General features: G+C 39.1%; 5 protein-coding genes and 1 long non-coding RNA gene across 9 annotated transcripts; 3 read left to right on the top strand and 3 right to left on the bottom strand.

Annotated features, from left to right (window-relative positions):
* Positions 1-13953: 13953 nt before the first annotated feature.
* Positions 13954-19199, top strand: LOC129738680 (uncharacterized). The gene is made up of 3 exons (XM_055729935.1): positions 13954-14317; positions 14400-14862; positions 18666-19199. The coding sequence occupies exons 1-3, from the start codon at positions 14074-14076 to the stop codon at positions 19114-19116; spliced, it is 1158 nt and encodes a 385-aa protein (XP_055585910.1). The 5' UTR covers positions 13954-14073; the 3' UTR covers positions 19117-19199.
* Positions 19200-23422: 4223 nt separating this feature from the next.
* Positions 23423-25528, bottom strand: LOC129737888 (uncharacterized). The gene has a single exon (XM_055729053.1). It carries the CDS (start codon positions 25526-25528, stop codon positions 23423-23425), a length of 2106 nt encoding a protein of 701 aa, XP_055585028.1.
* A 72-nt stretch (positions 25529-25600) lies between these two features.
* Positions 25601-30370, bottom strand: LOC129737887 (uncharacterized). The gene is made up of 2 exons (XM_055729052.1): positions 29536-30370; positions 25601-28035 (listed from the first exon to the last, which is right to left on the bottom strand). The coding sequence occupies exons 1-2, from the start codon at positions 30368-30370 to the stop codon at positions 25601-25603; spliced, it is 3270 nt and encodes a 1089-aa protein (XP_055585027.1).
* A 12955-nt stretch (positions 30371-43325) lies between these two features.
* LOC129739513 (uncharacterized) lies at positions 43326-47295 on the top strand. 2 transcript variants are annotated; one of them, XM_055730987.1, is made up of 4 exons: positions 43326-43448; positions 43512-44594; positions 47067-47150; positions 47217-47295. In XM_055730987.1, exons 2-3 carry the CDS (start codon positions 43961-43963, stop codon positions 47120-47122), a joined length of 690 nt encoding a protein of 229 aa, XP_055586962.1. In that variant the 5' UTR covers positions 43326-43448; positions 43512-43960; the 3' UTR covers positions 47123-47150; positions 47217-47295. The 2 variants fall into 2 exon arrangements, with proteins under 2 accessions (XP_055586962.1, XP_055586963.1); XM_055730988.1 differs by having other exon boundaries at positions 43346-44594.
* A 637-nt stretch (positions 47296-47932) lies between these two features.
* LOC129739696 (peptidyl-prolyl cis-trans isomerase G) lies at positions 47933-52407 on the top strand. Of its 3 annotated transcripts, none has more exons than XM_055731196.1 (11): positions 47933-48137; positions 48210-48430; positions 48831-48936; positions 49006-49093; positions 49666-49695; positions 49761-49900; positions 50130-50256; positions 50381-50474; positions 50539-50742; positions 50805-51081; positions 51154-52292. In XM_055731196.1, the coding sequence occupies exons 2-11, from the start codon at positions 48221-48223 to the stop codon at positions 52173-52175; spliced, it is 2298 nt and encodes a 765-aa protein (XP_055587171.1). In that variant the 5' UTR covers positions 47933-48137; positions 48210-48220; the 3' UTR covers positions 52176-52292. The 3 variants fall into 3 exon arrangements, with proteins under 3 accessions (XP_055587171.1, XP_055587170.1, XP_055587169.1); XM_055731195.1 differs by having other exon boundaries at positions 47934-48137; positions 50805-52202; positions 52273-52407; XM_055731194.1 differs by having other exon boundaries at positions 47934-48137; positions 50805-52292.
* A 7044-nt stretch (positions 52408-59451) lies between these two features.
* On the bottom strand, positions 59452-60996 carry LOC129740388 (uncharacterized). The gene is made up of 5 exons (XR_008736223.1): positions 60535-60996; positions 60115-60216; positions 59972-60041; positions 59671-59906; positions 59452-59614 (listed from the first exon to the last, which is right to left on the bottom strand). It is a non-coding gene; the product is annotated as an uncharacterized LOC129740388 (long non-coding RNA).
* Positions 60997-71419: the final 10423 nt, after the last annotated feature.

Genomic DNA, 71419 nt, shown 5'->3' with positions numbered 1-71419 from the left:
TGGGTGTAGCAAAAAAAGAGCTAAGGTTTCTGCCAAAATAGAGCTAAGCAATACGAAGCTCCGGAGACAAAAACGATAGGAGCTTCCTCGATTGCATTGTCAGTAGAGCTATGGAATAATTGAGAAGCAAAGTTCGCTCAAAAGAGTTTGATTTTCAATCCCTAGCCTCAATGCATTGATAAGAATCTGAATATGTCGGTGAAATGACCAAAAAAAAAAAAATATGATAAAATGATTTCAATTGGTACACTCAGCCGAAAAGGAAACGTTAAATTCACCTAGATTTTCACGTAGGCACTCATTACGTGAATTTTTGCTTGGTTTACGTGAAGCACTTGGAAGCTGATGCGAAATCACTTAATCCTTACGTGAAATTCCCATAGTTGTCATGCTTCAAAACAAAGACACGTTCGATTTACGTGAAAATCCAGTGAACCGCCAATCACAAACGGGTTTGTTGAATTCTATGTGATGTTCACTTAGCTCTCAATGGCCCATTTGCGTAAAATCTATGTGAAAGAACAAAGGTACCCAATATGGCGCGCGTGAATTCAAGTGCTATCGACTGTCGTAAAGAGCAGTTTTTATTGCGATGGAGAAGCTGTATTTTCGTAAGTAGTAAAAATATCATTCTTTGGTTGTTGTTTACATATTTTGCCATTTCAACAGGATGCGGAGTTGGAGCAGCTGGGACGATCATATAAATGAAATAAAATTTTTGGAGACTTTGTGGAGTGAAGAAATGTAAGAGAAATTAAATTGTGCATAGTTGTGTATACTTATTAATGAGGGTACCTAAAAAGTTATTGTGATGATATAAATTCAGGTAAATAAAATCTTTTTTCCGAATAAATTATTTATTATTTCATTGATGCGAAATACAACACACGTTCATATTTTAATTAAATCTACGTGCAGTAGATCGAATCCTTATTCACATCCAATCTACGTTTTTTTTTCCCGTACGCTTCACTTACAACTCATATGAAAATTATGTGAATTCTGCTTGCTGCGCGGGTTCTGTTCGCTACCTGAAATTCACGCAGATTTCACGTGATTTTCATGGTGGCAAAAATCTATGTACATTTTCACGTAGCGATCATGTGAAAAGTTTTTTCGGTATAAGGCTGTGAACTTTGAACTTATTTATTTATCTTGAAATCAAGTTCATGGCGTTCAGTTCGGTCTGGTCGAATCCCTGCCATATTAGCAACGGCTTGCTAGAACACAACTATGAAAATTTTCTAGAAAATTGACTTTTTTTTCTTTAAAATTCCTGGCGCACTCTGGAACCTTGGTCAAACGCGCTCAAAGTTTTTTTTTCTTCAGTAAAATAATGATTTTAATATTGTACCTGTAAACTTTCAACCTAGTTGAAAAGGTGAAAAAAAACCATAAATTCTAACCAAATGGTCCGAAAATCGCTCAAGAAAAGCAATCAGGTTTCATTTCAAGCTAGAAAATGTTTTCTTCACTCAGAGGAAATCTTATTATAAATTTCATAAGATACATCTTATGAACCCCTTTTTTGCGTCCAAACTAATTTTTCATAAAAGTCTTATGAAATTCTTTCAATTTTCATACGATGTTCTTATGAAAAATAGAAGAACGGCATTGTGAAAAAATGATGAACACATTCATTCATAGCATCAGTTTTTTTTTTCATCATCTAACAGTACAAAGCAATCGCCAGTTCATAGTTAAAGCTTAGTTCTTTTAGAAATGGGACAGTTACGAATGCCTGTATCTCAAAAACCATTCGTTTGAACCAAATACTTTCTATGAAGAAAAAGAAGGTAATGTTATGATCTTTCATGAAAAAATTTGAAAAAAAATATTTACCGTATTTTGTTAAAGAAATTTCTACTTTATTCTTGGAATCTCCCATTGGCCGGCGCACACTTTTTTGCCTTTCTAACAGAAAGGTTTGGTTATCGGTCGATTTGAGAGATCATTAATTATGGGTCTTAGACATACCTTTATAGGTACCTATCGACTCAGCTCGACGAGTTCTGTTGATGTCCGTGGATTTGTATGTGCCATTTTAAAAATGTCTAGAACGTTTTTGCGAAACTGGGCTGCACAATTAAAATGATTTTAGTCTCAAAAGAATGCATTTTTTTTTCTACACAACCCTTTCAAAAACGGGAAAAAACAAAATAGTTGAAACCGTTTTCTTTACCAAATACATATCATACTTATTATGGCATAAAAAAAAGTTGCTAGTGGCGCCTCGAAGCAGCAGCACCAGCAATCATTTATAAATTGAAGATAATCAAAATAAAAAAATAATATTTTTATTAACTCGAGAATTGAACCAAAACCCTTCAGATCCCAAGTTGCAAGCGCTATCCAATAAACCATCGGCACGCTTGATTGAAAGCGGCTCAAACTCAAATAGGTAAAAGGCATTACTAAGACGCACCGTGGTCTGGGCAGTTTCTCAGTCTGCTGGGGCAAATACGGCAACAGTGTTTATATCTTACACTTCTTGCTTTTCAATGCAGCAAATGGCGGATGGGCGTTTCCTTCAGAGTCCGCCATGCCTATAGACATTATAATTTCATTTATGAAATTATAGTGTCTAAAGCCATGCCGGGTGTCAACAAAATGCAGAGCCGTACAGGAAACTGCGTTGGGGGGGAATTTATATGAAGATCTTATGACCCTCGTTTTTGCCTTTCTAACAGAAAGGTTTGGTTATCGGTCGATTTGAGAGATCATTAATTATGGGTCTTAGACATACCTTTATAGGTACCTATCGACTCAGCTCGACGAGTTCTGTTGATGTCCGTGGATTTGTATGTGCCATTTTAAAAATGTCTAGAACGTTTTTGCGAAACTGGGCTGCACAATTAAAATGATTTTAGTCTCAAAAGAATGCATTTTTTTTTCTACACAACCCTTTCAAAAACGGGAAAAAAACAAAATAGTTGAAACCGTTTTCTTTACCAAATACATATCATACTTATTATGGCATAAAAAAAAAGTTGCTAGTGGCGCCTCGAAGCAGCAGCACCAGCAATCATTTATAAATTGAAGATAATCAAAATAAAAAAATAATATTTTTATTAACTCGAGAATTGAACCAAAACCCTTCAGATCCCAAGTTGCAAGCGCTATCCAATAAACCATCGGCACGCTTGATTGAAAGCGGCTCAAACTCAAATAGGTAAAAGGCACTACTAAGACGCACCGTGGTCTGGGCAGTTTCTCAGTCTGCTGGGGCAAATACGGCAACAGTGTTTATATCTTACACTTCTTGCTTTTCAATGCAGCAAATGGCGGATGGGCGTTTCCTTCAGAGTCCGCCATGCCTATAGACATTATAATTTCATTTATGAAATTATAGTGTCTAAAGCCATGCCGGGTGTCAACAAAATGCAGAGCCGTACAGGAAACTGCGTTGGGGGGGAATTTATATGAAGATCTTATGACCCTCGTTTTTTTTACTCGTGTTGAAGAATGAATTTATGTTTTTTTTTTCATTTCTACATACTCATACATAATTTAGATTCAATTTCAGATGCAGAATTCAGATTCAGTTTTCAAATTCAGGATACAGGTTTAGGAATCAGAATTCAGGATTCAAAATTCAGAATTCAAAATTCAGATTCAGAACTCATATTCAGATTCAGAATTTAGATTCAGAATTCAGATTCAGAATTCAGATTAAGAATTCAGATTCAGAATTCAGATTCAGAATTCAGATTCAGAATTCAGATTCAGAATTCAGATTCAGAATTCAGATTCAGAATTCAGATTCAGAATTCAGATTCAGAATTCAGATTCAGAATTCAGATTCAGAATTCAGATTCAGAATTCAGATTCAGAATTCAGATTCAGAATTCAGATTCAGAATTCAGATTCAGAATTCAGATTCAGAATTCAGATTCAGAATTCAGATTCAGAATTCAGATTCAGAATTCAGATTCAGAATTCAGATTCAGAATTCAGATTCAGAATTCAGATTCAGAATTCAGATTCAGAATTCAGATTCAGAATTCAGATTCAGAATTCAGATTCAGAATTCAGATTCAGAATTCAGATTCAGAATTCAGATTCAGAATTCAGATTCAGAATTCAGATTCAGAATTCAGATTCAGAATTCAGATTCAGAATTCAGATTCAGAATTCAGATTCAGAATTCAGATTCAGATTCAGAATTCAGATTCAGAATTCAGAATTCAGATTCAGAATTCAGATTCAGAATTCAGATTCAGAATTCAGATTCAGAATTCAGATTCAGAATTCAGATTCAGAATTCAGATTCAGAATTCAGATTCAGAATTCAGATTCAGAATTCAGATTCAGAATTCAGATTCAGAATTCAGAATCAGAATTCAGATTCAGAATTCAGATTCAGAATTCAGATTCAGAATTCAGAATCAGAATTCAGATTCAGAATTCAGATTCAGAATTTTTGTAAATTTATTTTCGGCATATCGGTGAAAAATTTAGATTCATGGAGAAAGAATATCAGAATTAAAAATTGATGAAGCTGGATGTTGCGAGGTAAAGTATGGTGTACGTTAATAAATTTTCCTTGCAAAAATGTTCTTTCGCTCTTTTCATCATCCGTAAAATTTCTCCTCACTTTATCAATTTTCAATTCTGGAATTGTTTCTCCAAGAATACCAATTTGCACAGTTTTTGATAAATTTGCGATGACTTAAAGATCATTACGCATGAAAACACGATTTTGTTTTGTGAAAACTTTTTTTCACAATTTTTCTGAAATTAAGTTTGCTGCATACTTTTAGGGGTAAAACCATACTATTAAAAGTTGTAAAATCCGAAATCATAAAAAAAAATTTGGATGAAAGAAATTTCAATGTTGAAAACCGTGTGATGCAAAACAATCAAAATGAGATTTACAAGATTAAGAATTCAGATTCAGAATTCAGATTCAGAATTCAGATTCAGAATTCAGATTCAGAATTCAGATTCAGAATTCAGATTCAGAATTCAGATTCAGAATTCAGATTCAGAATTCAGATTCAGAATTCAGATTCAGAATTCAGATTCAGAATTCAGATTCAGAATTCAGATTCAGAATTCAGATTCAGAATTCAGATTCAGAATTCAGATTCAGAATTCAGATTCAGAATTCAGATCCAGAATTCAGATTCAGAATTCATATTCAGAATTCAGATTCAGAATTCAGATTCAGAATTCCGATTCAGAATTCAGATTCAGAATTCAGATTCAGAATTCAGATTCAGAATTCAGATTCAGAATTCAGATTCAGAATTCAGATTCAGAATTCAGATTCAGAATTCAGATTCAGAATTCAGATTCAGAATTCAGATTCAGAATTTAGATTCAGAATTCAGATTCAGAATTCAGATTCAGAATTCAGATTCAGAATTCAGATTCAGAATTCAGATTCAGAATTCAGATTCAGAATTAAGATTCAGAATTCAGATTCAGAATTCAGAATTCAGATTCAGAATTCAGATTCAGAATTCAGATTCAGAACTCAGATTCAGAATTCAGATTCAGAATTCAGATTCAGAATTCAGATTCAGAATTCAGATTCAGAATTCAGATTCAGAATACAGATTTAGAATTCAAATTCAGAGTTCAGATTCAGAATTCAGATTGAGAATTCAGATTTAGAATTCTGATTAAGAATTTGGATTAAAGATCAACCTGGAATTTGAAATTGGAACTTATATTCAAATATTAGACTAAGTGTTGTAACTCAAAATTCAAACTTTAGAATCAGAATAAGATTTCAGATTTAGTTTACAGAATGAGATTAATCATTTAATAGTCATATTACTTTCCCCTCCTTTTGTGGGAATTTTTCCTCTATGCATGGTTGAGCTCTAAAAAAGGTATCATGCTAGGGCACGCGTCACGGCTATCCATCAATATTGTAGTTGGTTTTACTTATTCAGTAAAAAAAAAGCATAAAAAAACAGTAAGATTCGAACCGTGACCAGCAACGTGAAAGTTCTGGTTGCTACCACGGCACCATTTCAGCGTGTTATAAATCTTGGAAATTCTACTGTTTAAATACCATTCTTTCCATACATAAAATGAGCTCCTTACATACCAGTTCGCTTTTCCCCAAAAAAACGTATCAGGCATCATTTTTGCCTTTCTAACAGAAAGGTTTGGTTATCGGTCGATTTGAGAGATCATTAATTATGGGTCTTAGACATACCTTTATAGGTACCTATCGACTCAGCTCGACGAGTTCTGTTGATGTCCGTGGATTTGTATGTGCCATTTTAAAAATGTCTAGAACGTTTTTGCGAAACTGGGCTGCACAATTAAAATGATTTTAGTCTCAAAAGAATGCATTTTTTTTTCTACACAACCCTTTCAAAAACGGGAAAAAAACAAAATAGTTGAAACCGTTTTCTTTACCAAATACATATCATACTTATTATGGCATAAAAAAAAGTTGCTAGTGGCGCCTCGAAGCAGCAGCACCAGCAATCATTTATAAATTGAAGATAATCAAAATAAAAAAATAATATTTTTATTAACTCGAGAATTGAACCAAAACCCTTCAGATCCCAAGTTGCAAGCGCTATCCAATAAACCATCGGCACGCTTGATTGAAAGCGGCTCAAACTCAAATAGGTAAAAGGCATTACTAAGACGCACCGTGGTCTGGGCAGTTTCTCAGTCTGCTGGGGCAAATACGGCAACAGTGTTTATATCTTACACTTCTTGCTTTTCAATGCAGCAAATGGCGGATGGGCGTTTCCTTCAGAGTCCGCCATGCCTATAGACATTATAATTTCATTTATGAAATTATAGTGTCTAAAGCCATGCCGGGTGTCAACAAAATGCAGAGCCGTACAGGAAACTGCGTTGGGGGGGAATTTATATGAAGATCTTATGACCCTCGTTTTTTTTACTCGTGTTGAAGAATGAATTTATGTTTTTTTTTTCATTTCTACATACTCATACATAATTTAGATTCAATTTCAGATGCAGAATTCAGATTCAGTTTTCAAATTCAGGATACAGGTTTAGGAATCAGAATTCAGGATTCAAAATTCAGAATTCAAAATTCAGATTCAGAACTCATATTCAGATTCAGAATTTAGATTCAGAATTCAGATTCAGAATTCAGATTAAGAATTCAGATTCAGAATTCAGATTCAGAATTCAGATTCAGAATTCAGATTCAGAATTCAGATTCAGAATTCAGATTCAGAATTCAGATTCAGAATTCAGATTCAGAATTCAGATTCAGAATTCAGATTCAGAATTCAGATTCAGAATTCAGATTCAGAATTCAGATTCAGAATTCAGATTCAGAATTCAGATTCAGAATTCAGATTCAGAATTCAGATTCAGAATTCAGATTCAGAATTCAGATTCAGAATTCAGATTCAGAATTCAGATTCAGAATTCAGATTCAGAATTCAGATTCAGAATTCAGATTCAGAATTCAGATTCAGAATTCAGATTCAGAATTCAGATTCAGAATTCAGATTCAGAATTCAGATTCAGAATTCAGATTCAGAATTCAGATTCAGAATTCAGATTCAGAATTCAGATTCAGAATTCAGATTCAGAATTCAGATTCAGAATTCAGATTCAGAATTCAGATTCAGATTCAGAATTCAGATTCAGAATTCAGATTCAGAATTCAGATTCAGAATTCAGATTCAGAATTCAGATTCAGAATTCAGATTCAGAATTCAGATTCAGAATGCAGATTCAGAATTCAGATTAAGAATTCAGATTCAGAATTCAGATTCAGAATTCAGAATCAGAATTCAGATTCAGAATTCAGATTCAGAATTCAGATTCAGAATTCAGAATCAGAATTCAGATTCAGAATTCAGATTCAGAATTTTTGTAAATTTATTTTCGGCATATCGGTGAAAAATTTAGATTCATGGAGAAAGAATATCAGAATTAAAAATTGATGAAGCTGGATGTTGCGAGGTAAAGTATGGTGTACGTTAATAAATTTTCCTTGCAAAAATGTTCTTTCGCTCTTTTCATCATCCGTAAAATTTCTCCTCACTTTATCAATTTTCAATTCTGGAATTGTTTCTCCAAGAATACCAATTTGCACAGTTTTTGATAAATTTGCGATGACTTAAAGATCATTACGCATGAAAACACGATTTTGTTTTGTGAAAACTTTTTTTCACAATTTTTCTGAAATTAAGTTTGCTGCATACTTTTAGGGGTAAAACCATACTATTAAAAGTTGTAAAATCCGAAATCATAAAAAAAAATTTGGATGAAAGAAATTTCAATGTTGAAAACCGTGTGATGCAAAACAATCAAAATGAGATTTACAAGATTAAGAATTCAGATTCAGAATTCAGATTCAGAATTCAGATTCAGAATTCAGATTCAGAATTCAGATTCAGAATTCAGATTCAGAATTCAGATTCAGAATTCAGATTCAGAATTCAGATTCAGAATTCAGATTCAGAATTCAGATTCAGAATTCAGATTCAGAATTCAGATTCAGAATTCAGATTCAGAATTCAGATTCAGAATTCAGATCCAGAATTCAGATTCAGAATTCATATTCAGAATTCAGATTCAGAATTCAGATTCAGAATTCCGATTCAGAATTCAGATTCAGAATTCAGATTCAGAATTCAGATTCAGAATTCAGATTCAGAATTCAGATTCAGAATTCAGATTCAGAATTCAGATTCAGAATTCAGATTCAGAATTCAGATTCAGAATTCAGATTCAGAATTTAGATTCAGAATTCAGATTCAGAATTCAGATTCAGAATTCAGATTCAGAATTCAGATTCAGAATTCAGATTCAGAATTCAGATTCAGAATTAAGATTCAGAATTCAGATTCAGAATTCAGAATTCAGATTCAGAATTCAGATTCAGAATTCAGATTCAGAACTCAGATTCAGAATTCAGATTCAGAATTCAGATTCAGAATTCAGATTCAGAATTCAGATTCAGAATTCAGATTCAGAATACAGATTTAGAATTCAAATTCAGAGTTCAGATTCAGAATTCAGATTGAGAATTCAGATTTAGAATTCTGATTAAGAATTTGGATTAAAGATCAACCTGGAATTTGAAATTGGAACTTATATTCAAATATTAGACTAAGTGTTGTAACTCAAAATTCAAACTTTAGAATCAGAATAAGATTTCAGATTTAGTTTACAGAATGAGATTAATCATTTAATAGTCATATTACTTTCCCCTCCTTTTGTGGGAATTTTTCCTCTATGCATGGTTGAGCTCTAAAAAAGGTATCATGCTAGGGCACGCGTCACGGCTATCCATCAATATTGTAGTTGGTTTTACTTATTCAGTAAAAAAAAAGCATAAAAAAACAGTAAGATTCGAACCGTGACCAGCAACGTGAAAGTTCTGGTTGCTACCACGGCACCATTTCAGCGTGTTATAAATCTTGGAAATTCTACTGTTTAAATACCATTCTTTCCATACATAAAATGAGCTCCTTACATACCAGTTCGCTTTTCCCCAAAAAAACGTATCAGGCATCATTTTTTTATATTGAGATTGGAATTTTTCGTGTTTGAATATCTGAAATCATACTTATATGATTCAGAGGGAAGGAATCTATCATGTATATTCTATATTATTTTATATATTTCCAAATATAATTTAAACTCTGTTAGAAAGGCTCCAATCCACTGTTAAGTGTATTAAATCGGGTTTTTAGTCATGGTATTGATCAGTTTCTCCTACTTATACTTCGTAAAATCTATATTTTAGGTGGCTTCACCCTCCTTCTTCAATTTCTGATACTTTTTGGTCCAATACTTCTCTGGAAACTGGAAACTGGAAGCATTTAAGTGGATACAGTTGTTTCGAAATGAACAAATTTGATTATTTTTGACCACATTTTTGAACATTTTTTTCGGTACCGGTTTTACAGCTTAAGAGCTTTGAAACTATCAAAAAATGGTTGTTTGAGGTTGGATTTCTATGAGTCATCACTAGGCAACACTTTCAGCTTATCGGAGAAAATTGTTTTGGACATTTCAGCGATCTACCCTTAGTTTTTCGTTTATTGAAAATTAAAAATGCTGATATGAGACTTGACTTCCTTGATGATCCTCAACCGTAGTTGCCGATCATGTGCTTCAATCCAATGCTTGATTTGAACTTTGTGGACATTATTGACAGTGTTTGCATACTTATCCACCACAAAAACTCAGTAATTCTTTGAATAATCAACGGTTTTGTCAGCTATAAATTTGATAATGACGAACTTTAAAGGAAACTGTGCAAAATTTTTTTTTTCTCTTACATCGTACATATCTCAAAAACGCGTAAATTTTAAATTTTGATAAAAATAGGTCGAATAGTACTTTTTACAGGCAACAAAATGCTGTCAAATTTTTTAATATCCAATAACTAGTTAACGAGCTATTAGCAAATGAAAGTGTCCCATTTCTAAAAGAACTAAGCTTTATTATAGTTTTCCTTTAATGTTAAATGTTATTGTTATCTCCGGAATGGTAAGTTCGATTTGATGTTTTTGGTGTGAAGGTTTAATATATTAGTAAACTAAAATACATTATTTGTTTACTTTTCAGCAAGCTGATCGGCAAAAAACGAAAGGTCGAAGATTTAGATGCGGCAAAAAAAACTTTGATGGAGCCGTCTGTTGATGCGCTGCTGATGGTGACAATGCAGGATTTAATTTTAAACGAATTGGCAAACAATAAAGTGAATGTTTTCAGCACGATATATCGAGAATTTTTCTTATTAGAAAGTGATTTACTGTTTCCATAAGAATCTCTTATGGAAAGCAACAACCTCTCATTGAAGTAGGCGTTCATCTTCAGAATTCATTCGCGTCATAAGACAATCTTATGAATTTCATTAATTTTTCTTATGGCGCCACTTCATAAGAGAATCTTATGGCATACATAATAGTATTTTTCTGAGTGTTTGATTACTGCGATACCAACGTATGCTGACTGATTCATAGCCATTTAGCCTAGCATCATTGTCGATCATGTCTGTTATTGATAGACAATCATGAATGTTTTAAAATGGAAAATTTGAAGAAATGCTAGGACCACATGTTGACGAAACCTGTCGCACGGGCTTGGCACTTCATTGCGATTAGCTAGTAGTTTAGTAATTGGTACCTTCTACACTCAGAAAAATACTATTATGTATGCCATAAGATTCTCTTATGAAGTGGCGCCATAAGAAAAATTTATGAAATTCATAAGATTGTCTTATGACGCGAATGAATTCTGAAGATGAACGCCTACTTCAATAAGAGATTGTTGCTTTTCATAAGAGATTCTTATGGAAACAGTGAATCACTTTCTAATAAGAAAAACTCTAGATATTTCATGCTGAAAGCATTACTTTATTTTATTGTTTGCCAAATTTGTTTAAAATTAAATCATTGATGGTCACCATCAGCAGCGCATCAACAGACGGCTCCATCAAAGTATTTTTTTGCCGCATCTTAATCTTCGTCCTTTCGTTTTTTTTGCCGATCAGCTTGCTGAAAAGTAAACAATTAATGTATATTAGTTAACTAATATATTAAACGTCCACTCCAATCAATCAAACTTACCATTCCGGAGATAAAAATAACATTTAATATTGAAGGAAAACTATAATAACTATGAACTGGCGATTGCTTCGTACTGTGATGATGAAAAAAAAAACTGATGCAATGAATGAATGTGTTCATTATCTTTTCACAATGCCATTTCTTCTATTTTTCATAAGAACATCGTATGAAAATTGAAAGAATTTCATAAGACTCTTATGAAACATTATTTTACACTCTAAAAAGCGGTTCATAAGATGCATCTTATGAAAATTATAATAAGAATTTGCCTGAGTGTACGCAAAGCGAAAAGTAGACTATCATCTGATAGCCTTCATACATACACAGAAAAAAAATCTGAATCCTTAACAACACTGAAATTGAGAGCCTTTAATATTACATGACGTAGAACGCGATTAATTAATGTAAATTTACAGACTTGAATCCTTAAAAGCACGGAATTCCAATGACACAAACATTACTTGACACAGAACGCGATTATTTGATGTAAATTTACATCACATATGATGTAAAGAAAAAGAAGCATCACATATGACGGAACTTTCAGTGCGAATAAAATATTACACGACTTGAATATTTTACATGTTTTCAAATTTTACACGTCTTTCGAAGTTTACAGACGTTTAATATTCAACTCGCACTGAAAACTCAATCATATATGATGCTTCTTTTTCGTTACATCACATATGATGTATTTTTACAATTTTTTTGTCACACAAACTCTTCACAACACTGAATAAGAAATTTCTGAAAATTACACGACACGGAATATCATAAAGACATGAAGTCAAATTAATATTAAATTACACTGAACGTGATAATGTCATGTAAAAATAAAACTGTCAAAAACAGGAACACAAAAATGTAAACAAAGTGTTCAGTCAAGTCGTGAACCAAAGTCATTTATTGAAGCACTTAGCTTCTGAGTCCGTCAATATGGTTGGTTCCGGGTATCTCCGAAAAGAAGCGGCAGCGGAAGTGGTTCTGAAAGCGGCCCCACGCTACTCCATAGAGTACTTAAGTATACATAAGATTCGGTACTTAGGAAGAAAGTGAAAGTGATTTTTAAAAAAAATGTGTAAAACCATAAATTTGCTTGTCGATAAATAAAACAATGAATTGCATCATTAAGAGATTGTTTTTGTCATAAAAGATGAAAAAACTCCATTGAATCGGATCAATAAAAAAGTAAACAAAACAAATTCCAATAGGATATTTTTCCTAAATTCAGTGGCTTTAAAATTTACATCACTTTCATATTACACGTTGCATAATTTTACAGGCGTGTAATATTCAACTCGCACTGAAAATTCCGTCATATATGATGCTTCTTTTTATTTACATCATATGTGATGTAATTTTCCAGATTTTTTTGGTTGTGTGTAGCTCAAAACTGATACATATCAGTTGTGATTCTATAGGAGGTTGAAAATCATCAAGGAAGGCAATCACTATCGAGACGCTCGGTTGCTGATATTCTGCGTACCTACTTGCCATAGCTTGTTTTTCAGGAATGTTTGAAATATAGGAACGTCGTTGTCACGCATAATTGTTTGTATGCTTTGCTTGAAGAAGGAAAAATTTACTGCTACGATTTTTTTCCCTAAGAATGTAGTCAAGCATGGCTCAGTGAAAATGATTGATTTCCAGATAATTCTAACCTGCTAGACAAGAATGGCAGTTTGCTTTCCCGAAAAAAAAAACGCTTCCACAGGCACAAATCACAGATGTTCTGGCACGCGCTATGGCTACTCTTCTCCTCAGCAAGCGATATGGAAACAAATTAAACAGAAGAGAACGCTTGCTTGGCTTGCACGTGTTGCTAGCGTTGTACCCACTATGTTTGAATTTGTACCCACTCAGGATTAGAGAGCATCGTTATAAATGAGCTTTGATCAACACCGGTTAGAGTTTGAGAAACAGTTACGGATTCGTTATCTTTTGGGAAAAAAATTGTTTTTGTTCAATTGCGTTTCCAAGAAATGCATTTACAATTCCAAATTTTAGTTAAAACATTGTCCTATTGAGATGTGCCAATGCTTACCAGGCACACAAGTATTCAAAGAGAAGAAACTGCGAGAGAGCGCCCTCCAGAGTGAAATGTTTTTCGCATTTGACTTTGTTACCTTGTTCATGAGTCAAGTCAATTCATTTGTCAATTGGTCTAAAATATTTTATGTGGATTTTTCAATCAATCATTTTCTTTACGATTGTCTGCAAATGAACGAATTCAAATTGGTTTTCTTTAGATAATTGTTTTTGTCATACCTCTTGAACGTTTACCGGGCTCACGGCAAATCAAGAGAAATAAGAGAAATACAATTGCTCATGCGTATTTCCATGTTATTTGTATCACTTAACCGTCCAACGCGTTCAAATTGTTTTTCGCAAACCGTCTCATCAATTAGGAGCCCCTGAAAAGATTGCTCGATTCTCCTCAGTCGATTGATAACTGTTGCCGGTCACGTTTGGGTGTTGAATTTGCGCTTAACTGCTTCTAGACAAGTGATAGGAGGATCTGAAAAAAATGTCCTACGCTAATAATTCCTCAAATGGAGTACAATCGGACGAACGCGTTGTGGATTTCCGTTCGGATACCATAAGCGTCCCAACGGCCAGCATGCGTAAGGCGATATATGAAGCCGTCGTCGGCGATGACGTATACGGTGAGGATCCGACGGTCTTAGAGCTGGAGCGTCGTTCGGCTGAGCTTTTTGGAAAGGAAGCTGCGCTGTTCGTGCCGACCGGAACCATGGCAAATTTGCTAGCAGGTTAGCCCAAATTCAAATTTTATTTTCTAACCAATTGATTGTATTATCTTATCATCTTTTTGTTTTGCTTTTCATTGTCCAGTCATGGTTCACTGTAGCAGGAGAGGAACCGAAGCCATCGTTGGAGATGCGGCTCATGTGTTTCTCTACGAGCAGGGAGGTGCGGCGCAGATTGCGGGGGTACTGCTCAGCACGATCAAAAATAAACCGGACGGTACATTCTGTCTGGACGAACTGGTTCACAAGTTTCGCGGCTTTGATGTTCATGAGCCCAACACGACACTGGTGTTGGTCGAAAACACTCACAACATGTGTGGCGGCAAAGTTTTACCGTTGCAATGGTTGGAGGATTTGTCAAAAATATGTAAGGAACGCTCAGTCAAGCTGCACATGGACGGCGCCCGCGTGTTCAATGCGGCTGCGCATTTGAACGTTCCTGTGGCGCGCGTCGTTCGGGATGTCGACACTGTTTGCTTCTGTCTCAGCAAAGGTCTGGCCTGTCCGGTTGGGTCGATGCTGATTGGATCGAAGGATTTCATCAAGGAGTAAGTGTTGTGTATCTTAGAAATACCATCAAGTAGCCATTCACCTCCCAGACACCATTTACCTCCCAAAATCACCATTTAATATGTAATTTTTTTTTTCAACTGGAATCTGACGTCTATTTTATGTTGGCATCAAAGTTCTACCATTTCATTGAAAAAACATTGTGCCAGATATAAAATATTTTGTTTTTCGTTTCCGGAAAAATTATCAAATTCTACACCTGTTAGCAAAGCTAGCGTTCCTGAGCTACTAGTGCATAAAGGGTTTTTGTTTACTAGATAGTACATATTTGAACTAAAATCGACTTGAAACAATAGTTTTATTTTTGTAAAATAGATTTGCATTTGATTTTTTTTTAAATAGTTGTTGTTTTTTTGAAGCGTTTAGTTATGGGCGGTAATTGTTATGTAATCAAAAGTGTTAATTCCTAATGTCCGGTCACGTGACGCACATTTTTTTCCTTTTTGTCGCATGTGATGCTTCACATGTGTAAGTTACCGGCAAACGGGGCATATGTAATGCAACAGCGGGGTTAGATGCAACTTTTTTATAACGCCACACTGAATCAATTTTTAATTTAATGTATTGTAATAAAGTTATCTTTCAATGATTACAAAATGATGATGACATAATTTCTCGCATCTTAAGCAAGTTTTTTAAAAGTTTTTTTTTATATAAAATTTAAAAAATCGAGCAATAAATGTACAAATTTAAACATTTTCCGATGCCGTAAGAAACTTTACCCAGTATGACTGATTGGCTTGATAATATTACCTACAAATTTTTTACTAGGTTCCTCATGCTATACCAACACTGTCGGTGTAAAAATATTTTTCGAACAATCATTCAATTTTCTTTAATAAATATTTTTATAATTTAGTTAGATGTCTGGGTTAAAATGCAACAAAATGCAAATCAAAGAAACCTTGTAAATCTTGTTTTCTTGTGCTGGAATATGAATGTAAACATTGAAATTACATTCATCGAAAAATTTATTTTTATGATTTCAGCTTGTATTATTTAACCCTTAAATGTATGCAGCATCATTATTTTTAGAAAAAAAATTATAATTGAATTAAAAAAAAACTGAAATTAGTTTTATCAGACCAAAAAATTTCTGCAATTGGTGTTTTCATGCGTAATGGTCTTTAAGGCATCCCAAATGTATTAAAAACTATAAATTTTCATACGTAGGGGAGTTAAGGGCATAATGGCCACCTTAAGGAAAATGCATATTTAACCATAGAAAACAGCTATAATATGTGAATTACATCATTGTTTCGTGTTCGAACACTAAACTAGTCTATTTCCAAGTTGGCTGAAACTTGAAAAACTAGATAAAAACGTTTAAAAATGCATTTTAAAAAAATTTGCTAAACGTTGAAAACCAGACACTGTAGGGGCATATTGAGAACCCCCCCCCCCCCCCCCCCCCCCCTGAGGCAGTATAATCACCATTCATCGAGGCACGCTGAGTGTTTTCTGCCGGGGAATCTAGCAGCAAATTCAACTCGATTAAGTCAGGTGAGATGTAGATTCATCAAACAAACCAATAACAAAATAATCTAGGTCTGTTTGTAGAAAAAAAAAACAATTCACACACGCCCATACATTATGTTCCTAGTGCTTTGTTTGCCGTATAATGTAACAATCAAAAAAATCTATCATGAATGATAAATGAAAAAAAAATACCTCGAACAGAGATCGAACTCTAGTCATTTGATTACCTCTCCGACACCTTACCATCCTCAGATGTAAACTGGTGAAGCTGTAGGTCTACAATTCAGTTGACTACATCGAGTTGAATTCGCAGCTAGATTATACGGCAGAAAACGCTCATCTTGTCCTGATTAAAAGTGCCCTCTTCGCCCCACACACAACGAAAAAAATCTGTAAAATTACATCACATATGATGTAAATAAAAAGAAGCATCATATATGACGGAATTTTCAGTGTGTGTTGAATTTTACACGCCTGTAAAATTTTAAAGACGTGTAATTTAAAAGTCATGTAAATTTTAAAACCACTGAATTTAGGCAAAATTTTCCTATTGGATTTTTTTGGTTTACTTTTTAGTTACTTTTAGGAATGCCAAAGACAATTTAATAGCGGATTTTCATTTCTACAATAAAATCAATTTGGTTTTAATAAAAATCATTTATTTGTTAAAAATCCAATTCTATGAACACTACAATTATTTTTTTTCGTCTAAAGAACAAAGATTTTCGAAGGCATTATAGAATCTATAACACATGGACACTAAATAATTTTTATCCGAAAATGTTTGCATATTTCGTCAGCAACATTTCCGGATTGCCAGCTTCGAAGGACAATTATGTACAGGATGCCGCTCCCAGAGTTGCATCCTGAGGGTCCGCTGCCGTAGTGCCGCAAAGAATTTCGATGAATCAACAGTATCCACTAACTTACAAACGTGTAAACTTCTTCAAAGCAACTTTCGACTAATTGCAATGCTTTGATGCACGACTTGACGCTACACTTTGTTTACTTTTGTGTGTGCCAGTTTTGACAGGCTGTATTTTTACATGATATATTGCGTTCGGTATAAAGTAATTTCCAATTAATTAAAATTCAATGTCCATATAACATTCCACGTCATGTAATTTTAAGAAAATTGTCTTTCAGTGCTGTTGAGAATTTTGTGTGACCAAATAAATTTGTAAAATTACATCACATATGATGTAACGAAAAAGAAGCATCATATATGATTGAATTTCCAGTGCGAGTTGAATATTACACGATTGTAAACTTCAACAGACGTGTATAATTTGAAAGACATGTAAAATATTTAAGACGTGTAATATTCAATCCGTACTGAAAATTCCGTCATATGTGATGCTTCTTTTTATTTACATCATATGTGATGTAAATTTACATCAAATAATCGCGTTCCGTGTCAAGTAATATTTGTGTCATTAGAATTCAGTGCTGTTAAGGATTCAACTTTATTTGAATCTGTAAATTTACATTAATAAATCGCGTTCTACGTCATGTAATATCAGAGGTTTTCAATTTCAGTGTTGTTAAGGATTCAGATTTTTTTGCTGTGCAGGTCAACAAATTTAAATAAAAACGCGTTTTAAAATTGATTAAAGTGAAAAATCAAAAATTTTCTGATGGTGAAAATTGAGAAACAATATGTACATCATGTTGCAGTGCGTACATTATAGATCAAGGTGATTTAAAGATCATAATAGCTTATTTCGTGGTGCTCAAAAATTATAATATTTTCGTCACTTGAGAACCTAGCTAGTTTTTTTAAATATCTCTGTAAAGATATTTAAAAATGGAAAATTGGAAAGAGATTGATCACCAGTTGATCACCTGTGAATTCATTTATATTTGTTTCGACCTATTTCGACCACACTTCACTAAATGGACTTGATAACTCTCTTTAAACACTTCTTGATTGTCTAATTACGAGTTGCTTGTGCTTGTAAGGTAATGATCTTTATTGACTTAATTTTGCTCAAAGAGCACAAATTGTTATGCAAAATATACTTTACTCAGTAATATTCGTCGGGGGGGATAAAGTGGAATTGAGTGCTTGCTTGCTCCTTATATTCAGTTTCAGGATCTCAATGAAACTTGATGTTTTAAAGCTGTTGAAGCTTACATTTAACAAATTTGGGTTGTTCATCATTTCTCTTAAAAAATAGCATGACATTAAAAAAGCTGCGATTTATATAAAAAAAATTCAAAGTAAAAAATCGTTAATCAATAAGAACGAATTTCACTCAACCAAGTTATTTTTTTTAAACCATCATGTTTCATTCTACAGAGCACATCGTTTGCGGAAGGCTCTCGGTGGAGGAATGCGCCAAGTTGGGTTCCTGGCAGCCGCAGGACTCGTTGCTTTGGATGAAATCGTTCCGAAGCTGAAGATCGACCACCAGCGCACCAAAAGAATTGCTGAAAGCATCTACACTCTGAAAAGTCCCCTGTTTACGGTTGATTTGGCAAATTTGCATACCAACATCCTGATGGTACAGATATTGACGGACAAAGTAAAGTCGTGCGAGCTTGGAAAAAGATTATCCACCATTGAAGCGAAAGAAATAGAGGATGGTTTGGTGGATGCATCTGGCAAAGGCATATGTGTTAAAATTAGTGCTCGTGATTGGGCGTTTGCTCGCATTGTTGTGTACACTAATTTAACCGATGAAGAAGTTGATCTGGCTATCAAGAAAATTGAATACGTTATTCGAGAGTACGAGAAAAACATCAAGTAAAATTGATTTACCGTTTCCAGTAAAAATCATTGCCAACAATAATTGGTTAATCGTTCAATAGTTTTCGGATAGAAAACACAATAATAAATGAAAAATATATTATTTTGAATATAAACGTCCAAGTCATTTCCTGATTCCTCCGAAAACGAACGTAACTGTTTGGGACAGGCACGGCTAGTAGATGGATGCGGTCCTCCACAATTCAAGCAGAATGGATCATTAGTACATTTGGGATGGGACTCAGCAACCCCGCACTGCATACAAGCTTCATTGTGATGTGCCACATTTGTAGCACATCAGAGGTCGTGGGTAATAGGGTCTGGTTTGTGCTCGGATGTATCCAAAATAGACGTGAGTTGGAGCTGTGGTTCCTTTAACGGTCAGAACCATGGTACATATGTAGGCTCATCCTTACAATCAACCTTTTTTACAAAACGATAAACCCGATTTAAGCCTTGATCTGCTAATCCTTCTTGAAGCTCTTTGTCGCTCATGCCAAAATCTTCGCGGCACGACACGATGCATTGGGTGAAGTTGAGTGTTGGGTGCATACAGATTACTATCGGGGATCCATCGATCAGCTAGTTGATTTTAATCAATTTTTCGGCTTGCTGGTGGCTGCGAACCTTGAGAAGATAGCTGCTACCTCCTTCGGTTGGTTTGGCAGAATCTATTTATTCGTCCAACAGCTTGGTCCACTGTCTTGGCCAGGGTTGGCATTATTCAACGTTGTGGTGGAGTAGAGCTAGACTGGTTATAATATATAAACTTTGTATACATTGAATCATTGGGATCAACATGTGATCCATTGAGATATAACCAAATAAAAAAATGAACCTTAGAATTATTGTCAATTGATGGTTAATAAAATAAAACAATCTAAGCGACCATTTCTAGATATGTTTCTACTAAGCAAAGTAAAAATAAAAAAAAAGCTTTAAGATAATATAAAAATTTATGTTAACTCAAGTTATTGTTTCTAACCGTCTAAATATTAACTCACAAATGTGCGTGTGTAATGCTGTGATGCTGGAAATTGCCATTCTATCAAGGATGTTTGGGAATAGTAGTCCCGGTAGTCCGTCGCGCATTAAGAAAAATCGAATGCGAAAAAAACACCTATTTAAGCGTACCACAAACGTCATTAGTCAAATGACTTTGACTGTTGAGCCTCTTGGTCCGTCAAACTCATTTGACTGTTCCTCAACGACCAGTCACTTCATTTGCCAGTCATTCATTCCCCAGTCATTTGAAGCTAAAATAATAACCTACACACAACGAAAAAAATCTGTAAAATTACATCACATATGATGTAAATAAAAAGAAGCATCATATATGACGGAATTTTCAGTGTGTGTTGAATTTTACACGCCTGTGAAATTTTAAAGACGTGTAATTTAAAAGTCATGTAAATTTTAAAACCACTGTATTTAGGCAAAATTTTCCTATTGGATTTTTTTGATTTACTTTTTAGTTACTTTTAGGAATGCCAAAGCCAATTTAATAGCGGATTTTCATCTCTAAAATAAAATCAATTTGGTTTTAATAAAAATCATTTATTTGTAAAACATCCAATTCTATGAACTCTACAATTATTTTTTATCGTCTAAAGAACAAAGATTTTCGAAGGCATTAGAATTTATAACACATGGGAACACTAAATAATTTTTATCCGAAAATGTTTGCATATTTCATCAGCAACTTTTCCGGATTGCCAGCTTCGAAGGACAATTATGTACAGGATGCCGCTCCCAGAGTTGCATCCTGTGGGTCCGCTGCCGTAGCGCCGCAATGAATTCGATGAATCAACAGTATCCACTAACTTACAAACGTGAAAACTTCTTCAAAGCATCTTTCGACTAATTGCAACACTTGACGCAACACTTTGTTTACTTTTGTGTGTGCCAGTTTGACAGGCTATATTTTTACATGATATATTGCGTTCAGTGTAAAGTAATTTCCATTTAATTAAAATTCAATGTCCATATAACATTCCAGGTCATGTAATTTTAAGAAAATTGTCTTCAGTGCTGTTGATAATTTTGTGTGACCAAATAAATTTGTAAAATTACATCACATATGATGTAACGAAAAAGAAGCATCATATATGATTGAATTTCCAGTGCGAGTTGAATATTACACGATTGTAAACTTCAACAGACGTGTATAATTTGAAAGGCATGTAAAATATTTAAGACGTGTAATATTCAATCAATTCATCATATGTGATGTAAATTTACATCAAATAATCGCGTTCCGTGTCAAGTATTATTTGTGTCATTAGAATTCAGTGCTGTTAAGGATTCAACTTTATTTGAATCTGTAAATTTACATTAATAAATCGCGTTCTACGTCATGTAATATTAGAGGTTTTCAATTTCAGTGTTGTTAAGGATTCAGATTTTTTTGCTGTGTAGTCAAGCAATCGCATTCAAACGACCGATGACGAAAAAGAAACGCATTTATTATTATTGTTGCTCCTGCCAGCAAGCCGAAGACGAAAAAGAAAAGCATTTCTGTACCAACACGTCAAAAGGATCTATCTCCAAAAGTAAACAAAAACCATTTTCAGTACCTCGCGATAGGCCAACACTTGCACTACTTAACGGTAAAACCCTTTTGAGAAAATAATATTCCGTTACATTAAAAACTCAATTTGAGTAAAGGATCTATAAACATTCTTAAACCAGAACTGCCATTACATGGATATACACCCCTTACTCCGAAACCATTTTTCGCTACTACTCCGCCAAAAAAATCCAAAATAATCAATTGAACTCTTTATTCAACATAAAAACATAGTTACAAATGAATGCGAGCTTGTAACTTAAGCTAAAAATGAGAAAATAGCAAAGGGTGTATAAACATGTTAGACAAAATGTTACGTGAAGTAGGTTCTATCTACGATAGCGTGTTATTTATTATCATGAAAATTGATATTCCTCTATTCCAACATATAGAGGATGCTTCTAAAAATCGTTTGTCTTTCATAAAAAAAAATTTCAAGTTATTTTTAATTAGCGATTTGAAATAGGTTGTATTTTTTTCAAACGCGTTTTTCTCGATTCGCCATACATGGAGATAGATCCTTTTCACGTGTTTTTACAGATTTATTTACGGATCTTGTTAACTCCTCCATACTATGCTCCCGAGTACCCAACGAAATGAAAATTGCGAGAGTTGTTGCGGTACCCAAAATACCTGTACCGAAAACTTACGCTGATTTACGCCCGATAAGTGTCTCCAGTGTGACTGATAAAATAGTGCAAAAAGTCATTAATCAACAGTTAGTGAATCATCTAGAACGGAACAAGCTTCTTTCTACGCACCAGAACGGGTTTCGAGCTTGTTGAGGCGATTAAACTCGACGCTAATTTGTAGCAGATTTATTTATCAGCTTCAAAGCTGCAATTATAATTTAGGTTAGGTTTGTTTGCTCTACATAGTGAATTCAGTTCGACTTACTATTTAGTGCCGATTTGCAGTATTTGCCTCGATTATTTCAGATGATTTTGTGCTCCTAACGTGGTGCTAATTTAATGAAGTGTTTCACAAGGTTAATAAGCATTACACAAATTTTACGAATTTGTAAGTTACCTTTCGAAGTAAACCGATGTGTTAAACTGCTAGTTGTGGCCTAACGATTTGACGCGTATCTGAATGTATCTACGGGATACTAAACCTGATTATAAGCACCGATCCTCTACATTTCATATGTTGGTACTTACATGTGCTGAGCACTAATTCACTACTAGATACTATCTATACTAAGATACTTGGCTTCTCTACTTGAGCACGGCAAAGAAGGAAATGAACGGACTGAATTGTAGAAAACTTTGTCGACCCTAGCGAATTACAAACTTAAGCAGCGGAAGTTGCGTATATCGGTATTTGTTTTGATTTGCACGGATTATTAATGATGACGTTGCGATGATCATCATCATCGATTAGACGGTAGCAGCCTCAGGGTTGCCAGGTGCGGTAACATCCTCCCCCGGGTGTATCTCGGTAGGCGCCGAGACTACACGATCATTCGAGACGTCCAGTGGAGCTAGATAGTGTACCGCACGACTAAGCGGCCCGTTAGTCGTATCTACGATTACCCTGCGAACGATACCATCAGGCGCCGGTATAGTCTCTCGAACTCTGCCTCGAATCCAACCGTTGCGTGTCTTAGTATCGACCACCATGACTAGGTCTCCAACTTCCATCGGCTTAGTAGGGGTAAACCATTTTGTTTGACGACGAATAACTGGAAGATATTCTTTGACCCAGCGGCCCCAGAATACGTTCAACTCATGTTGGATCAGGCCCAAGTGTTTTTCAGATTTCGATGTTGCTCAATAGGAACTGGAGGCTGTTTGATCCCGTTGGAACTCCCCAAGAGAAAGTGGTTTGGAGTAAGGGCCTCGTACTCAGCAGAATCTAAAGGAAGGTAGGTCAGAGGCCTTGAGTTAACTATGCCCTCGGCCTCCACAATCAAAGTCATAAGCCCTTCGTCATCCAATTTACCCTTGCTATACCCGTCATTCAAAGCTGTTTTAACTGATCGCACAAGTCTCTCCCATACGCCACCCATATGAGGAGCACCTGGTGGATTGAAGTGCCACTTCGTGTAGCAGTTGGTAAAGGTGTTCATCATTTCTTGACGAATTTGGTCTTGTAGTATGTTGGAAGCACCTACAAAGTTCGTACCATTATCTGAGTAGAACTCAGAAGGAGCGCCTCGCCGGCTAACGAATCTCCGAACAGCGAAAATGCACGAAGTGGTGGATAATGAGTAAACCACCTCAAGGTGAACAGCGCGAGTAGTGAGGCAAGTAAAAAGTGCAATCCATCTTTTTACTCTGGAACGGCCCACAATAACCAGAAGCGGTCCAAAGTAATCTAGGCCAGTAAAGGTGAACGGACGATTACGATCGGCTAGCCTAGCGACTGGTAGAGGTGCCATTGGGGGTGAAACAGGTTTAGCATTTCGTAATCTGCACGTTCTACATTCTCGGCATATTTTTTTGACTAATGAGCGAAGTCCTGGGATGGTATATAGTTGGCGTACCTCGTTTACTACTGTTACAAAATTGGCGTGATTATAACGGCGATGATAAGAGTCTACGACTAGAAATGTCACGCGATGCTTTGTAGGTAGAATTATAGGAAAGCGCATTCCAAACTCTACGGACTCATAATTTCGGATTCGACTGTTCTCTCTAAGCAGACCTTCCTCGTCGAGAAACGGTGCATACTTACGAAGCGGGCTACTTGATTCGAGCACTCCTCCGCTTCCTTTTCCCAAAGTAGCCATTTCTTGTGGGTAGACTTCTAGTTGAACCTGTTTAAATATCAAATGTGATGCAGCTAACAAGTCTGATTGTTGCAAAGGACTAGATAGACTGATAGGAACCTTACGGTGATAGGCAAATCTGAAGACGTAGGCAATTGCTCGATGAAGACGTTCCCAACGAGAGAATCTCTCGTAGGAAATTATCGGTTGATATTCTATGTGAAGAAAGACCGACGCTCGCAGTTCTTCTTCAGTACTGTTTACCTTTCCGACTATACTTGGCCAGTGACGTTCCGATAGCCGAAGGAAGCTTGGCCCAGTGAACCAGTTTGAATTGTTTGTGAAATACGGACCACATCCCCATTTAGTTGCTTCATCCGCCGGGTTTGACTTGGAAGGCACCCACCGCCAGTTTGCTGGAGTTGTCTGCTCTAAAATCTCGCCGACTCGATGTGCTACAAATGGACGGTAGTTGCGGGGATCCGAATGTATCCAGGAGAGTGCTGTCCTTGAATCGGTCCAAAGTATCGTACGGGAAATTGCAATATCGTGTTTCTCTTTGATTAAGCTCGAAAGTTGGGCTCCTAAGAGACAGCTCTGAATAAGCTCTAGTCTCGGAATAGACATGGGTTTTAAAGGAGCCACCTTAGCTTTACCCGAAATTAAAGTAACGTCAGACGTTCCATCATCGTACTCAACTCGAAAATAAGCCACGCAAGAGTACGCAACTTCGGATGCGTCCACAAAAACGTGGAGTTCAGTATTCTTATATGTAAGCTTTGTGGCATTGGCGAAATAGCAACGATGTAATCGGACGGTTTGGATAAAATCGATCATCTTAACCCACTCGTTCCAACGTGTAAATATTAGGTCTCCAACCTCATCGTCCCAGTTGATCCCCGATCGCCAAAGGTCTTGAATTAGCACCTTTCCGTGAATAATAAATGGCGCGAGTATGCCCAGGGGGTCGAACAGTGACATCACACATCGTAAAACCTGTCGTTTCGTAGGCCTGCTGCCAGATTGCAAAAGATCATGTACTTCATTTTTCATGTGAGTAGAAAATCCTAGCTCGTCGGTATTAGGGTTCCAGAGCATTCCGAGGACACGCTCGAATTTTTCTCCATCCATTAGTTTTAGCTCTTTTTCCGTTGAATTTGGCAGTACGTGAAGATGGTTTAGTACATCAATACTGTTGGATCGTCAGTTGTGAAGTGTGAACCCTGCATTTTTTTGAATAGTCACGATATCTGCGGCGATTCTTTTTGCATCGTTTTCTTCGTCGAAACTCTCAAAGTAATCGTCGACGTGATATCGGTTGATAATTGATATTGCTGCCTCTGGGAATTTCGGTGCGTGTTGCTCGGCATTCAAGTTTTTTATGAACTGCGCGGATGCTGGCGAGCAGGTTGATCCGAAAGTCGCCACATCCATCAGGTAGATTTCCGCCTTTAGCGAAGGGTCTGATCGCCACAGGAATCGCTGTGAGTTCCTATCTTCTGGGCGGATTTGGATTTGATGGAACATTTCCTGTATATCTGAGCTGACGGCGAATCGATATAAGCGAAATTGGAATAGAATGCTAGAGAGAGAGGTAAGTAGATCCGGTCCCTTCAGAAGGTTCTTATTAAGAGATACTCCGGAAACCTCGGCCGCCGCATTCCATATGATACGAATCTTTTCGGGCTTCTTGGGATTCATCACGGCACCTAGCGGCAGATACCATATCCGGTTGGGATCCGCAAGGCTTAACTCCTCAGGCGTGGCTTTATGTGCGTACTTTTTAGATACATATTCCGCAATTTGTTTGTGCAGGTTTTCCTTCAGCTTCGGGCTTCGATTCATTTTGCGCTCTAGGCATTCGAGCCTTCTATGAGCCATGTTGAAGGAGTCCGGAAGTATTATCTCATCGTCGGCCCACAACAGTCCAGTTTCGAAGCGGTGTCCCGTGTGCTTGGTAGTCCGGCTGAGGATGGATAATGCTCGATCCTCCTGTTTAGATAGGGGTTTCGTAACTGTGGAATCGATGTTGTCGATATTGAAATAAAATTTGACTAACTCGTGTAGTTTGTAATCAGCTGAACTTTCACGGACGTGGTAACTGGATGTAACCGTTGTTTCTGGCGAAGACTTCCCGTAAACACACCATCCTAGCCTCGTTTTAACTGCGACGATACTCGATCCTTCCCCTTCCTTGACCTTGAGAGGGACAGCCAGTCGTAGATTATCGATTCCTATCAACAAACGAGGTTTAGCGTTGCGATAACTATTGATAGGGATTCCACGTAGATGATCACTGTGCTCTATTGCATGTTCTGCGTCGAAGTTTTGTATTGGAAGATTTAGGCAAGCGACCGTTCTAGCGTTCGTAAGCGTAGATCGCTTTTTTTGTTTTACGCCGGAAACTTCTATGTTGACTATTTGGGATTCTTTCTCCATTCTGCTGGTATTGCCAGTCCACTGTAGGCACAACGGTTGTAGGCTACCTCTAAGTCCTAATTCATTCACGAGATCGTTTTCAACTAACGTCAGACTGGAACCTTCATCTACAAACGCGTACGTTTCAACAGCGCATTTTGGCCCATAAACGGTTACAGGAAGTAATCGAAAAATAGTTGCTGCTTCGTTGGTTCGATGGGTATGGTGTTCTGCCACCTGTAACGTAGCGTTTTGGTCGGGTTTTGTGCCATGGAGTAGAGGATGATGTCGATGTTCGCATCCGTCGATGTTGCAAATTGATGCACTCCTGCAAGAGCGTCTACCGTGACTACATAAGCAAGAGAAGCACACTTTAAGTGCCCGAGCCTTGTTCCACCTTTCGTCAACCGACAAGCCTTTAAATTTAAAACATTCTCTCATACGATGGCCAGTTTTGCCGCAGAAAACGCATTCTCTAGCTTTCTGTCTTTGTTGCTCGTGCAAATCGGATTGATCTGATTCTCCGCCAGTTTCGTTGTGTAGATTTATAAAACCCTTAGATTTTGATCTATCTCGAAGCGCATTCTTGGTCTTTGGATTGAAACTGATAACGCGAGAGGCATCCTGTGCGACGATATTCATAAAGTCTCCAAAGCATCGTAAGTCCACATACGTCAGCTCTCGAGAATATGCAGCCCACTGCATTTGGTAATCCGTAGGCAGTTTTGCAATTAATTCTTGTAGCAGCTGTGGGTTGGCTAAATGGGTTTGTTCGTTGGCAGCTTCGATGTGGTCGCACAACTCCTGAACCGCTTCCCCATACTCGACCAGACCTTCTAGTTTGTCCGATCTCTGTACTGGAATCGTTCTCACCATTTGTAGAAGAGAATTTATTAGAATGTTTGGGCGGCCGAATCGTTGTCTTAGAGCTTCAATTACTTGTGGTACTGCAGCAGGAAGGACAATGCGGTTTCGAACTTTTTCCAGGGCATATCCTTTTAGACAGCGTTGTAACCGCAGCATGTTTTCTCCGTTCGTGAACCCACACACGGCAGTTGTGTACTCGTAATTCGCGATGAACATTGGCCACTCTGCTGGATCACCGGTGAAGACGGGCAGGTCACGTGCGAAGGATTGCCGAGCCGCCAACTGTTGAGGCGAGAGGGACACAGGATTTACGAACTCACTTGTAACCGGGTCCAGTAATTGATTAAGATGAGCTTGGTTTGTTTCCGTACGAGGATTTGACAGCGGTATTTTTGAATGACATGTGGGTAATTTGTTTATAATATGTTCATTTTCAAAGGGTAATGACGCCAATGGCTGGATTGCCTCGGACGACGTAAGCTTGGGCAAGGTAATCGCTTCATTCATTGGCGTAGATTGTTGAGGCTGAAAAAGCGTGCCTGGATGACGCAAAGTATTGGAAACCCCCCTTAGATTCGCGGTAGCCGGTTGCGAAAAAGGTGCAGACTGAGCTTCCGGTTGGTAGAGGGTCCGGGCTTCAATAAATTTTGGATGAGAAGGGGCATATGACGGGTGCGCGAATTCGTGACGCAGCTTCCCAGTTTCATTATATTTACACCCAAAATTCAGCCTCTGTGCCAATGGCGTGTAGTCAATTACATAGCATCATTGGTACAAGAAGATAACGCGACCGGTGCTGATTCGATTTGCTCCCACTGGCATTAATCTCCCAAGTTAACCGAATTGCGTATGTCTGAAAGAAACAAAATAAAAACGTTTGTACGTCCCTCCCTATCGCATCACAAGACGAAGAAGGATAGAAATAAATACCGGCCAACACCAGGCAGCCAGCGAACCGAGCACTGTGCGTGTGAATGTAGCAAAAGCAACAACAAAAATATCCTTCTAATTCAATCCACTGGCACCGGCAAACCACGGCCAAGCTGTGCGTGTATGCAGTAAAAGCAACAAAAAAAACATTCCTTCAATTTACCGGCAAGCAACCACGCACCGGCCAAGCTGCCCGGCTTTAGCAGCTGTGTATATGTAGCGTGTGTATGTAATAGCAGGCGGTAAGCAAACACAGTTCTCATTCAATGGGTTTCCCGTTTCCTTCACTCCCGTTCCCTTTCCCGTTTCCATAACAAAACAAGCTGCCCGGCTTTGGCAGCTGTGTATATGTAGCGTGTGTATGTAATAGCAGGCAGTAAGCAAAGCACAGTTCTCATTCAATGGGTTTCCCGTTCCCTTTCCCGTTTCCATCGAAAGACAAAGGAATGCATTGAAAGAAGGCCAAACGCCGGGAAGCCGCCGTTGTGCGTTTTTTTCGATTGATCGGTGACAGAAAGCCTATGACAAATATCCCTCATCCTGTATGAAGCTTGAATAGTACACTGGTTAAAATGCCGGTCTGGCAAGACGCTATGATTGGTAATTTGAGTTCGATTCTCACTACGGCGCTGTGGTTTTAATTTTTATTTTTTTTGTTTCTGGGATGAATTATCCAATAGGAATAGGTTTTTCTTGTTTCGCTTGAATGTAGTGGTCATCATTTTGGTTGGGAGCCGAGTCCTTATGCCAGTTACGGTTTTTCAAACATACCGTTTTCGGCACAGTGCACATTTCAGCGCATTATCGGCACAGAGATATGCTAAATAGGCATTGGATTTTTGCAACCTCTTCTATGGGTGTATTGATTGTGGGGCGAATATTTTGGGCAAAGTAATTTTTAGTTTCAAAGGCTTGACACTTACCTGAAGGCGCAGAGCCTGTCTGAACGGTGAGATGTATATCAGCTTGTTTATGATTTCCAGTCAACGATTCCTTTGGGGCTGATTCACTCGGACGATTGATCGCCTCCCTTGCTATGGTAACCGTCTTGGGAATGGCACCGGTACACCTTCCGTTGTGCTTACTTGACGGAATCATCCTTGTTGATTCGGCGTTGGGTTCCTCTGGTGAAAGTATTGCAAGCATTTCTTGACACTGCTTCAGCTGTCGTTGGAATTCGGCTAACTGATTCCCCATGACGGCCTTGCCTTGACGATGGGCCATTTGCAGGTTATGTTCCTCGAGCTCACGATTTGAAGGGAAGCGGAGCGATTCTTTAATCGGTGTGGTTGTAGCTCTGGGTGCTCCTCCCACAGCACCATCGTCGCTGTGAATACTATCGACCCACTGTTGAGTACGTTTTTCAGCTGCAGCCATGCTGCCTTGGGTTCGAAAACTTTGGAACTCTTCGGCATTGATCAGCGCGTTCTGTTCCTCAAGAAATTGTTTGCTCAATTCGATATCGACACGTTGCCGTTCAAGGTCCTGACGATCTTTGAGACGCTGGAGCGCGGAACTTGAACGAGATCCTGATCGGCAACTGTTTGCGACTTCACGGCACTTCGGGCAGATCCAATCTCGATCTTCGATCGACTCGTTGACACCCGCGCACACAAGATGCCACCATGTCTGACATCGATCACATTGGACCATATTGTCGTAAGTATCGTTTAGGTCACATGCTTGGCAGTTTTGGTTTATACGCTTCTTTTTAGCCAGGGCACCTTTTCCGGGTTTGAGCTTATTTACCGAAGACATCCTTTGGTGTTTTTCGATAAATACTTTGAAGATTGTTGAGGCGATTAAACTCGACGCTAATTTGTAGCAGATTTATTTATCAGCTTCAAAGCTGCAATTATAATTTAGGTTAGGTTTGTTTGCTCTACATAGTGAATTCAGTTCGACTTACTATTTAGTGCCGATTTGCAGTATTTGCCTCGATTATTTCAGATGATTTTGTGCTCCTAACGTGGTGCTAATTTAATGAAGTGTTTCACAAGGTTAATAAGCATTACACAAATTTTTCGAATTTGTAAGTTACCTTTCGAAGTAAACCGATGTGTTAAACTGCTAGTTGTGGCCTAACGATTTGACGCGTATCTGAATGTATCTACGGGATACTAAACCTGATTATAAGCACCGATCCTCTACATTTCATATGTTGGTAGTTACATGTGCTGAGCACTAATTCACTACTAGATACTATCTATACTAAGATACTTGGCTTCTCTACTTGAGCACGGCAAAGAAGGAAATGAACGGACTGAATTGTCGAAAACTTTGTCGACCCTAGCGAATTACAAACTTAAGCAGCGGAAGTCGCGTATATCGGTATTTGTTTTGATTTGCACGGATTATTAATGATGACGTTGCGATGATCATCATCATCGATTAGACGGTAGCAGCTTCAGGGTTGCCAGGTGCGGTAACAGAGCTAATTCTAGCACTCAGACAGCCCTTTTCGATGTTGTAACGGATATCCAAACAAAATGTGACAGTAAGAAGAAGGTAGCTGCGTTATTCCTGGATCTTAGCAAAGCGTTCGATACGTGTGACCGAAATATTTTGCTAAGACATCTTTTCGAACTTGGTATCAAGGGGCGCTCACTACAATGGTTTCGAAGTTTTCTTCGCGACCGCCTACAGTTTGTCAATGAAAACGAATTGAAAAGTTCCGTATTGCCTGTTGATTTCGGTGTCATACAAGGAAGTACTCTTGGACCCACGTTATTCAACTGTTATATTAACAATTTAAAAAATGTACTATTTCACGGCAACATTTTTATGTTCGCTGATGACATGGTACTTATCTACGCCTGTGATTCATATGACCAGCTACAAAATAATATTAACGAAGATCTCCTAACGTTACACCGATGGATGAACCAGCACAAGCTAACGCTCAACGCCGAGAAAAACAAGTACATGATATTCAACGATCGACAAAGCGTATCTATGAGCCTCAGGTATGGTGATACAAAATGAAGCTATCAAAAACTTATTCGGTCATCACCGTAGAACATCGACGCAGTTCATTCACACTCATCATCATCACCTTCTCACCCTGGAGAATGTGTACGGTTATGCTGCATGTCTACACATTCATCAAATTCAACATGGATTGGTCCACACAAATACGGTTCTAAGCGTTCGGACAGGCATCAACACATGACCCGTGGGCGAAATCATCTTTCAACGGCAAGGATAAATACTACTACATTTGGTCAAAATTCGGCGCTGAGAAAAGCTATCAACATGTACAACCAATTGGAAGAAGATCTCAAACTCCTTAGTTACAATGTGTTCAAAAAGCAGTTAAAACAAAAGTTATTAGTCCAACAATCATGATCTCTCTCATACTAAGTTATTTTGTCAATTATTATATTTTTCCATTCATCAAGAATTGATGTTTTTATAAAAAATGTGAAATTTGAAATGTACCATAGAAATCAAACAAATTTGTAAAACAAAACTGGTCAGTCTCTAAGAGCATTGGCTCAAAGACAAATAAAGATACAAATACAAATAAAAAAATACAGATTTATTATTATTTTTGCTTCTGCCAGCAAGCCCGTTTTCGGTTTTTTATTGCTATTGTTGCTCTCTGCCAGCAAGTCGTTTGATTAGTTGTACCTGCCGTCTGCAGCCGATCGAAGTGTGAAGAGCTTTGTCAGTCACACTCAGGGGAAATTTGACCATGTGTAGGAGCTTCGTCAGTCGCATGATGGAGAACTGTTGATTGTTGTCGTGCTTTATCCGTCATGCGAGTAGTGAGGCTCCGTCAATTGAGAACAGTGCCAGTCGTTTGATGAAACAAAACTAGTCGGGTCAAGCATGACGGGCGAAATTTACCAACCCTGGTTGGCGATAATAAACGGGTTCGGGAGCTTGCTGTTGCCTACTGGTTTCAGGATAAGAAACTGGGCGTCACCGTGAACGCCCGCGGAAACCATCCAGGCAGGCATCGATCTTCTGTTGTTTTGGCCTGGAGGGCCAGTTTGGCCACCCCATGGTGAATTTTCATCCACCGACATGGGGGTATCTTGTCGGTGGGATATCACTCGCGACGTAATACTACGTTGCTACGAAGCGCAAATGGAAAGGAGACTGAAAAAAGTCACACGAATTAGATGTCCGTGTTAGTGAACAATGCTTAGAATAAAAATTCAGTTGGAAAACGTATCGAATCGGAATCACGTCTGAACACCGCAACGTTTCAGTGAGAACTGGAATCAGGCGAATGTTTGAATATTAAATAGAATACACACATTTCTTTCACTTGTTATTTATTTTTCTCATTTTTTAATGTTTTTTTCACACTTTTCCTATCCTGGGAACGCACCTATTAGCGAGCGAAATGCCATGCCACCTTCGTCAAAGAAAGCACCAGGGTGTTTGCCGGATGCAACTTGTTGCAATTCCAGATGTGGTCCTTTTTTATTCACGGACTGTTGCGAGTTCCATGTTGCAGTTTTAACCTGGTAGAAAAAAAAAACAAACACACTTAATCAGAAATTTAAAAAATTGGAGAATCTGAACACTTTAAGATAGGACCTTACCTGTAAGCATCCGATGTCGATTCAGCTACCAATTCGTCGTGGAGTTGGCCACCACAAGAACCATCAGCAACGAACATCCGGAACCACACTTAATTGCAACAGCTTTTTACTTTTCTCCCAACTGGCGCGGCGCCAGTTTTAGTAAAACCTTCGTTTTACTGAAATCAAGTAAAATGACCTTTTTTATTACTAAAATCAAGTAAATTGAGCTTTTTGCTAACTCAACATTAAAACAATATCTTTGCTAACGGAAGTAACAGCGAAATTTTACTAAATGGAGCCCCGAAAGTTTTGTGTGTACACACAAAATTTTTGAGGCCGAAATTCAGCAAAATTTTGCTCAAATTTGACCAGCTAGAAAGTTAGCAATTGATTTAGTAATTATTTTTTGCTAAAATTTTAGCAAACAAGCGAAAAACTACATATGCATGCATATAGGGGAGATGGGGGCATAACGAGCACCCAGGGCATAATGAGCACTACGCTTTTCTACGAAAGTACGTATTTTCTTAAATAAATTTTCATGAGGATTTGTTTCGTACTTCCTATAGTATTAATTTTTCACAAAAAAAGGAATCTCCTTATCATCTTTACAGAGATATTTAAAAAAAACTAGCTTGGTTCTCAAGTTACGAAAATATTATAATTTTTGTGCACCACGAAATAAGCTCTTATGATCTTAAAATAACCTTTGATCTATAATGTCGCACTGCAACATGATGTACACATTGTTTCTCAATTTTTACCATTTTGATTTTTCATTTTTAGGAATTTGTTACATTTAATATTTTTGATTATTTTCGGATACGATATTGGAGCGAAGTCGCAAACAATTTATAATTTACCCATTTCCCCATAAACAATTTAAAGCGTGCAACCAAGATTGGAATGCGTTTAGCACACCCCTGCCTGGCGTGAAATAAACAAACAAATACATAAAGAAATCGCACCGCAAATATTCGTGACCCGGGAAAAGTTTGCGCTTGAATGTTGGCTACACTTCGGCTGTCAAGCACAACACTTCCGGGGAAAAAGTCGTGCAAAGTGGTGGAGGAAGCCGCAGCAATTTTCGCGTGCATCAAAACGCTGAAGGTAAGCGAGATCCCGTGCAAAATATTCGTTTTCATCAACCCAACCATTGTTCCCGCAAAACAGATTTCGCTCCACCACTGAGCGACGAGAATCCGGTGCTGCTAGCACTCGAAAGTGCGGAGAAAAGGGGCCGAATTAAACGGCTTGGAGGAAACTCGTGGACACGTGATTCCTGGCGGTGTTAAAGAAGCCGGCAATTATACGCCCACTGCCGGAAAACACACCCAGAAAGCGGGTAATCAGAGGCCAGTTTGCCAAAGCACCAGCAAAGCCAGAGGAAAGGGGTCAAACGTGAGTAGCAAATTAGGATTCTAATAAGATAACTTCCTGATTGGAAAATTTCATCCTCTTCAGGACCCTTTTTTTTATACGGGTGGCTTACCTCTACGGAAGGCTCATTTATTTTGCCGGGACGATTAAGCTGTTTCATTGTGGTGTCTTTGGCCGAAGGTGCCGCGCGATTGTGAAAATTAGTCGAAGCCACTGGTTCCTCGGTACGCTTCCGAATTTGATGCACGTGTCAGCTCTTTGCTTTCTTCTTTGCACATCGGCGGTAGGAGAGCGCTATCAAGAAACGAGAAATTTCACTGCCTTCTCGACGGTCAGCGGAAAAAGTTTCATTTCGGAAGTGCGCCAGTGTGGCCATCTCGGCTCGGCATTCCTTTGGGTGTTGATGACCAGTCGACAGCGGGGAATTATTGCGGTTCAGCCACGATTTAAGAAGAATTTGGACTTCGATCACGATTGTCGGAGTGAGCCGACACGACATTGTCGGAGTTGTTCGAGCGAACGGAGACAGCGAAGATTCTCTAGCGAAGACAGTGGAGGATTGCGGATGCTGCTTTGGGCCTCCGGAGTGCACCCACAGGGGGTTGTGCCAAGCCTAAAAGTAACAGCAGCTGGAAAGGAGAGTGAGTGCGCGATTGTTGTCGTTCTTAAGGAAACGGTGCGGCATTTAAGCCGACAGGTTGCAGAAAGCGCAGTGTTGTTGGGTGGATCCCACTGTGCGCGTCAAGCACCCTCAGGGTGTGCTGTTGAATTTTCGGAACCATCGTGGGAGCAGGATTCCGGAATCGAGAGCATGAAACGATCGTCGCTACTATTCAAACATCGAGGCCAGCAAAGTCAACGAAGCAACACAGCACGTAAGTCGCTTTAAATTATTGTTTTTATGGGGGGGAAATAATAAAATGGGTCATCCAAAATTATGCAACCACTATTGATGTTGCTTTATTTATGTTTGCGAATTTTTATCAGCTTTATCTGGTGGCTTCGTCCCCAGTAGTAAAGCCTCCCATAATAAATGGCGCCCAACTAAATCGAACCTAATTAGTTGTGCTTGTTCGATAAATTCTAAATGAGCTAGTCACAAATGTCGTTATTATTTGTGTAAATGCTTATAGTTATTATGATTATGATGATTGTTATTGTTGATCAGTAATCATCATTAATTGTTGAATATTATTACCGCTCTTTTTTTTCAAAATATCGTATCATTCTTCATTAGACCATAGTTGTAACACTTAATTACTGGTTAGTTATTGATCCATTCAAAATGAATTCTAAAATAGAATTATTTCACCTCAATGATGAGGAAATTGCATACGAACTGGCCTTGCGCCATGTGACAAATTTGGCTTCTAGCACCAGACGTGCTAAAGTTGTTAAATTGAAGGCACTAGTCCAAGAGGACATATTAAGAGAAACCAATTACGTTAGCTCTGAATACGCGATGTCTCCGGAATCAAATATTGAAGCCTGTCAGATGGCGCTTCAGGAATTGAAAAGTTTTGTAGATTCGGCAATACAGAATGGCAACTCGGAGCAAATGGCTTGCACTCGGTCGAGATTGCTACATTACCGACAACGGTTGTAGATTATACCGCCGGTCTCTTCGGTAAAAGAAGCGCGGAAGATTTTGAGCGATTTGGTCGAGATGTTAATTTCCGAAATAAACAGTGCTGTCAACAAAGTGGTACGCAGTGATTCGGGAAACTTAAGTGGCAGATTGAGTGAGCCCAGCAGTGAAATAGCGGAAGGCAGAGATGAAGACGACAATCCTAGCTGGGGTCAAGCGGTTCCAAATCGGCGTAGAGGTGCCACAGGTCAACAAGATCCAGCACGAGAGCATGTCGGAGGGTTAGCTGGAAGGCAGCAAGCGCAGGAGGACGTCCGGAGTCCAACGAACTTCAACATTGAAGCGGAAGTGGGTTTGAGGTCCGTAGACGTTATCGACGAGTTACGTGTGGATCTTCAACATCGACAGAGGAGGCAGCGAAATTTGGGTGGCAGTTCTCCACACTCCAGCAGAAGCTTCGGTTATGAGGAGCAGCGAATGGTGAAGGCGATTCACAACTGGCCGTTCAAGTTCCGGGGTGAAAAGGACACGACGTCACTCAACATCTTCCTCGACAGGGTCGAGACGTTTGCCAGATCCGAAGGGCTTAGCGATCGAACTATTCTTGCTTCAGTAAAACACCTTCTGTTGGAAGATGCACTTGATTGGTACTCCAGAGCGTTAGCCCAAGGTCTTCTTCTTTCGTGGTCACCATTCAAGCGAGAGATTCGTCGTGAGTTTTTGCCGAGTGGATATGCACAGATACTGCGTCAAGAAGCTAGTTTCCGATATCAAGGTCCTGATGAACCTTTTGGCAAATTCTACCGAGACATTTCTACATTATTTCGGTTTATCGAACCGCCACTTACCGAAGAGGAAATGATGTTCATGGTGAAGAAGAATATGAACATGGAGTATGCTACCATCGTTACAGCACGGCAACCGAGAACACTGGTGGAGTTATTGGATGTATGCAGCAACTTCGATGAAACCAGGTTATTGTTAAGCAGACAGCGCAGGATTCCAATACCCCATACAGCTCTATTAGAACCAAACTTCGCCACACCCGCGCCAGGTCGTGCGCAAGCGACGCAGCATCAACAGCAGCGTTTCAACAGGGTTCACGCAGTGGAAGCCGATAATCAAGAACGAGTGGTAATGGAGCAGGCGACAACGTCCTATCACCAGGCAGAGGAGCACACGACTCCACAAGACTTCGTCGATTGGCAGGAGAAATACGAACAGTTGTACGAGCAAGTTTGTGCCATGAAGCTTCAACTGGAACGCAGACCGAATCGTTTCAATACAGGGCTACAGCAGCAAAACTCTCTACAGCGACCGGATCAGCGCCTGCAACCGCTTACAACTTCGGCAGGTCAGAACAATATGGTGAATCGGCAAGGCAGTCAAGCGGAGAACTATCGAATACAACATCCGTTGCAACAGCAAGCTAAATGGGCGCCGCGGCAGCAGCAGCAACAACAGCAGCAGCCTCAACAGCCGCAGCCTCAACAGCAACAGCTTCAACGGCAATTCCAACAGCACTATCAACCACAGCTCCAGAACCAACAGCTTCAGCAAGCAGGCAGCAACATGTACGATCTAGATCCTGTTCAGCATACAGCGTACCGTCCAGCGCTTTGCTGGAACTGCGATGAGGAGGGGCATAGGTTTCCGGATTGCACGAAGGCACAGGCAATTCTTTTTTGCTACCGATGCGGTCGAAAAGGTTACACGTTACGCAGCTGTCTTGTTTGTAACAGCGAAGCGGAAAACGCCGCAGCGAGGAAGTGGTAGATGGAGGGCCAGATTCTTCGCAACACATCGATCAACCTTCAATACCTCCCGACCTTCAAAACATCAACTATATAATCATCAATCCCGGACATGACAATCGTCCACACGCCGTTCTGGACATCCTAGGAAAGAAAATCACAGCTTTGTTGGACAGTGGTGCGAACTGTTCTTTGCTAGGTGGCAGTAAAGCACTGATTGTAGAAGAGCTTGGACTACGAAAAGAAGCACTGAACGGTGGCATCAAGACAGCGGATGGAACGCCACACAAAATCAATCACTTCACACGTCTACCGATATCATATAACAATCGGAATGAAATATTACCAGTCCTTCTGGTGCCGAGTCTGCCAGACTGCGCCATCATGGGCATGAACTTCTGGCAAACGTTCGGAGTCAAAGCGGTATGCTGCTCAATGATTACTGATGAGCAAGAGTTTGAAGCAGAGCCGATGAAGCAACTATCGGTAGAACAATGCCAGATACTGAATGAGACAATCAAGCTATTCCCGAAAGCCGAGGAGGGAAAATTGGGAAGAACGGAGCTTTATGAACACCGTATAGATGTGAGCAACGCCACGCCACGGAAGCAGCGATATTACCCAATGTCCCAGTATGTCCTGGAGGAGGTCAACCGCGAAGTAGACAGGATGATCTCGTTGGATGTTATCGAGGAGGCAGTTTTTTCGCCGTGGAACAACCCGCTTGTGGCAGTCAAGAAGAAGAACGGGAATTACCGCGTCTGCTTGGATGCAAGGCATCTCAACTCCATTATGGTTAACGAGGGCTACCCAATCCCGCAAATTTCTTCGATTATAATCAACAATCTAGGAGGTTGTTCATTCATATCGTCGATAGATCTCAAAGATGCTTTTTGGCAAATGCCGCTTCACAAGGAATCGAGGCCACTGACGGCATTTACTGTACCTTCCCGAGGGCACTTTCAATTTAAGGTGGTCCCTTTTGGGCTCTGCACAGCCAGCCAAGGTCTTGCGAGGATTATGACTCACTTGTTTGCGGACATGGAACCGTACGTCTTCCATTATTTAGACGACATCATCATATGCTCCAAATCGTTTGAGGAACACATCTCAGTCCTGAAGGAAGTAGCAGCCAGACTACATCGTGCAAAGCTTACTATTTCGGCCGAGAAGTCCAAGTTTTGTCGTCAGCAGATCAAGTATCTCGGTTACATTCTCAGCGAAGGAGGCTGGAAGGTGGACGACGAGAAAGTAGAGTGTATTGTCAAATTCCCCGCACCTACAACCAGGAAGGAAGTTCAACGGTTTCTGGGAATGTGTGGATGGTACCGTCGCTTCATCTCCGATTTCTCTCGTATTGCCGCTCCCATCACCGAGCTTACGAAAACCAAAACGAAGTTTCGTTGGACAGCAGCAGCCGAGGAGTCTTTTCTAAAACTTAAGTCGGCCCTAGTAACAGCTCCGGTCTTAGCGATGCCGGACTATACGAAGCCATTCTCTATCTCTTGCGATGCCAGCGATATGGCAATTGGAGCCGTGCTGACGCAGATAACCGATGGAGACGAACACCCAATCTGCTACTTTTCACAAAAACTTTCTTCATCGGAAAGGAAATACACCGTAACGGAGAAGGAATGCCTGGCCGTAATACGAGCGATTGAAAAGTTTCGTGGCTACGTCGAAGGAGTACGTTTTGTGGTTTACTGTGATCATTCCGCCCTCAGCTACTTGAAAACCTTGAAGAATCCAACGGCCCTGATGAGCAGGTGGTTGTTGAGGCTCAACGCGTTCGATTTTGAGATACGATATAGGAAAGGCAGCTGCAATATCGTTCCAGACGCACTGTCCAGAATAGTTTGTTCATTGGTCTTCTCAATCACGCAGGTACACGATCCGTGGTACAAAAACCTTCTCAAGCAGGTGCAGAATCAAGGCGGAAAATATCCGGACTTCCGAATAGCAAACGAAGAACTCTACAAGAATTGCCAAGTCAAAGACGAGACGGGAGTCATCAGTCATCGATGGAAGAAGATCGTTCCGGAGGAAGATCGAGCAGAATTGATTCGTCGTTTTCACGATTCGCCATCAGCCGCGCACTTAGGTTTCTACAAAACATGGCACAAACTTCAACAACACTATTATTGGCCGAAGATGCAGGACTCCGTCGCTCGTTACGTGAAGGCTTGCGCTACGTGCAAAGCCAGCAAAGCTCCCAACAAGCAAATGATGCCGCAGATGGGGAAACTTAAGCCAGCAAAGCTGCCGTGGGAGTTAATATCCATCGACTTCGTCGGACCACTCACCAGATCCAAGAAGGGCAACACAGTTCTTCTGGTCATCGTCGACTGGATTACCAAATACGTCATTGCCCACCCGATGCGGGCAGCCGATTCAACCAAGATGGTCGAGTTTCTCGAGGAAAAGGTCTTCCTGAAATTCTCCAGGCCGAGGATAGTACTGTCAGATAACGGGAAGCAGTTCGAGTCACAAGTCTTTCGAGCGCTGCTTAGCCGCCATAACATCATCCACATGAAGACAGCATTCTACGCACCGCAGGTCAACAACGCCGAGCGGGTGAACAGAGTTCTCATTACATGTATTCGTTCTTTGCTGGAAGAAGATCACCGCGAATGGGACAAGAATCTGGCAGCCATTACCGCCGCTATTAACAGTGCGAAGCACGAATCCACCGGGGTCAGTCCACACTTCGCCAACTTCGCTCGGGAACTTTTGCTGCACACGGACCTCTACACTCAGCAAGACTTAAACGTGTCAGATGATCCAAAGGTCGCGCAAGAGATGAGGTTGTCCACGATCAACAGGATTCACAAGTTCATTCAGCAGCGAATCAAGAAGAACCATGAGAGAACGAAGGAACGCTACGATCTACGGAAGCGCGCTGTCTCGTTCCAACCGGGCGAGCTAGTATGGCGTCGTTCGTTTGTACTATCGTCGAAGGCGGACCATATAAACAAGAAGCTGGATCCGAAGTTCATCGCTGCCATCGTGAAGGAGAAACTGGGAGCGAATTTGTATGTGTTAGAAGATGTCGTCACAGGAAAGCGTGGGCGCTACCATGCGAAGGACATCAAACCTGATTAGATATTCAAGCTATGTAAGCAACAACGCTGACCACAAGCTCACTCGGAGCACAAAACACGAAATGGAGAAGGCTGAAGGACCAACATCATCTTTGAAACCTCGCCCCCAACAACTCGGAGTAAATTATACAGAACTCTTCTATTCGAACAACTGAATGGAGCTCAGCTGATGCTAATTCGTCGCGGGACCAGCGTCGGCTGAACGGACTCTGAGAACTCTGCCAGGAAGTTCGTCAGAATTTGAAGAGGGCTGGCAACCTTGCGTGGGATTGCCGCCACTCATTGTCCAGAATGCAATCCTGTCATCTTGAAGCAGCGCAGCAGCGCTGGGGATAGTAGTACTGGTGAACCACCGTAGCCAGGCGCTACACACCATCGCAGAGAACCCATCCAGGTTCGGGATATTGGAATGTTCGGAAAGTCAAGTACAGCAGCTCCAAACACCACGTCGCTGCAATTGAAAGGATTGTCAGGACATCAAGAAGAGGATTCAGCACCACAGAATACAGTTATGCGAAGAAGTTGTGAGGAGTAGACATCATGACGGCCGCTACTACCATATCGACTTTCTCTCGCTAACTATCGAAACCCACACGCCTAGCCAATCTAGCTATGACCGCTACCCAAGGTAGTCAACAAGATCCTCTCGAGGTCAAAACACGCCAGTCGGTACTACCACAACTGGGAGATCATCCACCTACCCTATCAATCTCCAAATCAATACAAGACCTTCAGCTATGACCACAGCCAAAGCCTGCAAACCAAGCGCAACCGCGCAGGAAATACCGTTAGGCCGATCGGGAAAAATCGTGCATCTGGAAAACGCAGCGAGCAGTATCTATCAGCTAACTCCTCGTGAGTACAACAACAAGTCTATCTACGTCCGCTACCCAAGGTAGTCAACAAAATCATCGTCGATGCAAAAACACGTCTATCGTCACCACCACCACCATCTGCCATGCTCGACGACTCCGGAAGAAGGCGCCGTCTGAAGGAGATCATTCGCAGCAGCATCAACATCCGATTTTGTCCCACAAACACGAACACTGCTTAACGAGCACAGTATCAACAGGACAACGCCCAGTGTTGCTTGAAAGAGGTTGCAAGATTCCTTTTGACTTTCTCCTAGTCCGGAGGACCATAATTCGACCAAGCATCCTGGATGAAAGAGGAACCGAATAGTGACATCTATAAACAATCCCGATTACGACAACCCGATAGAGACAACCTTCAACCAATCATGAACTCCCGATTAAGACTACCCGATTAAGACCACCCAATCAAGTCCACCCGATCAAGACCACCCGATCAAAACCACCCGATTAAGACGACCCGATTAAGACTTACCCGATCAAGACTATACCTTCTGCCAACAAACACCCGATTGATACTTCCCGATTAAAACTCCTGATCAAGAAATTGGTCGTTGAAACAAAAAACAATCTCCCAACATCCCCTATAAAAGCCAAAAGACCTACTACGGTCAAAGCCATTAATACACAATAGAGCATCGTTAGAATAAGTGCCGACAGTAAAACTGTCTTCTATAAATGCGAAATCGCATTAAAATCGTATGTTAAGGATCATTCACAGTTGTCAAAGGGGGTTGCCAAGACAATTCAAAAGGAACGCGATCTGGAGGCGCGGTAAAACCTCTATCTTGGGCTCTTCGTAACTTAGAGGACTAAATCCCTCTTTTCCCTAGACTTCTGTTGCTTCGTTCAACCAGTATACCACTACCGCCTAGTTTTGTTTTGTTAAGTCCTACTCGTAAGATCTCAGTCATTCTTCATTACAATGGCTATTAGATCTAGGATATTTGTAAGCTGCTGAAGTAAGAGTAATATTGTTGATTTTTCGCAGAATTCGATGGAAAATTTGCCAGATCTGCTGGTGCCTACCGACACAATCTGCCATGATTTGATGGCTTAGAGTTATATTTGTATTTGGATATTTGCCAAGATTAGTTGGTTTTGAGTACCGTTTGTATTGAGTTTGTTTATTGAGCTGTAGACACCTATCTAAAAGGTGTATTGCTTCCGAGATTGAATCGGAAAGAAGTCGTTTAACTCCATCGAATTCATAGAGAGGTAAGAAATTTTCATGGATCCCTGTCATGATCCATGAAAATTTCTACCAAAGCAGCAATGTTGTGTTACATTTAATATTTTTGATTATTTTCGGATACGATATTGGAGCGAAGTCGCAAACAATTTATAATTTACCCATTTCCCCATAAACAATTTAAAGCGGGCAACCAAGATTGGAATGCGTTTAGCACACCCCTGCCTGGCGTGAAATAAACAAACAAATACATAAAGAAATCGCACCGCAAATATTCGTGACCCGGGAAAAGATGGCGCTTGAATGTTGGCTACACTTCGGCTGTCAAGCACAACACTTCCGGGGAAAAAGTCGTGCAAAGTGGTGGAGGAAGCCGCAGCAATTTTCGCGTGCATCAAAACGCTGAAGGTAAGCGAGATCCCGTGCAAAATATTCGTTTTCATCAACCCAACCATTGTTCCCGCAAAACAGATTTCGCTCCACCACTGAGCGACGAGAATCCGGTGCTGCTAGCACTCGAAAGTGCGGAGAAAAGGGGCCGAATTAAACGGCTTGGAGGAAACTCGTGGACACGTGATTCCTGGCGGTGTTAAAGAAGCCGGCAATTATACGCCCACTGCCGGAAAACACACCCAGAAAGCGGGTAATCAGAGGCCAGTTTGCCAAAGCACCAGCAAAGCCAGAGGAAAGGGGTCAAACGTGAGTAGCAAATTAGGATTCTAATAAGATAACTTCCTGATTGGAAAATTTCATCCTCTTCAGGACCCTTTTTTTTTATACGGGTGGCTTACCTCTACGGAAGGCTCATTTATTTTGCCGGGACGATTAAGCTGTTTCATTGTGGTGTCTTTGGCCGAAGGTGCCGCGCGATTGTGAAAATTAGTCGAAGCCACTGGTTCCTCGGTACGCTTCCGAATTTGATGCACGTGTCAGCTCTTTGCTTTCTTCTTTGCACATCGGCGGTAGGAGAGCGCTATCAAGAAACGAGAAATTTCACTGCCTTCTCGACGGTCAGCGGAAAAAGTTTCATTTCGGAAGTGCGCCAGTGTGGCCATCTCGGCTCGGCATTCCTTTGGGTGTTGATGACCAGTCGACAGCGGGGAATTATTGCGGTTCAGCCACGATTTAAGAAGAATTTGGACTTCGATCACGATTGTCGGAGTGAGCCGACACGACATTGTCGGAGTTGTTCGAGCGAACGGAGACAGCGAAGATTCTCTAGCGAAGACAGTGGAGGATTGCGGATGCTGCTTTGGGCCTCCGGAGTGCACCCACAGGGGGTTGTGCCAAGCCTAAAAGTAACAGCAGCTGGAAAGGAGAGTGAGTGCGCGATTGTTGTCGTTCTTAAGGAAACGGTGCGGCATTTAAGCCGACAGGTTGCAGAAAGCGCAGTGTTGTTGGGTGGATCCCACTGTGCGCGTCAAGCACCCTCAGGGTGTGCTGTTGAATTTTCGGAACCATCGTGGGAGCAGGATTCCGGAATCGAGAGCATGAAACGATCGTCGCTACTATTCAAACATCGAGGCCAGCAAAGTCAACGAAGCAACACAGCACGTAAGTCGCTTTAAATTATTGTTTTTATGGGGGGGAAATAATAAAATGGGTCATCCAAAATTATGCAACCACTATTGATGTTGCTTTATTTATGTTTGCGAATTTTTATCAGCTTTATCTGGTGGCTTCGACCCCAGTACAGCCTCCCTTAATAAATTTTAAAACACGTTTTTACTTAAATTTGTTGACTAGGGGCATATAGAGCACCATATTATCGAGGCATAATGAGCATTTTCTGCCGTAGAATCTAGCAGCGAATTAAAATTGATTTATAGCGCCACACCTTGACTAGTTTTCATCCGACGATTTAGCCTATTGGTAAGGTGTCGGAGAGTTAATCAAAAAACTAGAGTTAGATTTCTGTTCGAGGTGATTTTTTTTCCATTCCATGGTCGATTTTTTTATTGTTACTTTGTACGGCTAGTAGCATTATCCTCCGAACAAAGCACTTAATGTATGAGCGTGCGTTTGTTTGTATTCTACAAACAGACCTAGATTAATTTGTTATTGCTTTGTTTGATGAATCTACGACTCACCTGACTTCATCGAATTGAATTCGCTGCTAGATTCCCCGGCAAAAACGCACATCTTGCTCTGATTAATGGTGCTCATACTGCCTCAGGGGAAGTTCTCATTATGCATCCACAGTGGCTGGTTTTCAGCTTTTGGCAAAATATTTTAAAATGCATTTTTTAACGTTTTCATCTAGTTTTTCACGTTTCAGCCCGTTAGGGAATAGGCTTTTCAAGTGTCTGAACACGAAACAATAATGTAACCTCCATATTATAGATATTTTCTATGGTTAAATAACCGTTTTCCTTAAGGTGGCCATTATGCCCCCATCTCCCTATGCATACATATATGCGTTGGAACAATACAGAAATTATTCGGGTGCATAAATTTAAATAACTGAAATAGTTATTTTTAATATTTCTGGATATTAATGTCAGTGAAATGTCCGAGTAATTAAAACATAATAATGTAGGGGAGATGGAGGCATAATGGCCACCTTAAGGAAAACGGTTATTTAACCATAGAAAATAGCTATAATATGGAGGTTACATTATTGTTTCGTATTCAGACACTTGAAAAGCCTATTCCCTAACGGGCTGAAACGTGAAAAACTAGATGAAAACGTTAAAAAATGCATTTTAAAAAATTTTGCCAAAAGCTGAAAACCAGCCACTGTGGAGGCATAATGAGAACCCCCCCTGAGGCAGTATGAGCACCATTAATCAGAGCAAGATGTGCGTTTTTGCCGGGGAATATAGCAGCGAATTCAATTCGATGAAGTCAGGTGAGTCGTAGATTCATCAAACAAAGCAATAACAAAATAATCTAGGTCTGTTTGTAGAATACACGCACGCTCATACATTAAGTGCTTTGTTCGGAGGATGATGCTACTAGCCGTATAATGTAACAATAAAAAAATCGATCATGAATTGTGAATGGAAAAAAATCACCTCGAACAGAAATCTAACTTTAGTCTTTTGATTACCTCTCCGACACCTTACCAATAGGCTAAATTGTCGGATGAAAACTAGTCAAGGTGTGGCGCTATAAATCAATTTTAATTCGCTGCTAGATTCTACGGCAGAAAATGCTCATTATGCCTCGATAATATGGTGCTCTATATGCCCCTAGTCAACAAATTTAAGTAAAAACGTGTTTTAAAATTGATAAAAGTGAAAAATCAAAAATTTTTTGATGGTAAAAATTGAGAAACAATGTGCACATCATGTTGCAGTGCGTACATTATAGATCAAGGTTATTTTAAGATCATAAGAGCTTATTTCGTGGTGCTCAAAAATTATAATATTTTCGTAACTTGAGAACCAAGCTAGTTTTTTTTAAATATCTCTGTAAAGATGATAAGGAGATTCCTTTTTTTGTGAAAAATTAATACTATAGGAAGTACGAAACAAATCCTCATGAAAATTTATTTAAGAAAATACGCACTTTCGTAGAAAAGCGTAGTTCTCATTATGCCTCGGGTGCTCATTATGCCCTCATCTCCCCTATATTTTTTTTCATTTCTGAGTGTAGGTATCACGGATAAAAAACTCTATAGGTTGTTATCAAAATTCGTATGGTTGGCTCATCTATATCACATATTTTTGGTTGAACCCATAATATTGTTTAATCAACATCGATAACTACATACAAACTAGCGTTTATGTAAAGTTGATTTGGCTGTAGAGGATTTCTCAACCGCATATCGCTAAAATAATTCAACAGCTATTAGATTTGGCTATATTTTCCTAGTCTACATTATAATATCTGATAGTTATTTTTTTAATATCACTGATGCTTGACTGAGCTTGAGTTTGTAAAGTAAATTGTCCGACTTAGAGGAAAAAAAGCCAGTAGTTATTTCTCGCGGAAGAAATCAACCAACACGAAGCGGAAAGGGAAATATAATTTATTTTTTTCAGTTGATTTTGTTTTCATTTTTTTTTTAAATGTTTTCAGATAGAGATGTGTGGGTGCATTTTGACCCTCGAGGGCCTATCCGGAAGGTGGAATAATAAACAGCGATGAATAAGATCATATCACGTAAGTTACATAGTATTCTTTATTTATCAGTATCATATTTTCATAAAAGCTTTTATTTTATTCCAGGGCGCCGGCAGTTCAATTTCCACCGAAAAAAAATAACAGCATTTTGTTTCAGGGCCATGACGGCGGCTCCTCCAGCAGAAACAAAAAAAAAACAATGGAATTAAAATTCATGCCATTGATCGTATAATTAAAATGAAAAATAAAATAAAATTGTTTCATTTTAAAAAGAAAAACAATGCATTTTATCTGTTTAAATTAATTTTATGAATATTTTGAATCAACGATTTCCCACGTTCACGGAGAGCAGCATGTACAGTAGAAATAGCCATACGAATGATTGAATGAAAATTCCTGTTGGATTCTTAGCATCGATGCAATCGCTAAATCAACCATTTATCCTTTTGTGGCAAAGTATCATCTGATTGTTGTTTTGATCGTTTTTTCGGGTCAGAACCAAACAACCATATTTATGTTCATGTAGACTCGTAAAATAACTGATAAATCTATATTTTGTTCTCCGTGTACTCTTAAATTGAAAATTATGAATTCTATGAATTCCAATGTGCATTCACGGTATCGAGGACGATAATATTCATTGTGTAAACAGTACAATTTATGGTCTGTGAAAACGGAATCCATGTTTTTTTCACGGTGCTATCCTATTTGGGAAATAAAAAAAATTAAATAAATAATATTAAGATTTTTCCACTGTGCAGTCTTTGCTTTATAATTAGAAACAATTGGTATTTCTCGATTAACAGTGTATCTGACGTGACAAAAACGTCAATATTTTTCCATTTTGCGGTACTCGACGTGTTTACTTTGTTATCAGTGGAAGCATTCGAAATTCAGCGGATAATTTCGTGCAAAATAGACATATCTAGTTTCTAAATAGGTGCTACCATTCACAGCGCTTGTTGGTGTCTATAAAAAACTAGATTGTATGCTCTAATCTGCTCGTTTTTTGCGGTTTTAGGGGTGGTAGGTTCTCAAGCATTAATTTGGTCAAGACGCCATTTTAATTGTTTTTTTTATCACCATCTTCCTCAACAGGAATATCAAAAATGACAGTAGATTCGGAAAGTGGCAAGGAAGCTGCCGGCGGGAACAAAATCCGGTGTTTCTTCGATGTGTCCCTTGGTGGTCTACCTGCCGGACGGATAGTGTTTGAACTACAGCCGGATGTAGCTCCAAAAACTTGTGAAAATTTTCGAGCCCTGTGTACCGGTGAGAAGGGCATTGGAGAGAAAACCGGCAAACCGCTGCATTATAAGGTAGAGATTTCTTTTTTTTTTGTATTTGCTTGTCCCCCCATGGGCACGGCTGAAGTAGAGATTTCAAACAGTTTTAATATTAAAAATGTATCCCATATGTTACACTATTTAAGCTATAGAAAAAACAACGTTTGTTGGCATACATTCCTTAGAGGTCGATTGTGTTTGTCCATTGACAATTTTCTTTCTCAACGGATTCATTTCATGCAGTTGAGTGTTAACACAATTCTAACTTATGATGCAATCCGACGCAAGGTTAACCTGTTTTCATGAAAGATTATTACCAAAAATGCTTATCCAATAGTCTCCTTTGAAGTGTTATTCTTTTTTGTTCAATCGACGGCAGTTGATGTTTATAGTTGCCCTGAATTTTCTGTATATCTTTGTCTTTTCTCTACAGGGCATAATTTTCCATCGAGTCGTTAAAGATTTCATGATACAATCTGGCGATTTTTCAAATGGTAACGGAACCGGAGGAGAATCGATTTATGGGGGAACTTTTGATGGTGAGTCACTTTGAATGTGCATTATTCCGAACACAGTCTTATTGATTTTGTTTTTCCCCACACATGTAGATGAAAATTTCATTTCCAAGCACGATAAACCATTTCTTCTTTCCATGGCAAATCGTGGAAAAAATACAAATGGTTCTCAATTTTTCATGTAAGTTCAAAACTACTGATGTGACTCGATTCGCTTTTCCTAAATGAACAAAGAATTTCGAGTGAGACGAGTCATTGAAGATTTATAACACTAACCGATTAACGTTTCAGCCAAAAGTTTAATCGTCTAGCTTTAAGACCTTAATTAAAATGTACAAATTTTGTACCTTATTTGTGTTGTTGTGTAGAATATGAGAAATCGATCAGAAAGAGCTCTTCATTGGTACACATCGGCTCGTAACCTTCTGAGTTTGGGCTTCTAGCGGCTCTTGATTGCGTATCCCAGTAAGCAGCTGTACGAAAGACGACAAAGAAGGAATATGGAACGCTGTTAATCCTATTGTAGGTATTGGGGCCACCAGATTTAAGACAGAAATGTCATGACTTGTGAGCTCAATAACCTAACTATCAATCCACCTTTGGATGTTTCTGCATCCACAGGGAAAAACCGGCCCGAGGAAACCATGAGCACCCTTTTTACATCTAGCATAACAGCTCTGATCGCTCCTAACTTGTCTACCAAGAAAAAGCAATCAATAGTTTTGTTCTCTGTTCTTTCTTTTTCCATTATAGTACAACGCAACCTGCACCTCATCTTGATAAGTAAGTATAAACTTCTATTCTTTTCACTTTTTTCATAGTGTTCATTGCATCTCTTGCGCTTTCAGCGTACATGTTGTTTTTGGACACGTTGTATCGGGGCACGATTTAGTGCGTCAACTAGAACAACTACCAGTGGATCGTAATCATCGTCCCCTTCAGGACGCTGTCGTTACCAACTGCGGTGAGTTGGTAAGACAGATCAAAGGTAAGAGCAATTATCCAGCATGCACGCACATTCTACACATATTTAGATATTGGAATACGTGTTTTAACAAAACCTTAATTTTCTTCAAATCATAATTGCACCTGATTTCAAAAATGTTCTCAATTCTTGCCTGTTTAAATTATGAACAGTTTTTTGAGAGAAAAAAAACTCGTATAGTTGGAAAAACATAAAACACGATGGTCGTAACTCATATTTTTACAATCCACAGAGAGAAAAGAGAGAAAGAAAAAAAAATCTAAATCCAGCTCTAGCGATGAATCCGACGGGGAAGGTTCTAAAAAACGAAAAAAGGATAAGAAAAAGAAAAAGGAAAAAAAATCAAAAGGCGATAAAAGGTAAGTTACACTGTTTTCTTTAATCATTTGGTTTCTAAATACGCGAATGGCACAAGGATGGTAAAGTGTCATTAATAAAACCTACGAAAAACAATTGGTTTTCAACTCTGCCTTCCCTTCGTAGCCCGGATCCCAATATGGAAGAAGGTGAGCTTTCCGATGATGATACACACCCAATGACGACCGTAACGAAAATTGACCCTAGTGAAATTCCAGAAGTATGATTTTTTTTATTATGTTTGTTCATCTCACCATACTAAATTATGTGGTTATTTTTAACAGATTTCCAACAATTTTCTTATGCGCGGCGATGGTAAAAAACGTCCTGACAGGAAAAGCGATAGCGAAGGCGAGCAAGAAGACCGTGGACGTAACAGGAAACGGGATAAGGATCGAGGAGGACGGGACCAGCGGGGCTTTGGGTGGTCTAAAAAACGTGTACCAATTTCAAAAAGTGGTCGAGCAATCAAGGGTCGGGGAAACTTTGTAAGTTTGTTATGATTTTTCGAATTACGAAATTTTTTTAACCCATTCTTTAACAATTCTAGCGCTATCGTACACCATCACGTTCGAGATCTCGTTCGAGAAGCTTCACACCTATTCATTGGCGGTTGGCCCAAAAACGCACAGTAAAAATGACAGATTTGGAAAAAATTCAGGACGAAACCCGACACCGCGAAGTAGAAATCAAAAGGCGTGAAGTTGAACGCAAAAAAAGGCATGAAGAAATGGCCAAAGGATCAGCGAAAAAATCGTTCTTTGAACTGCACCAAGAGAAAGATCATCCCACCGGAGGAGAAAATGATGATGTTAATTCAGAACACGGTAAGCGAACTGATCTCAACAAACCTATTGACATGAATGCCCTAGACTATGAACATCCAACTAATGCTTCAGACGGTGAGGATGGCGATCCCCGAAATGATACGATAGCTAAAGCGTTTGGATTAGATCCCAAGAAAAAACGAGAAGACGAAGAAGGTAATAATTTGCGCGAGTCAAAGAAACTTGACAGAACCAACACAGATCGAAAGCGAGAAGATCGCAAGATGCGGGAATCAAGAAGTCGATCCGGTGACAATAGGAAACACGTTTCACGAAGTCGCTCGAGAGAAAGACGCAGAAGCTATCGCGAACGTTCTCCTGTGCCATTCCGCGGGGGAGGTAACAGGCGGCAATTCGGTCGGTGGATCCAACGTCGTGGATTTTTCTCCCCACGCGGTAGAAGAGGTGGCGGACGTTTTGAGCGTAGCAGACGTTCGCGAAGCTACGATCGCCGTAGGTCACCGGCTAGGCACCGGAGAAATCGCTCTAGATCTCGTAGCTCGCGCTCGCGTGATCGACGTAGTCGTAGTCGTTCAAGCTCACGACGTCGAAGCGGTCGCAACCGAAGACGAAGCACTGATTCTCGCTCAAGATCGCGATCAAGCAAATCCACCAGTCCTAAGCAACAGCGTCAAAAATCTACTGAACCATCCAACAGATCATTGGGAAAAAAGGAGACGTTGGAAGAGGAGAAAGCTCGGTTGCAGAAAGAAAAAATGCTCAAACGAGCGGAGACATTACTTTTGCTAAAAAATCACATGGAAAAAGAAATTGAAGAACAGCGTAAAGCGCGCGAAAAACAGAAACTGGCAGAGGAGCAAGAACAGAAAGAGATTGCCAACTTGGAAAAGCTTAAAAAGGAAACCATAGAGCAATTGCAAGCTCACGATACCATCAAACTGGTAGCTGCTGTAGTCTCTTCAGTCAAATCCGGTAGTACTGGTGGTGGTAGCGGTGCTAATAAAAAGAAACAACACCGTCGAAGCAAATCTTCAAGTTCGTCATCTTCATCAAGCGGCGATCGTTCACGAAAGAAGAAGCGTGATAAAAAGAAAAAAAGCCGACGCAACTCGTCGTCTTCGTCATCGGATTAAATGTTCAGAACTGACTTAAAATGCCAGGTACAATTTACTTCCTTCACTTTTCACTTCCCCATTAATTTGACTAGGCGTCCAATGTATTGATTTTCAGATGACCGGCTGAAATAAAAATGGAATACTACGGTTTTCCCCAAAATTTTATCCGTTTAAGGAGTCTAGTTTGAAGAAACCCGTTCGTCTAAAGTATTTATGTTTATCTTTTCATTTATTTTTGCCTATATTTGTTGAAGTTAGTAGAACCATTGTTTATCATGCACTTAAAGTTTGCTACCATTTTGGTTAAATTTTGAAATGAGCTTCGGGCAGGTGCAGGTGCAGGTGTTTGAAATATAAATCAGGACAATTTTGAAAAAAGTCTGTGTAAGTCTGTGCACAAGCGATGACTTCAAATTTGGACCCAAATAGTACCGTATTTGTTTATCCCGAGTGTTGCACTGGTGCTCCACTAGATGCTGTAAAACTGTTTATTTATTCGGCCAGTGTTGCACTGGTTTTGACCTGGTGTTGCACTGCCATCGGACGGTAGTGCCCCGAAAATTTTGTCAGTATTGCGAGAGAGTGTGTGAGTGAGTGAGGTAGCAATACACTGGCGACGATTTGTGTTTGTTTTTACCGGGTACGGTGGAACACTGAACGAGGGGAGAAAACAAATACGGTATAGGGTTTAGCGCTGCGTGTGAGTTGGGGTTGTGTTGCGTGTTCGGTAGTTAACGAGTTTTACTTTCACAAGTTTTTTTTTATGAAAAGTAAATAATTTGACTAGGTTAGTAGGTAGGGGCCGTAATTTTCTAATTTGAAGGAAAATCATGAATTTAGGTTTCTGCCTCTTTCCGCGGTTTTCACATCAGCAGTTTAGTGTTTGGCGGTATGCTATTTTTGTTAGGACGTAGTAAGCAGCGACTCCTATGGTGCGAAGCATAGTTACGAATGTATCCTTAGTTACCTAGTTTGTTAGGAAAATAAAACTTTTCAATCTTTGACGAGCATTCAACCAAGTTGGTTCAGCTGTGTTTCACTCTGCTCAATTGGTTATGAGCCCAGCTGAATAATTGAAGCCCGGAAGATTCTGCAAGCAGTTTTCAAGAAGTCATGGTTCTGGAAAGAGATTCCCCCAGCGGTCCAGCAGCACAAGGCGGTGCTAGCGGAGTGAGCGGTCGAAATCCTTCGCAAATCAACAGCGGATTTGGCGATGGTTCGAATGGTGCACAAGCGCACGCAGGCGGAAACGTTCGAGTTCTCGGACAAGTCAGTCTCCCGGCGCTGGAGAAACTTAAAGGTCGCGAGAATTACTCAACGTGGGCGTTCGGCATGAAAATGATATTAATTCGAGAAGGCACGTGGTACGCTGCTTGTCCCGGAGAAGGTCAACATGTCGACGAGGAGTTGAGCTTGAGGGCACTCGCTACAATTTGCCTGAGTTTGGAATCGATGAACTACAGCCTAGTTCAGGACGCACGAACGGCACAGGAAGCTTGGGAGAAGCTACGAAGAGCTTTTCAGGACGACGGTCTGACGAGGAAAATCGGTCTGCTGCGGAAATTGACATCGATACGGCTGGAGGAATGCGGAAGCGTGGAATCATATGTCGATAGTTTGATGTCCACTGTCCATAAGCTCGCCGGGATTGGATTCCGAGTAGACGATTCGTGGCTGGCGGCGTTGCTGTTGATGGGACTCCCTGCGAATTATGAGCCGATGATCATGGGATTGGAGGCTTCGGGAGCAGCACTGACGGCGGATGCGGTAAAGACTAAGATACTTCAAGACGTTAAAATTCAAACAGTATCGAAGTCGAGTGGTGCTGATGGCGCGCTTCATAGCGCACAAAAATCAAAGCGGCGTGGCAGCAAGAATAACGGCAAAAAGGACGGCGGTTGTTTCATCTGCGGAAAACCTGGTCACTATACGGCGAAATGTCCCCAGAAGACGGCGAACAACAAGGCAATGTGCAGCGTGTTTTCGATTGGCAACGTTGTTGAGTCCGAGTGGTACTTTGACTCAGGAGCGACAGCACACATGGCGCGTTCGACTGACGGTTTTGTGAAGCAGCAAGTTCTTTCTCACACGGTCGGAACAGCGAACAACGGTTAGATGACGTCTGTGTCCAAAGGTTTCGTCAAGCTGGAAGTCAACGAAGGTCCTATCGAGGTTCAAGAGGTGTTGCAGATTCCTGAACTAGCAGCAAATCTACTGTAGGTGAGCAAAATATGCCAGAAACGATTGACGGTTTTGTTCGACGCAAAAGGCTGTAAGGTTCGCGAGAAGAGTGGCAACATTATAGCTTCTGGAACTCATCAAGAAGGGCTATATCGACTCAATCGCAAGATGGATGGTTCGTTGCTGACGGTAAGCGCAGAAATGTGGCACAAACGCTTAGGTCATCTCGGTCAGCAGAATATGACGAAACTGCAATCGATGGTCGACGGTTTGAAATGGTCCGGAACGATACCCGAATGTGTGGCATGCATCGAAGGGAAGCATGCACGAAATCCGTTTCCTTCAAGTGGTTCCAAGGCGAAAGGTTTGCTGGATCTGGTGCACTCAGACTTGTGTGGCCCGATCGAAGTCCCGTCGCTTGGTGGAAGTCGTTATGTCATCACTTTCATAGACGACGCCAGTAGGAAGGTGTTCCTGTATTTCTTGGGAAAGAAAAGCGAGGTAAAGGATGTCTACGAACGGTTCAAGGCCAGGGTCGAGCGGCAAACTGGACGAAAACTGAAGGTGTTGAGAACTGACAACGGAACCGAGTACGTCAACGAAGAGATGCGGAAAAGTTTCGAGAAGGACGGAGTACAGCACCAGAAAACCTGCCCATACACTCCGCAACAAAATGGGTTGGCGGAGAGGATGAATCGCACTCTTCTGGAAAAGGCCCTTGCGATGCTGAACGATTCTAAATTGCCGAAGCAGTTTTGGGCTGAAGCGATTTTGACAGCAGCCTATATCACGAACCGGTGTCCATCAAGAGCGTTGGAGAACATCACACCCGAGGAAGCATGGTCCGGAAAACGCCCGAACTTGCATCATCTAAAGGTCTTTGGTTCACGTGCGATGGCGCATGTGGTGAAGCAGAAACGCAAGAAGCTGGATCCGAAGTCCCAGGCATGCATTTTCGTTGGGTATGCCGAAGATTCCAAGGCATACAGGTTGTACGATCCGGTCCGCAACGAAGTGTTCATCAGCCGTGATGTCATCTTGGTCGAAGAGGGAAAGCCGACAGCTTTGGTCAATTTTTCAAGCCCAGATCCTGTCAATTTCATAGAATTGACAACGATGCAGATGGAAGAATCTGTTACCCAATCCGAGGATGCTGACTCTGCGCTCCCACCGCAACTTAGTAGACCGGCTGATCAGCAGCTAGAGTTTAGGCGCAGCGGTCGGGAGTATTCCGATTATGTTACTTTTACGCCTTTTACTGTCCTGGATAATTCCCCCCAGACATCCTTGGTTGCTACTGACGATCCCGTGAGTTACGCTGAAGCCCTGGCGAGGCCGGACCGAGGCCAATGGTTGGCCGCCATGCGAGAGGAGATTCGATCTTTGGAGGAGAATCAAACCTGTGTAGTTAGCTGATTTGCCGGAAGACCGAAAACCGATACGCAACAAGTGGGTGTTCAGGACCAAACGAGATGCTGACGGACGAATCGACAAGTACAAGGCGCGTCTTGTCGTGAAGGGGTGTTCGCAACGTCCAGGATCGACTACGACGAGGTCTATTCACCGGTGGCCGGTATTCGACGATTCGATATCTGTTGGCGCTTGCAGTGGAGCACGACTTGGATATCGAGCAAATGGATGCTGTGAGTGCGTATCTTCAAGGAAGTCTCGGAGATGAGGTCATCTTCATGGATCAGCCGGAAGGGTTCGGCGATACGAGCAATAAGGTCTGTTTGCTCAAGAAGGCGCTTTATGGTTTAAAGCAGTTCGGACGAGTGTGGAACGCACAATTTGATGGAGCACTGAAGGAGTTTGGCTTATCGCAATCGAAGGTGGACAATTGCCTGTACTACCAGCTGGCGTGTGGAAAAATGCTTTCCGTCACCGTTTACGTTGATGACTTTCTAATTTTTTCAAACGACCCGAGCCTGAAGAAGAAGCTGAAGGAATTTCTATGTCAGCGGTTCAAAATGAAGGATCTTGGAGAGGCCCAACTTTGTCTAGGATTGCGAATTTCCCGTGACCGAGCTGATGGTAAACTGTGGATCGATCAGGCTCAGTACGTAGAGAGCATCTTGCAGCGGTTCAACATGGGAAACTGCCACCCAGTTTCGGTTCCGATGGATCCAAGCACGAAGCTGGACAAGACGATGTGCCCGAGCACGAGGGACGAAATTCTGGAGATGAAGGAGGTTCCGTACGAGGAAGCAATTGGTTGCCTGACGTATTTGGCTCAAGCAACGAGGCCGGATATTAAATTCGCCGTGAATCAGGTCAGCCAATTCTGCAGTAACCCTGGTCGCCAACACTGGGAAGCTGTGAAGAAGATATTCAAGTATCTGAAGGGAACCGTTTCCAACCGTATCGAGTACAGCCGAGCAGGAGGTCATCTAGTTGGATACTCAGATGCGGATTGGGGAGGAGATCCTGATAGCCGGAAATCGACAACTGGCTATGTTTTCACCATGATGGGAGGAGCTGTGTCATGGAACGTGAAGCGGCAAGCAACTGTTGCGTTGTCTTCATGCGAGGCGGAGTATCTTGCGCTGTCCAAAACCATCCAAGAGGCTCTTTGGTGGCGCCATCTACTGTTGCAGATTTTTGGAGAACGAGTCATCCCGATACGATGTGACAATCAATCCGCCATCTGTATCGCAAGGAACCAAGGGTACCATCCGAGGACGAAACATGTGGACATCCGGTATCACTTCGTGAAAGATGCACTGAAAGAAGGCGTTGTTGATCTGTCTTACATCAACACAAAAGATCAACCAGCAGACGGTTTCACCAAGGCGTTAATGAGTCTGAAGCATGAAGCATTCAAGAACTTGGTAGGACTCGTAGCTTAGGGAGGAGTGTTAGGACGTAGTAAGCAGCGGTGGTGCGAAGCATAGTTACGAATTTATCCTTAGTTACCTAGTTTGTTAGGAAAATAAAACTTTTCAATCTTTGACGAGCATTCAACCAAGTTGGTTCAGCTGTGTTTCACTCTGCTCAATTATTTTGGTGGTTTACCATTTGCCAAATAAAACCTAAAACGCAGCATGCCTATTGGATGTTTGGTCGATTTGGCGGTTTATCATTTGGCTAATGGCCTTATTTGGCGGTGTTATTTTTTGCGGTATGAGGCTTTTCGCCGTTCGTCTTTTTGGCAGTATGCTACATTACGCGTTAAGATATTTGCTCAGAAATATACTAAGCAAATGTTGTATCCAAATGACTTTTTTTTGGTTTCGTAAAGCTTAGGATCTAATTCAAACGCGCAGCTTGAGGAAACGTCCTCTTAGTCCTGGTCTATATTTTTGAGACGGCCCCTTTTTTTCGAAGATCTAAGAAGGCCCCATGTATCTAGGTTTACCCAAAGCTAGGGACAATCCCCTAGCCCGGTCCGCAACGCGAAGCGTAAGGACCATTCTTCACCCTAGTTCGAACGAGGAGCGTGAGGAGGCAGCCTCTTAGCTCTAATCTTTGTTTCTATGACGGTCCCGTTTTTTAGGTTCACTGAAAAATTTAGGGAGGCCCCTTGTTTCTAGATTTTTCCAAAGCTAGGGAGAATTCCCTGCAGCCAAACAGCATTCTAGTTCGAGCGCGCAGCGTGAGGAGGCGGCCTCTTAGTTCTGATCTATGTTTCTGAGACGGCACCGTTTTTCTAAGTTTACTCAAAGATCTAGGAAAGCCCTGTGTATCAAGGTTTACCCAAAGATGCCTAAAATAAATCTAAATCTAATCCCCTAGCCCGCAACGCGACGCGTAAGGACCACACGCGCTAGTTCGAGTGCGCTGCGTGAGAAGGCCGCCTTTTGACTCTGATCTATTTTTCTAAGACATTCCCGTTTTTCTAGGTTTACTCAAAGATTTAGGATGGCCCCGTGTTTCTAGGTTTACCCAAAGCTTGGGACGATCCTCGTAATTCTGATCGATGTTTCTAGGTCGTTCTTCTGAACATTTTAAACAAACCGCGTAATGGCACAATTTCCCATTATCCATACCGCCTATAGACTTATTCACACATTGGAAACTGCCTAGTGTTACGCGTTACTGCCTAAATGAATTCCGCGAAATGGTTTACCGGAAGCTGTGATACAATCGAGTTTAGGATCAAAATCAGAATATTACAAAAAAAAAACTTTGTTTTTCTAATAGGAAGCTAATAAACATGTGAAATTGAAATAACCGTGGACGCGGCTGGGGGCTAATTTATTTCTGCACCTGTATATAAATTATTATAATTTTATTTGAGAAACTTTATGAGTCATAACTTATGACATTCGTGTTTTAATGTTATAGAGTCAACAAAGTTTCGTAAATATTGTATTATTTGAGAAGTCTAGAAAAGATGTTTCTCTTGATTCTTTTTTTTCTAATTTTGTTCTTTTATTTTGTGTTCCTTTCGAGCCTTAGAACCGTGAAAATAATATTGCGACCGCGTGTTTGATTCTCTAGAGACTGAATCCATGGATGTCGTGAACTACACACTATTAAATTTTTGGTGTAAATTTATGTCAAAAAGGATGCACAAAAAAGAAGCATCACTTTTGACATAAAATTTCACTGGAAAATACAGAAACGCTCGAAGACATAAAATTTCCGGCTATAATTGAATAGCACATTCGACATAATATTACATCATCAATGATTTAAATTTACGTCAAGTAGGACGCACAAAAGCGTAGCATCATTTATGACATAAATTTGGATCATTGATGATATAATATTGCATCGTACATTCTAATATTTGAATAATTCTACTAAATCAAAGCAATCGAAAATTTGCTTTTAATTTAACCACAGTACAAGAAAAGTTCAGATATCGGCATTTCGATATATGACGGAATTTTTGGTGCTAGTTAAATATTACACGTCTGTAAAATTTAAAAACCTGTAATATTAATCTGCCATGAAAGACTCCGTCATTTATGACGCTTCTTTTTTATTACATAATATGTGATGTAATTTTATAGTTTTTTCTCTTTTGGGTGCTTTTTTGTTTAATCATTTTTATCAATTTCAGGGAATGGTTTTAAAGATTTTTGCGGATATGCAGTAATTCATTGAAGACACTATAATATATGCACATACAAAATAATTTTTATTACACTAAAAAATTGTCTTCTTCAATGCCTTAGAGGATGTTTAATGTTGGAATACAGAACAAACCAGTTGGCACCAGAAATTCCAGTCAAGGTTTTTTATTGAACCGGGTATCGAACTCCGTTTTTCGATTGGTCTTCCGGAATTATCAGCTAGTCGATCTATGTTCAAGGCCAGTGGGATTCCTAAAATGAAAAATGGAAAACTTTATGACATGCAAGGCACTCTAAAAAAATCTTACCTTTTCCAGGGTACAGAACAAGGTTTTGTGTACTGCTTTCATCAAGTTTATACTGCAGGATTTCTGGCAAGGAATTCACTAAGGCAAACTCTGAGAGTAGTGGCACGTTTGGTCTCTGAGTAGCCAACTTAGGCCGAAATGCCCCATTTCGTGGCAAACCCGGTCCACCAGCTGTCTTCGTAGTTCACGCTAGCATATAGCAGATCCCGGTACCTTTTAGTCTAAGAATAATCCAGCTGTTTAATGAAAATATCCATAAATCATTTTATGCAACGTTGTTAGATAATCAAGATTATTTTACCTTACTCGAAATGGCCCGTCCCAGCTGGTGTTGTTTCAGACTTCACGCAATAAGACCGGAACGATGAAATCTAAGGAAAATAAACATTTTCTTTCAAATTGCAATGCGATTTTCGAAGGTATAAAATAAAAATTTCGACCTACCAAAACAAAAAACGAAAATTTGAGCTGCTGTCAAACTCCGCGGCAGAGCCGCTGTTCTTAAATTCTAGAAAACCGCTGAAAATAGCACACGGAAGTGCTAACCTTGAAAGAAAACGAGCAAATAAATGAATATGTAAATATATCGAAAGAAAATGAAACAAGTTATAATAATATATTCGCAATGTGTAATATTAAAACAAACTCAATTTCAGTGCTGTTTTGATTACATCATTTTTTAATTTACATTGAAAAATCGCTTTCAATGTTTTGTGATTAATGCATTTTAATTTCAGTGTAGATGATTTCAAGGATTGAATTTGAATTTGGAGTAATTTTCAATCACTTATTGAATGTACATTAAAATTAATATTACGTTTTATATATCATTCTAAATCGTGATGGAATTTTCGACATATTTACCTTATTACCCAAAGCTGTTATCCACGTTATCAAGAGCGCAAGAGGGAATCGCCTTTTTCACCCGAAAGAACACTTTCTGGCTTTAATTTCCCGTGACAATACGCACCAAAATAGAATGCACTTGCTTTTAATTTGTTTTGTTTCTGTTTCTTCGCAGGGTTGCCAAATTGTAACCGCGCACATAATTTTACATCTTCTTAAATTTAAATTTAGGTCATTTTTATAAGTTTATATTCAATATGATTGAAAAATACATCTTTCATGAATTAGATCATGATACAGTTAAGTCTTTCGAAAATTATGGCCCGTAAGCTTGGGTGTTTGTTAAGTTTAGATTGAAAACGATGTGAAATTAAATCAATTCCTAATTAGGGCGAAACATAATTGGGTCTTCAAGCGTTTCTGTCTCGAGTAATTTTATAAATTTTTTGGTGTGTACCTTCAAAAAGTGCACCCAAACAGCTGGCAGAATCGGTTAAGATCAGAAAACGATTATTCCTGTTGGTTTCTTGGACAACAACATTTAGTGCGTACGCTTCTGCTGAGAAAATACTACATTCGCCGGGTAGTGTACAGCTTGTTTGTAGATGTAGATTATGTAGATTATATAGATTCCTGCTCCGCTTTCGTTCGCGTTCTTTGAACCACCTGTATTGAGCTGTATTTATGTGTCCCGAATATTTTGCAATGAATTCATGGAATTTCGGAAGCACGATTGAGCGATTACCGCCGGCTTTTATAGCATAAAACCATGAGTGATCTGTTAGCCTTGTGACTGGATAGATGTTGAGTACAGTTGCGTTGGCTACTAGTTGAAAGATGCGCCTGGATCTCTCTATAATTGATGAGCATTATAGACACTATAATTTCATATAGTCTGGCAAAGCGGATGATGGGAGCCAATCGAACTGTCACTTGCGGAGCCAATCGAGCAAACTTTCTGAAATATTGGATAACCATGGTAGAAGTATTGTAATTCTGAAAGATTTTAAAAAACTTAATGCTTAACATTTGCTAAAGTTATTCCACGCATTCTAAAATCATTTTTTTTCTCCTCAACAGACTATTGAGTTTGTTTTAAAAATGAAAAGAAAGCTAGAGAATAAGTAGAGTAATTGAGTTAATTGTAATTATAAATATAATTTCCGCAATTTATTTTTGTCATTCTTATTCTAAAAAATAATTAAACAACGGTAAGGGATAAGAAGGATAAGTGTATTTTTTTTATTTTAAGGTGTTATTAAATGGCCATTGATTTGCTGTCTTTTCGTTTTTCCCGTGGAATTTGGACACGAGCAATACGCAGACGAAACAAAACGTATTTTGCTAGTATTTTTGTTCGGATTGAATGACAATTAGGCATGTGAACTGCAGGAACGGTAGACATTAAATTTCTAAGATGTTTGTCAACTTCAACATTGACGGCTTTCAGTTGTTCGACATTTTTTTTAAAAATTTCTTCAAGCTCTACGAAATAATTAAAAGTTTCGATATTCACGTACGTCAAAGCTGCACCAGTATAGTCTTTTGCCTTTGTAAAAGCCGCAACATCATCCGCTGGAATGTCGGACGCTAAACAACTGCTAAGGCAATCGGTACACACCTGAGAACGTTCTGCAATCTGGTTCAGAATCATGCCTGACAGGTAGTATATGACGTTGAACTCAGAATTTCTATTACACAAAGTGTTACATTCTCTGATAATATCCTCATCCTCATCCCTAATATCATCATCTTCATCTGGGGTAGCGTCTTCACAAATCCGCTGCTGATTTGAATTGTCTAGAGCAGAGTTATTTGTGAAGTCTGCCAACCAACTACTGTCATCCCAATCGTATGATGAATTACTGACGTCGTTCAGGTACTGGGAAACCGAAAGGAGCTTTAAACTGTCCTTTACCTGCAATGCATTTGGCCTCATTCGGCGGCTTCTAAGTTGTGAAAAGACATTTTCTAGAGGATCCTGGACCACTCTTCCACCTAAGAAAAAATCAAACCCTTGATGACGTAGAAAAGTCTCCTGCAGTCTTATTATGCTGTCTGTAGCCATCACAACAGCAGCTTGCCATGGTTTGATTTTCCCGTTTGATCCAACCTTGCAGTTGTGAACAATGTATTGAAACGTGTTCAGGGAAGTGATGGCTTTTGAATAGGCATCTGCATTCTTTAGACTGAACGCCAGCTGAGAGGACCGAGACGTCATGTATGTGAACCACGAAGCAATCTGGTCGATGAACAATGCAGTCGTAAGCAGATCTTTGTTGCCTGTCTCTTCGGCGAAGAACCTCAATGCAACAGCTACCGCATGATTTGCATATTTTGTCGAACTTTTCACTTTCATCTTCTCGAAGTTGGACATACTCTTCGAGAAATCGACGTCTTCCATTCGGAGGCCACATGCCATGCGAAGATCGCAATCCTTCTCGAATAAAACAAGCTGTCGCAAATGTCTTATATCGGCTACCGATGATGAAAGACCAAATGCTTCAACTGTTTGTTCGTCCAGGTATATCACAAGGTTTGCGATCCAGCCTTGGATCATGCTTTTAAATACGTGGATCGTATCCGGCATGATTTCAAGTTGGCGAGATGGATCAACAGGGTCATTCCAAAAACGTTTGTTGTTGCCTGAAAAAATTGAAAACCCATATTTTAAAATTAGGATTCTGACATAAATTGAAATAAAAAACCAAAATAAAAAAGAAATTACTTCCGCAATCGCTGACAACCGCATGCACACGCAGTCCAGCAGATTCTGATCTGCAGATGATTTGGAAGATGATTTCTTTTAGACATCCATGTTCAATGGAATCACCCGAAAAAAAATATGCAACAACTTGTTTCCATCTTCTTCGGAGCCCGGCCAACATGAACACCATGACATGATTGGCTAAACCAGAATGTCCAGGAAGTGTGTTTTCTCCGATAAACTTTTTCAGGTTGTTGCAAAAGTTTAATCCAGGTTGAATTGCCATCTCGTCGAAAACCAGGATACAGTTCTTATCCGCTTCTTCTATGTGGCATACTTTGTGAGAAAGTAGCTGGTAAACTTCTTCGAGTACACCACTGTCAAAATGAATTGATTGCAATCGATTCCTCAGCGTTCTTCCACTTGGGAGAAATCGCTTTTTGCTCTCGATTTCATATGCTGTTGAACCACATGAAAATCTACAGCGCAATCCTTCGATGATACTCGAGTCCGACCATTTTCTCAACCTTTTCAAGTTGCCGCTCATCAATCGGAATTGATCCGATCCTACTTTTGCGGAGATGTTTTCCAGCTTTCTTTTCAAGTTCAGCGTTTCTTCTTGGTACTCCTGGAGAGTTCTGAGAGAAAAAAAATTAGTAAGTACTTAGCGCACAAAAGAGTATAGACCGCGAAGAAATAAATTATATGATGCCTTAGAAATCTATGAAAATATACTTTGCTTAAATGAAAATTTCCGAAGAATCAATTAGACATACTTTCTGATGCCGGACAAGCTCCCCAACGGAGATATAATCCTTTTTCGACACCTATTCCCCTATATTTTTCAAATAATTCTGAATAAAAAGCTTGAAGCATCTGAAACAATGCTCAATCGATTCTTCAAAAATTTTCTCTTATGAAAAGTATGTGTTCATGCATATATTTTATTTCGTCTCGGTTTAAACACTCATTTGAATGTTTTTAAAATACCTTGAAGATTCTGTGCACCGATTGCAAGAGGCATGGGTCGCAAGCTGTTGTCCCACAGCTACACCTCCTAACCCTTCTGGGTGCAGAAACGCTTCATCCAGGAACTCAGCTTGAGTGTATTCGCAATCGGACTCAATCTGGACTAATTCCGATTGATGGGCTTCATTATAATCGGAAGGATTTGTTACATGCTGCGGTTTGATGTTTTCGTCACGTGCATCACTCGAGCGCAACTGTGCAACGCGGTTGAAAACTGGCGAAGCATTCCGATACTTTAATACCTTACCACTCGGAGACAAATAAAGGTCCTTTTCATCGAAATGAAGCTGTTATAATAAATAAATGAGTATTTTATTCAAGACCAAATATTTAAGTTACTTACACTGCAAAGCCTAGCACTCTCCGGCAAATGAACGTCTGCGGGTAGTTCACAAAAAAAAATCCAATGTTTCCGTAGAGATTCCTCTTTTGGAAAACGAAAGTATCCAACATTTTTCAGCGTAAATCGTGAGCTGTTGGAGCAATTTGCGTAAAAACACTTCATTTTTAAACACAGAAAAACCAAAATTTTCAGCGGATCGCTTACTCAATTTGTCTGAAATGATCTACTTCACAACAAAAAACTATGCCAATGGTTACTTCGATTGATTTTTTTCTTCAAAAGAAACTCCCGTGACATAATAGAATAGGAAAACGTTAAAAAAAAATTAAATAAATTTCGAATATGCTGTTCAGCAGATCTTTTTTTAATATTTACATTTAATATTGTTAAAAAAAAGGCCTTTCGAATTCAAGTTATCGAAATATTATGGGATTTGCTTAACTGAGAAATAATTTTACATTGAGCATTCGAGAAAGTCATACAAGGGCTTGAACATTTTGAATGAATGCTCGATTGGCTCCCGCAAGTGACAGTTCGATTGGCTCCCGTCATTCTCTTTGCCAGACTATATGAAATTATAGTGTCTATAATGAGCATCAATCAATATCTTTCTCAATAGAGATTCAACAGGACTCGAACGGTAAGCGCCAAATGACATCCCAACCACAGAGAACAGACATCGGGCTCCGAACAAAAATTTGTTGAAAACGTGTGTGAGAATACCCACCTAAGTTTCAAACCAAATTCGTAAGTGGACTAACATCCATAAGATGTCGCTACCAGTACACATATTTTTCCATTTTTTCGACACGCTTAGAAATTAATACTCATAGCTTATCTCAAATGAGGCCATTGCAATGTATGAGAGTAATACAACTTTTTGTTTAATAAATTTTAAGAACATCTTGATTTTCAAAAATGCAAATCATATTTCAATCATACTTTAATCGCTGGCATATGTCCCAGCATATGTTCTATATTGTTCAATAAATATTGGCGCTGAGTTGAAAGTTGAATTCCAAGTTTTAAAGTATGTCTGTCAGTAAATAGTTTTCTAGAGCAGAGAATGTGAACATAAATGTTATAATTGTTAATTATGGGTCGGTATTCCGGTGGATGTTATCTTGTAACTCATGTTTATTAATAACTTTATTCATTTCTACTGATTCACTAACCCTGAGTTACAAGTCCTCATCTATCGATCTCAGGTAACATCAACCAGAATATCGAGCCATAGTTTACAATTATAACATTTATGTTCACATTTTCTGTTCTAGAAAACTGTTAACTGATAGTAAAATCCCAACACATACTTTAACACTTCGAATTCAACTTTCAATTCAGCGCCAAAATTGTTTGAACAATATGGGGCATATGACAGCGTTCAATTGTGATTGAAATATTTACATTTTTTTTAAGTCATGATGTTTTAAAATTTATTACACCAAAATTTGTGTTACTGTCATACATTGCACTGGCCTCCTTTGAGATAAGCGATGTGTATTAATTTCTAAGCGTGTCGAAAAAATGAAAACAAAAATAGGTGTACCGGTAGCGACATCTTATGTATGTTAGTCCACTTACGCATTTGGTTTGAAACTTAGGTTGGTATTCACTCACACGTGTTGAGCTCCAGCTCGAACTCTGTTCTCTGTGTCCCAACTACTACATTTCAACCGTTTACATTGTACCGTGCTTACTTACTTACTTTAGGTTCCCGCGCCGATTCTCCGGTTAAAGGGCCGCACAGTGGTCCAAATCCCAGAAAAGCTGGCAGAAAGTCGGTTTTTGAAGCGCTCATAATTATCTATTCAAATATTTCATCGTGTTCCCGCATTTTCAAGCTAAATGAAACCATGAAAATTATAGTTTAAAGTTTACCCGTTTCGGAGTTCTCAAAGAAATGCTAAGAAAAGATTGAATATTTTTTTGAAAAATTCGCAAAGATTTGCTTACATTGAAAAACGAATAGATATTTAAATCGCGAATACATATTGCTTTGCAATTATTTTTATATTTTTGTTGGGCATATTTTACACTTTATCTAATAAACATTTGTGATTTGGAATAAAGTTGAAATTATTTATATGGAATTTAGTTGCAAAAAACGATAAATATTTTGAATTTTATAACTTCAACTAGAGATTTAAAAAAAACTCCACATAACTCCACTCTAATTTTACGTTGGATAGATTCCCACATTTCTGGGCTACAAAATATGGCAAATTGGGCTGCCTTTTTTTGCCATTTTTGGAAAACGACGTCAAAGAGTTGAACCACTATTTTCATCAAATTTAACTTCCAAGCCAATAACCTCTCGGATCGCGCACTATATTGATATTTAATTGGATCTCTGGGTTGATTTTTCTCAAAAATCCATTCATAAAACATCCTTTTCATATTTTGAAGCACTATCAGTATGAATTTTCGTGACATTTTTACTATTAGGAAAACTCCCGAAACATAATTAAACTACGGTTTCTCAAATATTCTTCTGATTATTTTTCACATCATAAAATCTTTTTTGCTGTTCAATATTCATGAGAACCAATGGAAACTTTAAAAATTGTTAGAAACTTTTATGGTATTATTTTAAAAATATGAAATATGAAATATATTTAAAAATAAATATTTTTTTTTTTTGTGGCGTTTAAATAGCTGTGGGAAGCTGACGCTGAAAATGAAATGTGGGTAGAGGGGTCAGGGAAATAAAAGTTTAGAGTAGGCAGCTTAGAATAGTAAGCGATCTTGAGACGTTGGTTATACCATCCTGCACTTCCTTAAGTCCACTTCAGATGAATATGAACTGAAAGCAGAACAAGATAGTGAACTGACCCCTCATGATACCAGTTGGAGGAAATACGTTGGCGGTTTGAGACAGGTCGCTTAATTAATCCCAACGAATCTAACTACAGTATTTATATATAACTAGCTTATTTTACCCGGCCTTGCTCGGGTTCACAAAAAATATAAATCAAAATGAGTTGTTTGATTTTTTGAAATGTTGGAAGCTTTATATTCGTCATTTAAAGAAATTTGGCTCATGTTTGGCCACGTATGTTTTGTTTCACTGTGTTTATCGATTTAATTTTTTTTTGAAGAAGCATATAGTTTTGAGGATTATCAATAGATTTTCAAAATAATTTTCTTTCCCTTTCCCTATCACGAAAAACTTTTTTTTTAACCCAGTTTTTTTCTAAGAAGCTCGAATAGATTTGCCCTTTAATTTTTTAAATGCAAATGATAAAATAATTTTCTATCTTTCCCATCCTCCATTCGATGAAAATCTCTTTTGGAGATTATTCCACTTTTCAAGATGGATGATCTACTTGTAAAATGGTATATTTAAGTTTTATTCACTTAAAAATTTTCAGAAAACACTTCCGAACCTTGTTGAACTATGTTTTAGACTCATTTTGCATGTTTTCAATTGTATGTGTGCTTTTTTCGCTTTTTAATTGAACACTGTTTTATGATTAGTTTTTCTTAAATGTAGAATGTTTTACTAAAAGTTTCTTTGAGTTATCGAAAATAAATCATCTCTGAACCGAAATTACCATTTAAATGTTATTGAAATGGTCTTATTTGAGTTCTTTTTAAGTTTTTTATCCTCGGACACTATCATTCTGTTTATTATTTTGAAGAATGATCAATGTTAAAATTCTTTTTAATCATTTGTTTGAACTCGCATTACCAAACGATTTTTTTCCAAATTGGATGGTAGAATTGAACACATTGATGGCCAAAAATAAATCAAAAGTTATAAATTGGTCAATGAAATAGAACTGTATAAAGCTTATAACCTCAGATTTTATTATCTAATAAAATTTCTACTCCCCCGTTTAAATTTCCCGGCGGCTATCAAAGCATTGAAATTGCAGCCTTCAAAGTATAACTCTGAATCTTATTATTTTTTCTTTCTTTATAAGGAATCCTAAAAATATGAAAATGGTTGGTTCTTAAAAGCTGGAGTCTATGAAAACGCTGTTCATTAGTTTTTCAGCCTCCAGTTGAAATAGTTATTCACTGTTCACTTTTCAGCTCACTGTGTATCCTTTTAGACTCTCAAAGCCCCCGGGTGGCGGTAGAGAGCACTTTGAAAACCACTGAAATTCTAGTCAATATATTCCTAACAGGGTAATTGTATTTTTTAATCCTTAATTAAGGCTCATTATTGCAATCAAATACCTCGTACCAGTACCACGTGCTTTGAACAGTAGAAGGAAAAAAACCCGCCAAAAACTTCGCTATGAATTTTTAAATCGCTAGCAGGCTTTGATTTGCTTTCCAGTACACGTGAGCTCTGGATGGTCGTTTCTAATGCCCGGCCCATGGTGATGGTGAAAACAACCCCGCCAAAAGAAACGAAAATCGGTTGGCAAAACAGGTGCCATGACTTTTGGTTCGTGGGAATAAAAACGAAAGTTCTTTGGGAGGGTCCCTTTTCTCAGGTGGGAGGGGCTCGAAACTATTACTAAAACCTTCCCATGGTCCAAACACATAACTGTACCAAATTTCAGGCTGATCGGTCAAGCGGTGTGGATTTGCATAAGGTGCATACAAACAAACATATATAGTCCAACTCATCTTTATATACAGTTCCCCCACAATAATTAGTCACTTAACGTATCCTTTCAACACAAAATGCTAGTTTGTTCGAGTGTTAGTTGACCAAAAATAAAACTTTGCATGAATTTCAGTCATTAAATGCTTCCTCTTTGAGTTCAAATGTGTTTTTATTTTCAGTTTTGTTACAAAATTACATAATTTACCGAAACAATCAGCGTTTTACAAAACCACAATTATGGGTCAAAATTGTAGACCGTAACAATTATTAGTCAAATTACTCACAATTATTAGTCACATAGAAGTCCATGGCAACACCCGAATATCAACGTGGAAATCATCGCGTTTCAGGAAAACATTCAGGGGCATTCTTTGATAGCATAAACTCAAGGGGCATTTGGGTTGAGCTATAGCAACCAAGAAATGTTTTGCTTTGCTAGCAAAACAGTGACCCATGATTGTGGGAAATTGGGTAAATGTTGTAACAATTATGGGTCAATTTTATTTTGCCAATAATTTTGAAATTTCGCGTTTTATTTGCTCAGTTTCATTTGGAAAACGTAAACTCGTCCTTTTTGCTTATATGAGACCTATTTATTTTGTTGGAATTTTTCAAATACGCGCATAAGGGGCTTAACGGTTTAAGATGTCAACCTTAAAACATTGGAAATTTTTGCGATAGTTCAACAGATAATTATTAACATATGACAAAAACTATACAAACAGCAATTTAACTGTTATCAAGCGCACCCATAATATTTTTAATGCATTTTGATGATATTATCGATAAACTAAAAATAGTAGTATGAAAAAATTTCTTTTAGTTTAGTAGATATCAGCAGTTCAAATGACCGGTGACTAATAATTGTGTGTGACCCATGATTGTGGGGGGACTGTATTAGATTTAAAACAATAAAATTAAATGGAACGCTCTCACCATGTTATAGAACTCTATGTTCAGCTGTTGATAAAATCCTTGGGATGAGATCCATATGTTGCGAAACCATCTTAGGGGTCCTTTGATGTTAGGTGATGGCTTGAAGTTTACTCGAGTTATTTCAAACTCGACGTCCCGTGTCATCGTATAACCAATTGATTTGGCGGTAGTGGCGGTAATACATGCATACATGAAAAACAAAAAAAAAAGAGAAAAAAAGAAAGCAAAAAAAAACAAAAAAAAAAGGATTTTAGTTCATATGATCTTTTAATATATAAAAAGAAGCCCAGTTCAAACTAATAGCTCGAATGAATAGGAGAAGTAATCTACATTATTCCTATCACAGAATCATGCAAATTCATAAAAATATGGATACAAGAGCCTATTTTATCGTTTGAGCATAGCCCTACCCTACCGCCTCACGCAGTTGTCTACGTTGTACGTCTACGATTTTAAAATGATTAAGACTGTTTGTTTGTTACTTGAACTAAAACACTATAAAAACAACACAGGAGACAGATATGTTTCACAAACATAAAACACGAAATATCATTTCCACCCAATTAGCCCCCAGTGATTGAAAAAAGCTAGATTTAAGAATAATCCCTCGTAATTCATAAACCGCAAATACACATCCACTGGAGCATTGGGGAGGAGAATGGTATTTAAATATGTTAACCCACTCCTTTCCAACTGTTTGAATATATCTGAAAAAAAAGAACCCAACCTCCGAACGATCAGAATAAAAAGAATTAAAAAAGAACAAACACAGAACAAATTTATAAGACACGAAACATACTAAATAACATTAAAGATAAATTCAAAAATGAATAAATAAACAAAACAAACAAAGAAAAACACTTATAACATAGTAAATAAATGATAAAAATTAAAAAAAATAAGAATCAAATTTTGTAAAAGAAAAAATAATGAAAAAAAAACTAATGACAAAAAAAACTAAATTGAAAGAGAAAGAAAACAACAACAAAAATATATAAATAAATAAAAATGAAAAAAAAATTAAAAAAAAAAATAAAAATAGATAAATAAAAAAAAACAAATAAAAAAAAATGAAAATAAAAACAAAAAAAAAATTGTCTCATCCTTTTTCCGGGCTTGACACCGGCAGCAACGGTTCTCAGTATTTCTTTGTTTTCCTATTCTTTACTCAAAGAATATAAAAATAGAGTTCCAAAATGTGTAAAATAATAATCGATCTATTAATCTTAAATAAATTATACTGACAAACTACACTACGGAAAACAAGTCAGCTAAGAACCATTCCAGGCGGATTTATATTTAAAAATAAATATTAAATGTT

This window comes from Uranotaenia lowii, chromosome 1, assembly GCF_029784155.1.
Source record: "Uranotaenia lowii strain MFRU-FL chromosome 1, ASM2978415v1, whole genome shotgun sequence".
Lineage (NCBI taxonomy): Eukaryota > Metazoa > Arthropoda > Insecta > Diptera > Culicidae > Uranotaenia > Uranotaenia lowii.
This window is presented reverse-complemented; position numbering and strand designations above follow the sequence as displayed.

Coding starts and splice junctions, on each gene's coding strand:
- LOC129739696 (XM_055731195.1), top strand. CDS start 48,221: ATGACAGTAGATTCGGAAAGTGGCAAGGAAGCTGCCGGCGGGAACAAA. Junction 48,431..48,830: donor GCAAACCGCTGCATTATAAG/GTAGAGATTTCT, acceptor TTTTCTCTACAG/GGCATAATTTTCCATCGAGT. Junction 50,743..50,804: donor TCAAGGGTCGGGGAAACTTT/GTAAGTTTGTTA, acceptor TAACAATTCTAG/CGCTATCGTACACCATCACG.
- LOC129738680 (XM_055729935.1), top strand. CDS start 14,074: ATGTCCTACGCTAATAATTCCTCAAATGGAGTACAATCGGACGAACGC. Junction 14,318..14,399: donor CATGGCAAATTTGCTAGCAG/GTTAGCCCAAAT, acceptor TTCATTGTCCAG/TCATGGTTCACTGTAGCAGG. Junction 14,863..18,665: donor TCGAAGGATTTCATCAAGGA/GTAAGTGTTGTG, acceptor TTCATTCTACAG/AGCACATCGTTTGCGGAAGG.
- LOC129737888 (XM_055729053.1), bottom strand. CDS start 25,528: ATGGATGGAGAAAAATTCGAGCGTGTCCTCGGAATGCTCTGGAACCCT.
- LOC129739513 (XM_055730987.1), top strand. CDS start 43,961: ATGCACGTGTCAGCTCTTTGCTTTCTTCTTTGCACATCGGCGGTAGGA. Junction 44,595..47,066: donor TCAACGAAGCAACACAGCAC/GTAAGTCGCTTT, acceptor AAATGTTTTCAG/ATAGAGATGTGTGGGTGCAT.
- LOC129737887 (XM_055729052.1), bottom strand. CDS start 30,370: ATGTCTTCGGTAAATAAGCTCAAACCCGGAAAAGGTGCCCTGGCTAAA. Junction 28,036..29,535: donor GACAGGCTCTGCGCCTTCAG/GTAAGTGTCAAG, acceptor AAACAAACCAAG/CTCATCTTAATCAATTACTG.